The 71,942-nt window shown below is 39.1% G+C and overlaps 1 protein-coding gene and 3 non-coding genes across 4 annotated transcripts; all 4 read left to right on the forward strand.

Moving 5' to 3' along the window:
- Positions 1 to 227: 227 nt before the first annotated feature.
- WDR43 (WD repeat domain 43) lies at positions 228 to 59,739 on the forward strand. Its single transcript, XM_049903049.1, has 18 exons — positions 228 to 492; positions 7,590 to 7,727; positions 12,022 to 12,143; positions 17,654 to 17,774; positions 18,735 to 18,874; positions 23,381 to 23,483; positions 26,687 to 26,751; positions 28,997 to 29,168; positions 30,720 to 30,806; positions 31,661 to 31,792; positions 32,557 to 32,688; positions 39,980 to 40,066; positions 47,033 to 47,064; positions 48,067 to 48,130; positions 50,465 to 50,578; positions 53,043 to 53,112; positions 57,987 to 58,036; positions 58,136 to 59,739. Exons 1-18 carry the CDS (start codon positions 268 to 270, stop codon positions 58,313 to 58,315), a joined length of 2,034 nt encoding a protein of 677 aa, XP_049759006.1. The 5' UTR covers positions 228 to 267; the 3' UTR covers positions 58,316 to 59,739.
- LOC126087617 (small nucleolar RNA SNORD53/SNORD92) lies at positions 18,351 to 18,434 on the forward strand. The gene has a single exon (XR_007519797.1). It is a non-coding gene; the product is annotated as a small nucleolar RNA SNORD53/SNORD92 (small nucleolar RNA).
- On the forward strand, positions 31,239 to 31,314 carry LOC126087616 (small nucleolar RNA SNORD53/SNORD92). Its single transcript, XR_007519796.1, has one exon. It is a non-coding gene; the product is annotated as a small nucleolar RNA SNORD53/SNORD92 (small nucleolar RNA).
- On the forward strand, positions 32,065 to 32,141 carry LOC126087618 (small nucleolar RNA SNORD53/SNORD92). Its single transcript, XR_007519798.1, has one exon. It is a non-coding gene; the product is annotated as a small nucleolar RNA SNORD53/SNORD92 (small nucleolar RNA).
- Positions 59,740 to 71,942: the final 12,203 nt, after the last annotated feature.

The raw sequence follows: 71,942 nt of genomic DNA on the forward strand, positions 1-71,942 counted from the left end.
CTTGCATTTTTTGTTTTTAAGGAACAGGCTCTACATTCTACAGTCACGTTCCTCCACAAGTTCCCTCCCTTCCAGCACAACTTAGCAAACGGCCCCATAGGGCCACCGTTCACAAAGTGGGCCCGCCCAACGCTGGCCTGCGTTGCGAAGAGCCACTCCTTCGGCTCCCTGCGCTCCCTCCGTCCCGTTTCCTTCCTTCAGGCCCCGCCCCGCGCCAGTGCGCCTGCGCCCGGACGAACACGTGGCTGACGCGGAGCCAGAGCAGCAATGGCGGCGGGCGGCGGAGGTAGCGGCGACCCACTGTCTCCGGCGGGGGTCCCTTGTGCCTTCTCCCCGCAAAGCCAGGCCTACTTTGCTTTGGCCTCTACAGACGGTCACCTGCGAGTATGGGAGACAGGCAACAATCGGCTGCACCAGGAGTACGTGCCTTCCGCGCACCTCAGCGGTACCTGCACCTGCCTGGCCTGGGCGCCAGCGCGGCTGCAGGCCAAGGTAAAGCGCGCAGGACAGCGAGGGGCGGGCGCCCGCCTGGGCTCGGCCTTAGTGCCCCCCCGCTCGGCGGCGCGTGGCCCGATATGGCGCGTGGCCTCCGCGGCCCGGGGGCGAGGAGGCACGGAGCGCGGCGGCGGCGAAGCAGACTGGGCCCGTGCGCTCAGCCCCATGTGCGGCCTGTCGGGAGTGCCGCGGGACAGGGCGAGGCCCGATCCAGCGGGCCTTGGACCGGAGTTCATCCGACGGACTCCGTGCGGTTTGCGCCCCACTGTTGCCCGGACATGTCGCCATGTTCGCCACGGGCCCTGGCCCCCCAGCGCCGCTTCCTCTTGCCGGCTTCGCTTACCAGCATGCACCCATCAGAGCCCTGGCGGTTGACAGAGCCCCGTCTTGGGGCTATTGTACTCTTTTCCGACTGCGACCCAGCTCATCGGCTTTGCCTGGGCACTTGGGATGAACAAGTCTGTTTCCTTGTTTCCGAACACCCCCTCCCCACCCCCCCCGCACCGAGTGCCGGCTCACCACGTGTTCTCTTTCATGTTCAGATCGTGGGACTCTAACTCTTGAAACTCTTGACTGTCCCAGGCTCCTTTCTATTCTCAAGCTTTGAACCTTCTTGCATGTAGGGTATGTAGGTAAAATGAAGTATTTGTTTGACTTACTGAATGTGAGTCCAGGTTAAGTTTCCTGTAGATGGGTAGCTGCTGAGTTAGGGAAGGTTTTCACACTGATAGGGACCATCTCAGGTAAGATGCCATTCAGTGTTGAGTCACTGGACTACATCTGCCCTAACTCACGCACGTGGTAACTGCAGCTTTAGAGGAGCCGACTGAACCACTCCAAAGTAATTTGGAGGCATCAGGTATTGTGAGGTGTGTAGCGTTTATCAGTAACCATGTTGAAAACTTGAAAAATGAGTATTTAGGATAGATCTTACTCCATCGACTACTCTAGGGAAAGTTCTGCTAAAGTTTTTGGGTTGGGACTAGGAATACATCAAACTTGCTATACTTTATTGAATATTTAGATTTTTTTTTTTAAGATTTTAAGCTAGATTTTTAAAATTCTAGATGAAGTGACTTCTGTTGAGTGATGGAAGAAACTTATCAGGGCTCTTGAATCAAGCACACAAAATGAGACTTTTTAAAAAAAAATCATAGTTGTCATTATTAAAATTAGAGCGCTGTGCTTTTTTTTTTTCTTCCCAAAGTTGTTTGCTGTGTTTGTATCTTAACAGGCCTGTAAAGTGGAAGTAACAGCAATGCTGAGAGGGAAACACTGGGTAGTGGTTAGGTGCGTGGACCCAGCCTAGACTGCTTATGCTTTGAGTCCAGGCTCTGCTTGATGGTAGTTAAGTGTGCCGGTATTTCCCCATTTGTAGGAAGAGGATAATACTACCCACTTTATAGAGTGGTTGTAAGGTTAACGTATCAATATAATACATAAGCCACTTAGGATAGCTCTTGATGCATAAGCGCTGTAAGTGTCCATTATTGTTGTTGTTACTAACATCCTGTATTTGTATGGTGAACTCTACAAAGTGATGGGGAAGAAGCTTTGTTACCTTGTTTGAGCAGAGGAAACCAAGGCTCTGGAGAACTAAGCAACTTGCCTAAAGCCAAAAATGAAACCAGAACTAGAGTTCAGGTCTTCAGAGCTCAGGTTTTGGTTATCTGCAATGAAATTAGGTTGGCAAAATGTCGCCTGCTTCGCTTTTCTGATGACTTACAATTACATTGTATACCCCAGCAGTGGAACTTTTGCCTAATCCTAAATTTTCTGTTGAAAATCATTCTTTTGGATTGATAAGTAGAAAAATAACTGGATTTGTATCATAACTAGGATTCCTGTTTCAAACTTGGTTTTGTCATATTGAGCTAGTAACGTTAATTTGGGGCATCATTTGAAAAATGAGTTGGGCCACATTTAAAAAAAAGTTTTTGTAGATTTCAGTATCCATATACCTTTACTTTCTCATTTTATCCACACAACCCTATGAAATGTCCTGAAATGATTGCTTTTTTAAAGATTGAAAATCAGAACTAAGAAAGATTAAATGTCTTGAACAAAGCCTTAATAACTAGTAAAGTAGCCGTGGCCAGTAGTGTCATAGTACTCTGACTCCTTGTCCAGTGCCCTAACCCTTTTACCTTACATCTTGAGTCACAGTACTGAGAGCTGGAAGGAAAATAGAGACACCAAGTCCTCATCATCTGGGAATGTATCCTCCTGGAGCATCAGTTTTACTTGAAAATTAGGGAGAGAAGTGTTTTTTCTGTATTAGAACAAACTTGCTTAAGTGTTACGGAATATAATGAAAGTCACATGATTTTTAAAGATAGAAAATGAAGAGTCTCTTGTAGCAACTGCTTCAAGCTCTGCTTCCAGGTTCCTGGCTATGTTCCTTGCCACTTAAGGTTTCAGATACCCTCATCTCATTTAAATCCTTCCTTTTGTTTTGACATCATTGAGTCTCAAAGGATGTTATTCTGAAACCTGTAGTCCCTGCATCTCGTTAAACCAAACCAAATCCGTTGCTGTTGAGTTGATCTGACTCATAGCGACCCTGTAGGACAGAGTAGAACTGCCCCATAGAGTTTCCAAGGAGCGCCTGGTGGATTCGAACTGTTGACCCTTTGGTTAGCAGCCATAGCACTTAACCACTACACCACCAGGGTTCCTGAAATGCAGATGATACCACCTCCTTTTGGGGCCCTTGGAGGATTAAACGAGGCAGTGTCTATGAATGGTGGATTATGGCCTGGCATGTAGTAATGTAGTAAGTGCCCAATAAATGTTAGTTGTTGTTATTGAATGAATCAGTGAATGTTCTACCTGGCTCATTTTATCATTTAATGCTACATTCCTAAATGTAATTCAGTTTGTAAGTGAATCCTGTATGCTGGTCAGTAATTGACAATTTGCCATCCAAGTATATAGAATGTGTTGAAGGCATTCTTATCAGTGGAGAAAAATGAATTTGTGTTGGGTTTCTTGGGTAATGGGTTAAGGCAGTGTTTTATAAATGTTTTGAAAATTAGATTGTTGTTTTTTGTTCTTAGTCACAGAATGATTATAATACTTTGCATTTATGCCACAGGAGTTTTAGAGGGTTTTCGCATAGCCAGGTGAGCATTCCATTCGTTGATGGAGCTGGGGGGAGGAGGAATTCTGGTGGAGACAAGAAAATAATCTAGGAAGGTGCAAGGATACAGATTGATAGACTGTAGATGGATGCTGTTTTTAGAGCTCCTCAGGTTTATGTATGTAAACTGAGGCTGAAATGTTAAATGACATGCCAAAGCCACGCAGCAGGTGACTCAACCACCCAGGAATTGACCCTGCTATATCACTGCCCCTAAGTCCCTCCCTACACACACACACACCCCCACACACACCCACCCACCCACACATGCACACACCCACCCACACCCCAGTGGAGAAACACCCTGTCTACTCGGCTGCCTCAGTGAATATGTGCTGCTTTTCTGTCACTGCAGTTGAGATGACCCCACACAGCTCAGTACTTGTTGAAGCACATGGCTTTTCACACGTTGGACTGGACAAGTGTGTTAGCATTATGGGTGTTTTTAGGAAAAATCTGAATTGAGTATTCCCACTTCAATCTGTTAGAGATGTGTTTCTGTACAGTGCACTGTCCTGAGGTCTCTCCAGTATTGAAGCTTCAGAAGAAGGTAAAGTTTGTAGATTAGATCCCATTGGCAGATATAGAAGCTTCTGTGTATTAGAATATAATTGTTCTGGTATAAATTTTGTATGTAATAATATGTAAAAGGCACAGGTTTTGTTTACTGTTAACCATGAAACTTAAATGCCAGACTAAGTGGCAGTAGAAGAGGCCCACATGGAGTCACTGTGAGTTGGCATCACCTCGAGGGCAACTGGTTTTTTGTTTTTTGAATTTGCAGAATGAAACTTAAAACTGCCTTATTTTTCAGTGTGTAAAACCCATTGCTGTCCAGTCGATTCCGACTACTAGCGACCCTAGAGGTCAGTACTTTTTACAAGGAGGTTTGGATACATTAGTGGCTTGTGAAATTGGTAACACTGTAGTAGGTTGTGATAGCGTTAGAAAAAATGAAATAGAGTAGAAGATATTATCCGCATATTAGCACATGGTAAGGGTAAGTATTTTTCTGTGAAGTTTGTTTCAGTTACATACATATGTTTTTGTGAGTGTGTGTATTGGCTGTCTGTGTAAACTCTTCTTACTGTGGGGTCTCAGTCTAGAAGTCTTTGTTCTGGACAGTTACTGATCAAGTACACACCTCTTATCAGCTGGATGTGCTTTTTGTCTTGTGTGTCTTCACCTCCTCTGTCCTAGCTGCTTTGATAAATCATGCAGATGTGCCATTCCGACTACTCAGCCTTCTGATTGATTGCCTTCTGGATCAAATGCTGATAAGCTTCCTCAGGCAGGTATTTTGGTAATTATCGCTTAACCCATTCAGTCCTTCACCGCGGAAAAGACTCCGTAGTCTTAACAAATCACACACCCTTTTAGCCTTCAGCCTTGGTGCCTTCAGGAGCTGAGACTTTCCAATCTTAACATGTAAACTAAGTTTTTAGCCTACCTTTTTCATTAATTAGTATATTTAGTTGTATAATTAATGTGCACATGTTATTGTGCTAGACACATTGGCAGAAACAAAAACGAGTCTGATAAAGACAATTCAGACTCACCGTGTCTGTAATGCAGAGTATGACTTGTGCCATGTGAGAAAGAAGAGGTTTTTTTTTTTTTGGAGGAGATAGTATCGAGGTGGATCTCTAAGCATGGATAGGGTTTTTAACCAGTAAAAATTGAGGTGAGTAGGAAAAGGACCCTCCAGGTGGAGGGAAAAGCGAGGTGGAAAGTGTGTGTGTTTGGGGGAGTGTACTGTAAGGATGAAACGGGAGATACAGCTGGAAAAGAAGGTGGGTTGGAGGTAAATTGCGGATGCTTAGAGGAGTTGATACTGATTTACTCTTCTCTGGGGAGTCACTGAAGTTTTTTCATCATAGGAGGTTAACAGGTTCAGATAGCAGACGTCGACAGAAGTCTGTTAAAATCTATATTCTAATCATCAGTAGCACTAAACTTTTCTTTTCAGAAATATTGAGTAAGGGATAATATTTAAAATATTAGATTTCACTAAAGCACATTGGTTATATAAACTTTTGATCTGGCAATGTGTTACGTGTTTAGACATGCTCACCTTGCTGAATGGGAAGTTTAAAAAAGAGATCGTTCCACCCTGAGAAAACATGTGAGTCAGTAGTTTGAAGTTCAGTTAATTAATTAATTGAATTATTATTTAAAGTTAGACCAGTAAGCCTGAAAGTTGGGCATAGATCCTGTGGATACTCCTTCCTTCCCTTGCTTGCGTTTACCAAAAAATGTCAAGAAGTTGCTGACAGGGACTTTGTGGCTTTGACTACTGTGATGCTTGATTTGAAAAGAATTTTTGTCCTTTTTAGTGCAAATTCAAATCTGTAGTAAACCATAGACATATTTGGGCCCACTGTTATTCACACATTGAGAAACGTCAGTTGAGATAATTTCTGTTTGATTTTAAAAAACAAAGAGTAGAAATATTTTCTAGATTCTTTCAGAGAAGACTTTTCTGATGAGGTTAACATACTTTCCTTTGTGACTACTTCCCTTCTCCTTGGCTGAGATAGGAGTTTGTGCAGCAGCCATTACCCACGGGGGTCATTCAGAGGTGGCTTTTAGAAATTCATGTGAACTGACAGTGGGACTAGGGCACTCTCTGTGCTAAAGCTTCAGTGTTTCAAGCAAATTAATTGTTACTGATGAGACCTGCAGACTTCTTTATACTTTGGCTTTTAATTGTAACTTCTCTGGATCTATTAATTAGATACATTTTCAGGATTATTTTTCCTGTATGCAAAAGGTACCTGACTTTTTTTTGTTAAATGTTTTTACTTTTTGTTGGTCTATGTCTAATAAATCAAAGTCTTCAAATGTAACATTCCCATAAAATAACTAAAAGGGAAAAAAAGAGAAATGACTTATAAATATGCTCTGCTATCTTTGTACGTTGATAACGTTGCAGGTTTTCATTGGTGATTCCTGGGCTGGGCAGATTTTTATGTGTCCTGGGCTGCTTTTTTGTGCTGTGGAGCAATGATCCTGCAGTATTAAGAAAATGTTCTTTTTTCTGAGGTATTGGTCTGTTTTACATTTACGAATGGATGTTTTAGAACTTCTTTATGCTAAAATGTGTAGTCTGGGGTGCTTTAATTAAAAAAAAAACTCAAACATGTGGAAGAGACGTTCTGAAATTGTAAATAATTTTTCAGTGTCTGTAAACTGAATGTAGTGCTCTTAAGTTGTGATCATTGATTTTCTTTTTGAAAGTTACCATTTGTTACTATCACTTTTAAAATCAGTCAAAAAAGCCTTGTGGCACTTGTCACTGTCTTGAAACTTGTTTCTCTTATGCCATAGAAGCGCCAAGCCAGCATGGAACTCCCAACCCAGCCCTCGATCAGTAACTAGAGCAACTTCTCCCATGCTTGCCCTCAGCCTTTCTGCTAGGTGCAGCTGTTTGTTGACTCAAATGGAAGTAAACGCGTGTTTATAAATGCTAAGACATTCGAACCCACTTCTCTGGGTTTTTAAGCTAGAAAGAAGGAAGAGATTTAGGGGACCCAAAGGGAAGAGCTGTCTGCTCGGGCATGGCAGTGTGATCCCTCTGTCTGGGTGCTGGAGGTTGCACTTGGACCTGTCGGGGTGGGTGGCTTCTGAGAAGTGGAGGCAGCAGTGAGGTGCTGAACCTATCATACCATGCTCTCCTGTTTGCCTTCTTCCAGAGGGGTAGGAGACAGGATGCAGAATGGTGAGCTCCTGCTTTTCCCGTGGAAGTGCTATTCTTTTTTTTTTTTTTTTTCCTGTACGTCGTGAGAAAGAAGTCACCTGGGAAGATGTTCCCCCACCGACCACCCCTTTAAAAAGTGTTTCTGAGTATCAGTCTCATTTCTTTTATGGGCTAATGAACATTCACACTTGTGCATTAATGATGTTTTAGTGTTTGAAATACTAAATGAAAAACTTTGTTCTTTTTTCCTAGGAAAGTCCCCAGAGGAAAAAAAGGAAATCAGAAGCTATAGGAACAAGTGACCAGGTTGACTTGTTGGCTCTTGGTACTGCAGTTGGTAGCATTTTATTATATAGCACAGTAAAAGGAGAGTTACACAGTAAATTAATAGTAAGTATATATGTGTATATATATATTTTATACATAAAAATAAGAAAGGGAAACTCATAATTAGAGTTATATTAAAAACAAAGCACTTCAGAGTGTGCTGTAGGATCTGTGCTAGAGAGGCATCCTTCTGCCCCTTCTGCGTGTAAAGTATTGAATAGTAATATTTGGTAACATAGCCCTCATAGGTCAGACACTGTTGTAGGTACTTTAGTTAATCTTCACAACAGTACTAATAGGGGGATCCTGTTATTATCCCCAATTTATGGGAGGGTAATTGAGGGGTTAAGTACCATACTATCCTAAGGTTACACAGTTGTTAACTTCTAGAGCAAGATGTTGAACTAGAAGTTTGGTTCCCGAGTTTTGGGTTCTGGCCGTACTTTCCATCGCAGTGCTGTCCAATAGAACTCTTGGTGGTGATGGAAATGTTCTGAATCTGTGTTGTCCATTGCAGTAACCTCTAGCCACATGTGGCTGTTGAGTACTTCAGATGTGGCTGGTATGACTGAGGAACTGAATTTTAATGCAATTTAATTCTGATTTGATTAAATAGCCACATGCAGCTAGTGAATACCGTGTTGGACAGCACAGCTCTACCACTCCTCGGGCAGCCTCGTTGGATGCTGGCAGTCATCAGTAAAGTTTGGATAATATCTACCTCACTAGCTTGCAGTGAGGACTAACTGAAATAACATTGAAAGTACTCTTTAAGTTGAAGATCTTATGGAAATTTAAGTGGTTTTTAGTCTGGGAAAGAAGAGAACTGGATTTTATCTTCTGATAATTACTCATCACCCTTTTAAATCTTTCCCGCCTCTTCTATTACTCCTGTTAAACTGTACCCCAGATTCCTAAAGCCAAGCAAAAAAGTAGATTCTGGGAAGAAGAATGGATTGAAAGCAGTTTGTGGCTGTATGCCTTCTTTCCTTGTTCTTTCTTGTGTTTAAACTTCCCACATTGAGGCTGGTTTTATAGCCTGAGAGTGCCAGTATCACTTAGAGCCTGGTTGGTAGCAGAAACCACCTTAATTATTTGAAGAGAGAATTTAACGTGAAGAATTGCTAATGAGGCTTCAAGTAAAAAAGGGTAAAAAATCTCTAAGGCAACTGCAGGAATCAGCTCCTCACGTTTAGGGCTAGGGGAACAAAGGAAGGGGTTGGAATTATTAAAACTTAAGCGGAGGAGCACTGTAGGGCTGAAACTCAGATCTCTTAGGAAGAAGTGGTGCTCTGTTGGTGCTACTGTTCTTGAGACGTGACCCCGTGGATTTGGGGTCCAGACCTCTGTGGAGGAGCCTGCAGCTGCCTGGAACTGATATCTCTGAAGGGATATCAGTTTTTCCAAGTGTTGAAAAAATTGCACATTGGGTTTAGCGGCTATTGGAGGCAATTGTTGCTGCTGGGGTGAAAAACATTGTTGGGGTGATGCAAATGAGGCAGTAAGGACCAAGTCCTGTGTTCTCCTCGAGCGTTCATAGTCTCCCTCTTGCATCCCTTATTGGCAGAGCTTACTAGGGTAGGGATCCAGCTGGCAAAGCAGAAACGTGGATTGCAGAGTTTCAGCACCAACATCACAGAGCAGTGTAAAGAAGGGTGGATTTGGCACTGCGCCAGCCACTTACATGGCATACTTTGTTTCAGGCAATATCTATGACAATATGTTTTTGTTGTTCACTGGAGTTGTGTGTAGACTATGTATGAATAAAACAAATAATTTTTCTCATAGAAAATTTAGAACCACATAAAGTTGAAAAGGGAAAAAACTTATACCTAAATCTATCACCAAGACACCGGTAGTTAATAGTTTGCGTATTTCTTTGTTTTATGTGCGTGTTTAAAAAATATGATTGGGTTCTGTCTGTGGATTTTGTACCCTGATTTTTTTCATTAAAAACAGGCAGTATATTTTCATAAGCAGTTTTCATATTTGTCAAAAACTAGTTATAAGCATTTTTTAATGACTGCCTAAAATTCCACTGAATTGGATAGTCCATTGGTTAGTTTTTGACCGTTTAGGTGGCTTCTAAATTTTTTTGTTGTTAGAAGACAATGAATGTTTTTCTTTTCTTACCTGAGTTCCCTGACTACTAACTTGTAATTACTGAGTCAAAGGGTTTCAGCATTAAGGCTCTTTATACGCCATATAAAAATACTTCCCAAAGAGTTTTCCTTATTTGTACTTATATCAGCAGTGGAAGGAGGGTGTGGTGGTAGTTGTCATCAAGTCGATTCTGGAAAGGTACCTGTATTTTAATAGTATTATGCCACCATTGAATATTCTCTAGAACAGTAGTGACAACAGCAAACCCCAGCTAATTTGGTAGATGAATTTTTTTTTCTGGTTTTAAATATGCATTTAAATATGTTTTTATGTTAAAGATTATAACAGTAATATATATAGCTGTAACAAAATTCAGCAGTATATACAGCAAGACAGGAATTTTGCATTACTCCTCCCTCCTCTCCTCCAAGTTGAGTGTGGTCCTCACCTGAGGTCTTACCCACTGTAGTTTAGAGCTTGTCCTTTGATTTGGTCAGTCCTCTTTGATTAGCAGGCACCCGACGTTCTGTGCTGCAGGCAGGATACTTAGAGAGCCTAGAACTTCTTTTCAGATTGTTTCAGCACCTCACTGGATTATAAATACATCTTTAACAGGGATGAATTTATCAAAAGGAGCTGTGAGGGTAAGGGTGAGGCGTGGTGGGCTTGTGTGGTGAAGCAGAAAGAGAGTAGGCTTAGGAGCTAGACTGTACTGACGTTGCATTAGTTACATGATCATGGGTAAAGTAAGTTCTTGTGTCTTAAGTGGATATTATACAGTCCTCCTGGCATGACTTTAATAAGATTGAGAAATAATACGTTGAAAGTACCTAGAGCAGTGCCTAGAATGGAGTTGATATTTAGTAAGTTTGTTGAATAAGTATGTTAATGAATGAGTGAACATGGTGCCAAATTGCCTTAGAAAAGTATACTAATTTTCACTGCTCCCAGCAGTGTTTTGTTCTGTCGTACATAGGATCACTGAGTCGGAACCAACTTGACAGCACCTAACAAACAACAAGCAGTGTATTATAGTGCTGTTTGTCCTGTAACTTCACCAGCATGTGTGTTATAATGCTAAACAAATTGTTAGGTGAAGAGACTGAAAATGCTACTATGTTTTGCTTTATATTTCTTTGATGACTCACAAGTTTGAGTATTTTAATGTATTTTCTTACCAAGTTCTTTTTATGAAATTTGTTTTTTATCCTTTGTTCAGTGCACGTGTGTGTGTTCTTTGAGTAGACAGCCGATGAGAGGGGATGGTACGTTCATTGAATGTAACATTTTGAATTTTTTTTTCTTTTGAAGTGAGAACAGTCTATTTGAAATAGCATCACTGATTTTGAATTACAACTTTACTTTTATCCTTAGCTTAAACTTGTTGCCATCAAGTCGATTGTGACTCATAGTGATTGTATAGGACAGGGTAGGACTGCCCCATAGGGTTTCCAAGGAGTGGCTAGTGGATTCGAACTGCTGACCTTTTGGTTAGCAGCCAAGGTTTTAACCACTGTGCCACCAGGGCTCCAATATCCTTAGCTTAGATATGTATGTAGTGGTGGTCCATTGTATGTGTATTTAATCCATGTGAATTGAGGTAGAAAAAGTAAAAATAATACTTGCTTACAGTGTAGGTGATTCAGCACCTCATTCTGCTTAGAGGGTTTGTCCTGGATTGAGTGTGAAATGAGAGACTTGAATTTGCCCTTCTCCAGTTCGTGTCTCCATTCCTGTGTGTCTCTTAGTGGGTGAGCATCTTCCAATTCTGAGTATGTTTATTGTTCATGTGGCATGATTCATAACATAAGGGAATATTTAATGTCTACTTGAAGAAACAGTGATTTCTTTCTTGAGAGGCGGTTTGGTGCCCTTTTAAAAGGGATTTCCAAGGGTATTTTTGACTAGACATGATTTTCGTCTTAAGCGTTGACTTTTTAACTCTACTGTCTTCATCGTAGGTCATAAACTTTTTGCCGTTATACATAAAATATTTTGTCACACCTAGAGCTGGCATTTGCATCAAAAGCAAATGGCATTTAGGACTAGTATACTTTGACTTAAGATGTTTTCAGTAGGGAAGGGAAAGTTAACATTTTGAAGTTCTAGCCCCCATTTTTGATGTTGGAAAACTAAAATGGATAGATGTAGCTTAAGGCCATTTTAATTAACAGTTTGGTAATGATTCCAGGTTTATGTTACATAGGATACATTTTATTTTTTGCTTTAATCTTTTTTCCCCCTAAATCTGTAGAGCGGTGGACATGACAACAAAGTCAATTGTATACAGTGGCATCAAGACAATGGCTATTTGTATAGTTGTTCAGATGATAAGCATATTGTGGAATGGAATGCACAGACATGCAGAGTAAAGTGGTGAGTAACGTTGATGGTTCTGTGGTATGGGGGGTAACGTAAGCTTGAATAAGGTTATAGATTCTGTTCTCAAGGAACTTGTAATCAAATTGGACATGCAAGATTTCAATATATAAAAGAGTAAAATAATGGTATAAGACATGCCGTAAGACAACATGTGATTACCAGTAGTAGCGTGCTGAGAAGGCCTGGTGGAAGAGAAAGCATTTCAGTTGGGCTTTCTAGGATAGATAAGATTTGGATAGAAGAGGGTCAGAGAATGTTTTCAAGGGTAGGGAAAGGAGGGTGGGAACATGGCAAGAGCATAGGCTGGGAGACAGGGAAGTGAAAGATTTACTTGAAACTGAGAATTTAAACTAGGGGCGTATTTGGAAATAATGGCTGGTAGAGGATATGGTTGTCTTAAGAGCCTGGCATTAAGTGTCATGGATAAAAATATCTCCATTTATCCCCATTTACTTGGAGCAGAAATTTGAACATTGATGGCCTGTCAGAAACACCTGCAGATTCTGCAGGAGGGCTGGGGTGGGGCCTATGCAACTGTATTTTGAAAAAGTTGTCTGGATAAGAGTTCACAAAGTCAGGTCCTTTTCATAGTGACTGGTGATGTTCAAGGCACTGTTGGGCATGTTATTTACTTAATCAGCACTATGAGGTGAAAGATCTGTATTTTACAGTTGAGAAATAGGTTAAATAAGAGCCCGAGCTCTGGTTCTCTAAGCTATGCTACTTCAGTTTCATCCTTAGCTTCTCCTCCCAGAGAACAGTCTTTACTGGTCTTCAGATGCACACCCTTCTGTGGTTCTGCCCCCTTGCCCCCATGTTGTCCTGCCTTAAATATCCTTCTTTCTGTGGCTACCCTTTTTTTTTTTTTGTTAGTCAGAGTAAACTATAAAAAGTCAAATAGCTCAACAGGAATTTCCATCCTACCTTACTGTCTCCAGTACCTTGTCCTTAGTGGTAACCACTGGTGATTGCTCTAGCTTTTCTGTAGGTATTTACCTCTATGCTTCTAAATAACATTCTTAGGCTGCTGGTAATTGATCTTGTTTTCCATTTTAGGTATTATCTATTGATATCTACAGTTCTCACTCCTTCCCCACTCCTTGTCCTCTTAATATCACAGCTTTTGGCCAAGCAGTATTTATTGTTTACATTATGACTGAAGTATTGTTACAGCTGAGCCTTGGACTGTATTAGGTTTATGTTTTCTTTTTGGTACAAATTTTTGCTTTTCCTGGGGTTTGTCATTGCCCAATTTTTTGTTTGCTTAGCACTATGGTTCTTCTAGCCATAGTCTTTGTAACTCCCACCAAATGACTAGATGAGACTATACAAATGAAGTGCTTATAGCCCCCCAAGGGGATTGGATAACTTAATATAAATAAGGTGCATGGCACCCTTGTGGGGGTAAGACCATACAAATAAAATATATAGAACCCTAATGAAGGGATTGATTAGTTTTGCAGTTCCATTAGGCTTAAAAGAGAGCCAATTCCAGAGCAGAGGGGGGACCTCATGACCATCAAGAAAGAAGAGCCAGAAGTAGAATGTGTCCTTTAGACTTGGGATCCCTGTACTGAGAACCTCCCAGATCCAGGAGACGTAGAGCAAGAGCTTTAACCTTGGTGACAGCTTGAGACAGCGAGAAGCAGTGGCAGAGAGATAGCAGCAGAGGCAACAAAACCAGGGGACTGGCAGGAGGTGGCGCAGTGGGCTTCCCAGCCTACGGAGTGAGAAAGCTGAGTGCCTTCGGGCAGGAGGCTTACTGGCAGAGTGGGGTACCTCTGAGTACTTGGTGGAGCTAGGCTTACCCCCCCCATGGAGCAAGAGCGCCTTCATGCTGAGGCTTGCTGGTGGAGCGTGGTGCTTCCAAACAGTTACCAAAAGAGCTAAAACGCTTTGTAAAGCTTGAGCAAGGGAGCGACCAGGCCTGCCCAAGAGGACCGAGCTGCTGAGGTCCAGAGAGAGGCCTACCTGCGGCACAGCTGAGAAGAGGCTGTCCTGCTGATGAAGAACTGTATCCTGAGCGTTTCTGAACCTGGCTTGTAGCCTGTTACTTCCCTAGTACTCTGTGAGTTCTTTGTGGCCATTGCAGTGAATTATCAAACCAAGCAGAGAAGTAGAGAGTGCCACGGGAGGGACAAGATGATGTCAGAATTGGTTAAAAAAAAAAAAAGTTGGAGAGTGGAGGCATGTCTGACCTCTGCCTCATAGCAGTCAACCATGGGCTGTTGATCTTGATTCTCCTCCCGCCTTGTCAAGTTAGAGGAGGTCAGACGCCTCCCCTACCACGCCATTTTTACAAGTTTTGTATATGTTGTTAGGTGCCATTGAGTTATCTGCAACTCAGCAACCCCATGTGACAGAGTAGAAGTGCCTCATAGAATTTTCTAGGCTGTAGTCTTTACGGAGGAGCCCTGGTGGCGCAGTGGTTAAGTGCTTGGCTGCTAACCAAAAGGTCAGCAATTCAAACCTACCAGCTGCTCTGAAGGAGAAAGATGTGACAGCTTGCTTCCGTAAAGATTACAGCTCTGGAAACCCTGTGGGGCAGTTCTGTTCTGTCCTAAAGGGTTCCTATGAGTCAGAATCGACTGAAAGGCCGTGGGTTTTAATCTTTAGGGAAGCAAATCTCCAGGTCTTTGTCCTGCGGAGCCACTGGGTAGTTCAAACTGCCAACTTTTTGGTTAGCAGCTGAGTGCTTACAAGTTTGCGCCTTCAAGGCTCCTCGGTTTTGTATATAACTATCATTAATTCATTCTTGCTCCGACAATTGTGTAAATCTCAGTTATTTTCAAACATGTCAGTTATTCAGCCGGTTTTTAAAAATTTTATTGGTGGGCTTTTCTGCCTGCTTCCTTTTTCTACTGGTTATACTCCAGGTCTGCTGAACAGCGATTGTCCTGGGATTTCCTTTCACCATCATCCTGAAAATCCAGGAGCCCTATTTCCTGGGTCCCATTTTTCTCTGTTGGTTTACTCTACCCTTTTGGTTGAATGCATCATCTGGTAGCATCCTGTATGGGTGGTAAATGTTTTCAGATTTTGCTTGTCTGCTAATGTCTTCATTTCACCTTCTCACTTGATATTTATTGATAGTTTGAGGGTATAGAACTTTAGGTTGAAATAGTTCTAGGATTTTGAAGGCATTGTTCCGTTGTGTTATTTTTAGCTTACAGTGTTAATTATACTTAACATTTTAAACTTTCCTGTGCCTTCTTCTTTAACTAATGAATTACATTGGCACTTGATGGGACCATTCGTCAGGAAATTTGTTCTTCATTTTTCTTGCACCACTTAAATTTGATCACTTCAGCCCTGTTGTTTTCTCCTTTCTCCAGCACTACGTATGCTATTTGGATGTTTTCTGTATCTCCTGTACTGACCCTTTCAGTTTCTTAATTCTTTTATTTTCTTTTTTGTTCTGTTACCTGGAAGATTTCCTTAAATTTCATCTTCCAACCTTCTATTAAAAAAATCTCCTTAAATATTTTATTTATAGTAATATTTCATATTATATTTACTTTTGAAATTGTATATTTTCAATTTCTAGGAGCTATTTGTATCCTCTAATTTTTCTTTTTATTGCATCATGTTTCTTTGATGTATGTAATATCTTCTAATTCTCTGAGGATATTAATTATAGGATTTAAAGTTTTTTTTCTCTTGTTCCTTATATCATCTCCCTTTTGAAGGTGTTTTTGGTTTGATTTTGATCTCTGTCTTTCATGTTGAAGGCATCCTTCAGATGACTTGCAGAGATCCTTGGCTGTCTGTTGCTGTTTGAAGAAAGCATTAAAAAGCTCTTTGGAAGGGCTGTGTGTGGGTGTGGCTTGTCAACTGTGTTAGGCTTCATTTGCGTCATTGGGACGCCTTCAAATGTCAGTATGTGGGTCCTTTCTCTGGAGCCAGTCACGTTTTTCAGAGAGGAATCGTCTAACCTAGTGCTGTTTTAGCTTTAATGTGCATATGCTTGTACATCACTTGTGCAACTCTGATTCACTAAGTCTTAGCTGGGGCTTGAGATTCTGTAGCTCCCAGGTGATGTTGATGCAGGAGAGCTACACTTTGAGTTGCAAGGCATTTCATCTGGGTGGTAGGGAGATGATAGGGTGGTGGGGTTGCCTCTCTGCTGGCATTCTCAGAGCTGAGTGGGGAAGTAGATCCAGGAAGTTTGTTAGCCTTCTCAAGGTTGGGTGGTGACCATGCCTGTCTTTTGTATATGTATATACACGCACACATACGTATATATATTTTTTTCTTTTGGGATAATGTGACGGTTGAAGCTATGTGACTCGATGAGATACGATGTAAGAAGTTTTTTTTTTTTAACCTAAATTGGCAAAAAATTTAGGAACAGGTGAAGGTAAAGGAAATACATTCTCATACATTATTGTTGAATTTTCTTGATTACTAGTGAGGTTGATTATTTTCATATTAGTTGACAATTTGTATTTCTAATGAATTGCATGCTTATATCCTTGTCTAATTTTACTTTTGAGTTATCTTTCTTAACGAATTTATGTATTTTCAGTATTAATGTTTTGTCTGTAATATGTATTTTTGCTATTTTTCCTAGCCTTTTACTTGTACTTTAATTCCATGATTCATTACAGAAGTTTTATGTAATTAAATCGGGTCTTTTTTTCTTTATGATTTCTGGGTTGTTATTGCTTTAGAAAACCTTACCCTAAGATTATAAATAACATCCCCCTATATATTCTTCTGATACTTTAATTCTTTTAAATCAATTAATTTTTTGTGTGTGTAGTGTAAGATACTTTGTTTTTCCAAATGACTAATTTGACATATTCCAACGTGACTGACAGAACAATACCTTTTCTTCTACTCTAGAATTGCTGCCTTTTGGTAATGAGTTTCCTACTGTTATTTCTTGATTTTATAAGTGGATAGTTGAGCTCCCTGTTGCCCATAGCAGCATTAATTACGTGCAACGAACTGCAAAGACTTAACGTCTAATCATATTTGAGGTATTAAAAAGGGATCATCTATGCCTAATTAACTTGGCCCTATCAGATGGGGACTTATCTGTGTGTATTTGGGCTAGAAATAGTCTTTCTCGACTGTATCTTGAGAAATTATATATGTTGCTAAGCTTCAAGAGAATGCAGGGAACACGTTGGGGGTAGGATAGACTTGTAAAGGTCCAGCCACTCTGGCAGTTTCCTGGGCGTTAACACAACCTGTGTTACGGGTCACAGGATACACCAAGTCCTCATTTTACATTCCTGTAACTCTTACCCACCCGTTTCCTGATACCCCTTGAGAATCTTTATCCTCAAGGGTGATCCCTCTGGGTCAAGAGAAACCCACTGGGGAGGCTTTACTCTAGTATTGTCCAGGGTTAGTTATATGGCACAAGCTTTTAGGGAATGCGGTTTGGCATAGAACCTTAGGTGGTATTTTTAAGGCTTAGTTTGTTTATTTGTTTTGTATGCTCTGAGTAAAGGTTTCCCTCATTGAAATTTTTGTTTTTCTTCTCAATACAGCAAATGGAAAGGTGACAATAGCAGCGTCAGTTCCCTGTGTATCAGCCCGGATGGAAAGATGTTGCTTTCTGCTGGTCGAACAATCAAGTTATGGGTTTTGGAGACCAAAGAAGTCTACAGAGTGAGTGAATCAAATTAGTTGCAAGCATAGTAAAATCTCAGTCATATAGAGTAAATATGGAGAAAGGCAGAAATCTGAGCCATGGGGTATTGTTTAAGGATGTAATTTCTTTATTTACAAGTATATCGATTAGTAGAATTAATACACAAAACTTAGCTTATTAGTCTGTTTTATTGATGTTAAACATTCACATTCATTGGAAAAATGAATAGAACAGATAAATAAAATTTGAACTAAAAACCTTTTACTCTGATGTGATTACTGTAACTTGCATCTAGCATTTTGTCCACTTACAGTATTTAAATGCAGAGCTTTATTGTTGCCATTGCATCAGTGCCAACTCATCCTGACCCCGTGTATGCAGAGTAGAACTGCTCCACAGGATTTTCAAGGCTGTGACTTTTCAGAAGCAGGTCACCAGGCCTGTCTTTCAAGGCACCATGTTTACTTGGGTGGGTTCTAACTGCCAACCTTTCGGCTAGTAGTTGAGCGCTTAACCATTTGTGCCACTCAGATTTAGTACTGTATTTTTCGAGAAGGAAAACAAATTTTAGTTGAGGGGTTGCTAAACTTATGGTGCTGTGATGATGCCTTAAAATTGTGGTTTCGACTCACTGAGAGTAAATGAAGACCTACAATTCCTTGGCTGTGTCTGAGCACCCAAAGTATCCCTTTAAATATAGAATTAAGTGACTCTTTAACTCAGAATTGAAAGAAATAGGGACTGTGTGGGGTATAGTCATAGGAGGTAGGAGGAACATCTCAATTTTTAGTATTCTCAGTTTTTTTTTAAGTAAGGGGAACATACCAAGTAACCTCAGTTGTTAAATTTAACTGTTACCTTTAGTCTGGAGTCCTGCTTTCAGGTATGTATCACATGTGTCTTGTTTATGATACATATGGACTCTTACTGCTTTGAATCCATCCTGTCAAGACTAAATGAGATTTCGCTTTCTCTAGCACTTCACAGGACATGCGACGCCAGTTTCATCACTTATGTTCACTACTATCAGACCTCCTAATGAGAGCCAACCCTTTGATGGAATTACAGGTCTTTATTTCTTATCTGGAGCAGTACATGACCGGTTACTTAATATCTGGTATGTAGTCTTTTTTTTTTTTAGTCTTTTAGATTGGGGAGGTAGTTTTACCTTGATGACCCTGTCATTTGGTTACGTGGCTGTTTTACATGGTTATTGTAAATATGAGTATGAAACCTGTTTTATTGTATTTAATGTTGGATTTATATTAACTTGTAGTAAACAATTGAGCCTGCCTGAAAACGTCTTATGAGAAAAATGAAGGGCATTGCATAATGTAGTCTCCTCTGTGCTTGTTTAGAGGTATAGTTGACTGAATCTTTTTGTGGCTAGGTAATTTAAAAATAGCTTTTGTTTATTTAAATAGGAAAACATTTGATTTTGTTGAAAAGAAATAGGTGGTGCCACGTTGGGATAATGAACTGATGTCCATTTATTGATCGTTAAGTTCCTTGGTGTGCCTGAGAATTCCCAGTAACCCTTTTTTGTAGTAGTTTCTATTACTAATTCCTTTTTAAACTATTTTTAAAAGTAAAAAATAGTTTCAACATTAAAGAAAATTTATGAAATATAAGAAGAACAATTTTCTTGGATTTTTTGACATCATCTGATGGCGAAGTTGACTTTTTTTTTAAACCTGCTGTTCATAGACAAAATAAGTATGTATAGTGTTTGAAGAGATTTTGAAAACAGAAGTAGTTTCTTATCTTAGTAATGATTAGTTGAACATGCTCTTGGTTATATAAAGTTACTATGAATTTATACCAAATACTCATTTAGAAGTGGGAATCATAAAACACTTATTCCTTAAAAAATAGTTGTATGGGGAAAGGTTCATGATACAAAATGTGTACCTCTGTTCACCTTTAAAACCACCTGCTAGCCCATAGTTTCTGGTGATACTTCTCCTAATCAAGTTGATTTGATTTTGTTTCATGTCTTTTAGTTCTAGAGGCTTTATCACTATGTAAGAAATTAATAATGTCAGAAAGCTAAAATCTGCCATCAAGATCTCCCGACATTACTGAGGTGCTTCAGTTGTAAATACTTCACCTCTTTGGCTTCCTAGTATGAAAGGGTTTCCAGCTACAAAATTTCTTTCTCTAAAAGAAGAGTTTGACTTCTATTTTGTAAGAGCCTGAAAATAGAATCTTTTATACCTGGAACTTCTGTTAACCGGAGAATAAATTTAAAAAGCAAACAAATTTAGAACCCATATTGCAAGGCTACCTGACAAGACCATTTGTGAAGCTCTACAGACTCAGTGAGTTGGTGGGTAGAGTATGTCTGAGGTTTCCTGGTAGCCACCTTTGAAGAGCATATTTCTGTAAGAAAATAACATTTGAAGGTTTCTTGCTTCTGACTTGAAGGTTCTGGTCAGAAGACAAAAGAATGCAGCGATGTATTTCATAGTTATAGATGAATCTGTCTATAGTGTCCTGAGTTTCCATGTTACTATAAGGAGATAGTACTATCTTTATACGGTGGTCTAAAGGCAGTGATTTTGAACATGGATAGTGTGTGACTTCATGTTAGAATGAATTTTGTTTTATTAGGAATTTAGTTTGTGTGAAAACATTTAAACCTGTTGCTGTCGAGTCAATTCTGACTCATAGCGACCCTATAGGACAGAGTAAAACTGCCCCATAGGGCTCCCAAGGCTCTAATCTTTATAGATGCAGACTGCCACATCTTTCTCCCGTGGATGGATGGTGGGTTCAAACCACTGACCTTTTGTTTAGCAGCTGAGCACTTAACCACTGCACCACTAGGCTCCTGATGAAAACATTGGAAGTTCATCAAATCAACTCATAATTTTCTTCCAGACACAAAATATCGGAACATTATTTAGTGGTGAATATATGAAGTCTTACTAGTTGATAAAAAAGGAACTGATTTTGAATCATGCTTGTAAGCTATGTTATTACTTGTTCTTTATTTTTATCTTGCGGTGCAATGGATCACTTTTTTATGGCCTTATTGGCCATGGTTTTGTAACTCCCAGCAAATGATTGGATGGGATTATGCAAATAAGGTGCATATGGCTCACCTAGGGGATTGGACAGCTTTCTAAATAATGCAGTAAGGTTCACAGCATGCTTGTGGGCATGAGACCATGCAAATAAGGTGTATGGAACCCTAATGAGGGCACTGGTCAGTTTTGCCATCCTGCTAGGCTTAAAGTGAGCAGTCCCAGAGGTGGAAAGGAGTGACCTTACTACCTCCCAGAAGAAGAGATGGGAGCAGAGCGTGTCCTTTGGATCCAGGGTCCCTGGCCTGAGAACCTCCTAGACCCAGGAGACAGAGAGCTGTAACACTGAAGATGACATGAGACAGCAAGAAGTGACGGCAAAGAACTGGCAGCAGCAGAACTAGGAAACCAGTTTGAGACGGCCAGTGAGCTTCCTGGCCCATGGAGCAAGGTGGCAGTGGTGGGAGTGCTGACCCACGGAGTGAGAGAGCTTAAGAGCCTTTGGGCAGAAGGCTTCCTGGTGGAGTGGGGTGGCTCTGGGCACTTGCTGGTGGAGCTGGGTCGCAGACCCAGGGAACAAGAGAGCTGAGCACCTTCGGGCCGAGGCTCACTGGCAGAGTAGGGTGCCCCTGGGCACTTACTGGCAGAGCTAAAGAGCTTCGTAACACTTGGCTGAGTAGGGCAGAGGCTGAGTCGAGAGCTAGAGAGAGGCCTGCCTGCAGGTACAGCTGAGAAGCTGTTCTGACCAAAGAAGTGTATCCCGAGTTGTTCCTGATTCTGAATTGTAACCTGTTATTCCCTAATAAACCCCATAACTGTGAGTATGATCTGTGAGTTCTGTGTGGCCATTGCAGTGAACTAGTGAACGCAGCAGAGAAATAGAGAGTGCTGTGGGAGGGATGGCTGGTGTCAGAATCGGTACAAAGTTTGGAGGATGGAGGTGTGTCTGACTTCGCTTTGTAGGAATCACGCACAGGCTGATGCTGATAGTGATTGTGATTCTCCTTCCCACTTGTGAAGTTAGAGGAGGAAGTCCGATGCCCCAGTGCCAGCACTTTTACATCTTTATTTAACAGCTTTATTGAGGTATAATTGACATACAAGAAACTGCACATATGTGTACAATTTGATAAGTTTCAACATACGTATATACCACTGAAACCATAACCACAATCAAGATAATAAACATACGCATTGCTCCAAAGAATTTGCTCTTGTTCCTCCATAATCCTTCCTACCCCAGCCTCCAGACTTGTTTATAATTCCGGGTCATTACAAATGTTGCTGTGGACGTTTATGTACAAGTCTTTGTATGGGCATTTTTTCATTTCTCTTCGGTAAATCTTCAGAGTGTAATGGCTGAATCATGCGGTAGGTACCTTATACATTTAACTTTTGAAGAAATAGCCAGATTCTTGGTAGTTGTACCATTTTACGTTCCCTCCAGCAATGGATGAGATGCCAGTGTCTCCACGTCTTCACCAACACTTGGTATGGTTATTTAATTTTAGCCATTCTAAAAGGTGTGTTTTAATTTAATTTCCTAATGGCTAATAAGAAGACCCGGTGGCTCAGTGGTTAAAGCACCTGGCTGCTAACCCAAAGGTCAGCAGTTTGAATCCACTAGCTGTTCTATGGGGTAGTTCTACTCTGTCCTATTGGGTCACTGTGAGTCAGAATCAACTCGATGGCTGTGAGTTTGGTTGGTTTTAGAATGGCCAGTATTTTGAGTCTTATGTGCTTACTTGCCCTCTGGATATGTTTTTTAATGAAGTAGCTGTCCAGATATTTTTGCACATTTTTTAATTGAGTTATTTTTGAGGTTTGAGAGTTGTGTATATATTCTGAATTATCAGATTTATGCTTTGCAAATACTTTTTTGTTGTCAGGGGTTTGTCTTTAATTCTTTAACAGTGTCTTTTGAAAAGCAGAAGTTCTTAGTTTTGATGAAGTCCAGATCATGTTTACAAATCTTTGTCTGACCCAAGGTTATGAAAATTTTCTCTTCGATTTTATAGTTTTAGTTTTCGTTTAGTAGTCATACGGTCTGTTTTGGGTTAGTTTTTATATATACTGTAAGGACTGCATTGAAGTTCATGTTTTTGCATTCTGGATATGCAAAGACTAGATTCGGTACAATCTTGGTCAAAATCCGACGTGGCTTTTTTGTAGAAATTGAAAAATTGATTCGAAAATCAAATGGAAATGCTAAGGACACAGACTGTCCAAAACAACTTTGAAGATGAACAAAGCTGGAGTACTAACATAGCCTCATTTCAAGACTTACTGTCAAGCTACAGTAATGCAGACCAGTATGGTATTGACATCAAGATGGACAAATAGATGAGTGGGAAGAATATAGAATGCTATGCATTCTTGAACTCTGCCACAGATTAATGCTTTTCTTTTTTTCCAAGTACTACATACTATATGGTAGTGACATGAACACACCTCTTATTTTGATCTTTGTCATCTTATGTAGGTGAAAACCCTACTGGAAGTCTAATGCTGTGATCTCTATCCCTTAGGTGCTTGCTTTTTTTTTTTTTTTTTTAAATCTGTTTCATCATCTAATTACTGGTTTTGTTATCTAGGCAGGTCCGGTCAGAGAAAAAAGAAAAGAATGCGGTGATGTCTTTCACAGTCACAGATGAACCGGTCTATATTGACCTGACTTTGTCAGAAAACAAAGAAGAGGTAAATGGCTCAATTTTTGAGAATTTGTTTTTGGATTTTATAAGCGTTATTTTTTTTTTAAATCAGAGTTTTGATGATTTAACAATGCATCGGGAAAGAGGGGTCATGAGGGTGTAACAGCAAAATACAGCAAAAGCCTTTTTTTTTTTCTTTTTTAAGTAATATTTTATTGTGTTTTTGTTGAAGGTTTACACATTAGATTCCCATTCAACAGTTTCTGTACAACTTTCTCAGTTGTTCCCGTTGGTTACATTCTTCACAATGCGTGAACATTCTCATTTCCGTTCCAGTTGTTCCGTTGCCATTAATCTAGTTTCCCTGCCCCCTTACACGCTCATCCCTGTTTTAAAGTTATTGTTGACAGTTTGGTCTCACAGAGATCTAGATTTTGTAAAGAAGCACAGTACTCACAGGTGGTACTGTTTGTGAGCCAGTGTGTTATTTAGCTAAAAGGTAACCTCAGGAGCTAGTTTTTGTTCAAGGTTTAAAGAATATCTCAGGGCAGTAGTCTTTGTAGACTACTTCAGTCTCACCTGGCCCAGTGAGTCTGTTTTGTATTTTTTTCAAATGGAATTTGAGGTTTTATTCCACGTTTTTCTCCCATTCTATTAGGGTCCATCTATTGTGGCCCTGATCAGAATGGTTAGTGGTGGTAGCTGGGCACCATCTAGCTCTTTCGGTCTCAGTGTAAATGATTTAGGCTGTGGTTTGTGTAGACTGTTAGTTCTGTAGACTAGTTTCTTCTTTGAGTGTTGGGTTTCCTTCTATCTCTTTTGTTCTGAATGACTAGAGACCAATAGTTTCATCTTACATGGTTGAACAAAAATCTTTTTTAACTGTTCAGCAAAATCGTTAAATTTCTGTGAAAAGGTTTTGAGGGGAAGGGAAAATTTTATATGCAAAGGCAGTACATTTTGGAATTTATTATGTGCATTAATAAAATTTATCGGGATGGATTTTTGTTACTAGGAGTTTTATGTGTGATTCTTCTATCAGAGGCTTTATTTTGTCATAAAATCTTGTAGGCCCTGACTAAGATGTATTATTATTAGTTACTTTTTTATACTTTGTTTTTTCATGTAAAAATTAGGTATTTGATTACAATATATCTTCAGCATTTGGTAAACCTCACATCTTGGAAGTGCTTCATATTCGTGTTTCTATTTGACTAAAGCTACTTAAGATTTACATTTGAGCAGACTCCTAGTCCTGAAATGAAAGCTAAGAGCATTTCACTTGTAACACAATCTCAGTTTTGATATGGTGTATGTTATTTAAACTTCTAATAGGGAGAGATAATTTAATAGTTTTTTATCGTGTTTTGATAGTTTTGAAAATGTTATAGAAAGTGTTTTGGCTTAAAAATCAAGATTTTTGGTTTAAGTCTTGATTCTGCTGCTAATGTGATCTAAGGGCAAGTAAACAAACTGAAGAATCTCAGCTCTCTAAGGTGAGTCGGGGGTGGTGTCGATACATCAGTGATACCCTGTACAGACCTTTGTCTCTTAAGGGACTCAGATCTGGGAGTAACGGGCTCCAGGAATTATTTTCAGTATTTTACAAAAACCTAATAGAAATCCTATGTTTTATCACAGTAATGCACTGTAAATTTTAATCCTGTGTGGTTGGTACACTGATACGATGATTAGAGGTTTTGATCATAGCAGTGGAGTCCTGGTGGTGCAGTGGTTAAGAGCTATGGCTGCTAAACAGAAGGCTGGCAGTTGGACTCCACCAGTCGGTCCTCAGACACCCTCTGGGGCAGTTCTCCTCTGTCCTTCAGGGTTGCTGTGAGTCAGAGTCAACTGGATGGCAATGGGTTTAGGTTTTCTTTTTTTTTTTGGAGCGTAGGAAACTGTAGTAAAACAGAAACACCTTGGTATTTGTCTCCATAACTATTTCAGTTCAAGTGACTTAAAAAATTATTTTAATTGTGTGTGTGGGTGATTATTTAAAACTCCTAACCAGGTAATTTATGTGATAAAAAGTCTGCCTCCCTTGGAATAGCAAAAACTTGCCCCTAGTCTGTTTAGAGAATTGACTGCGTTGTTGCTTTCTCTTTTTCTGACTGAATTCTGATGTTAATCTTACATTTAAATGATCTTAGAATAATACCGACATCATACATTAACATTATCAATAATAAGGGGGGTATACCTCCCCACCATCAGAACTTTTTAGACATTTTTAAGATATTAAAGTAGGAGTGATGGAATCTACTTCTCAGGAAGCCATGTTCTAATTCTGGCACTTGATATAAATTTATAGTTATAGCAGTCATTTCAAATTAAAATTCTAGAACAAAACTTCGATTCTGCTTGTGTTTTCTTAAAAAGGTATAAGCCTGTCTAGCTGTTTCGTGGGGCTGGATTTGGTGCCTGTTAGTGGGGGATGCAGCAAGGAGAACTAGAAAACTTGATGGAGAAAAATAACCTCCTTTGCAACTTTCATTTGCTGCTAAACATCAGAAAGAAAATAAAAATTAATTACTTCTCCCCTTTATGAGATTTTTTATCTTTGGATGTACCAGTAAATTCTTTAAAGTGTTTTCACAATGTAAAGTTAGCTTTAACGTATTTTATATAATTCCGTTTCTCCCAATACGTTGGCTGCTCCCCGAATCCTCCCACTACGTTTATAACTAGAGTAGAGATAGCAGCTTTTTGGGAGTGCCTTTTGGGTGTGCTAAGTTTTCATGTAAGCTTTCTTTAGGAAAGCTTCAGAACTTATTTAAAATGAGTTGTAGGCACTGCTGGGGTGTGGGGCTGACAGCAGAGAGTGGTGCAGTGTCCAGACAGCCCGGCTAGTAGCATGGACAGTCCTGGGGGATTAGGAGCCCCCCCACCAACCTCACCCCTTCCCATCCATCAATGCAAAAGGGCATTTTCACCAATCCTGACTGCTCAGGTGGGTGAGTCATGTCCACTCCAGGTGGCCAACCTATGGATTGGTAGTAACTTTGTTCATCTGACTTCAGTGCTACATTGTTCTTGACCTAAACATTTGCTTATAATCTGAGCGACAGTAACAATAATCATTGTTATTGTGACAGCTAATTGCAAGAATTGTATATTCTTGTGCTTCTCTTTCTCAGGTTATTTAGAGATATGGGAAGAAAATTGAGTTTTCCTAAGTTAAAGACTGGTTAGATTTGACTGGTATAATGTTTTATTTTCGAGTAATTAGTTACATTTTTCTTTCAGCCTGTCAGGTTAGCTGTGGTTTGCAGAGATGGTCAAGTTCATCTTTTTGAACACGTACTAAATGGGTAAGTTTTTCAAGTGGAAATTTATTTCTCTTTCCTCTGAACTGTTACTTCTTTATAATCCTACCTCAATGTACTTTGCATTGTATTACTTTTTGTTTTGATTGTTTTGAATGCAGTCTTAAGGCTTGAACCATTTCTTCATGTACTTGTGGTTAGGGGAGTGGCTTCTTAGGATGTGTGCCTAGTAAGTATTGGTACTTCTAATGACAAATTTTAAAAGAAAGTGGCTAAGTTGAAGAGATTTGCTTGTGAACTTGGGTAGTGCCTTATTTTCTGTCTTTGATAGTGCTGTAATTCCCTTTGCCACATGTATGCAGTCCAGGGAAGCATAGGAGTGAGTTTTGGTGGACAGAGAGGGAGTGCTGTTGTTAGGTTGTGTAGTAGTCATGGAGCAGGGATTAGCAAACTGTGGCTTCCCACAGAGTCCTTAAGATGGTTTGGAAAATCTAAAATATTTATTACCTAGCACCTTACAGAAAAAAGTTAGCCAACCCCTGCCGTATATTGTAAACACGGTCTGAGACTGAATTATGCGCAAATTATTTTAAACTTTAAAATACTTTCAACTTTTATTGTCAGTTGGTGTCCTTTAAAAATCCTAGAATAAGCATTTATTTAAATGTAAACTAATTATGGAAGTAATATATACTCGTTTTAAAACATTCAGGATGTATAGAAGAATTGATTGTAAAATCTGAGTCACCACTGCGTTGAATTCTACTCCCTAGAGATAAGTTAATTAACATTTTGGTGTGTAACATTTGAGGCCTTTATTTACATAGTCATATGTATGCATGGAAACCCTGGTGGTGTCGTGGTTAAGTGCTACGGCTGCTAACCAAAGGGTCGGCTGCTAACCAAAGGGTAGGCAGTTCGAATCCGCTAGGCGCTCCTTGGAAACTCTAAGGGGCAGTTCTACTCTGTCCTATAGAGTCGCTATGAGTCGGAATCGACTCGACGGCACTGGGTTATGTATGCATGGAGTAGATAATTGAGGTCCCAGAAGAAGTTGGGGCCCAGAAATGGGCTGTGGTAAGGACCTGGGCATTTCTGCTTGGGCATTGGTAAACCACCAAAGTATTTAAGCAGGGCAGAATGATGGGATTTGACCTGAGTTTTAAGACAGTAATTTTACGTGTTATATTGAGAATAGACTATAGAGGGGTAAAGACCAAAGCAGACGCCAGAAATCCTGGGTATAGATAGTTGTAGAGTCAGGATTCTAGAAGGAGCAAGTAGAGCGTGCACATATTGGTAATGAGTATAATAAGGTGTCTAGGGTGTGAGGAGTGGCTGAGACAGTGAAGGTAGGCTTAAGGAACTGAGAGGCCAGCGTGTTAGGAGGATCATCAGCCTGGTTGCTGGATTTAGAAACCATTAAGAAAGGAATTCAGTAGGAGTAGTGTTGGAAAGGGAAGCTGGCGACACAGTGGTTAAGAGCCATGGCTACTAACCAAAAGGTTGGCAGTTTGAATCCACCAGCTGCTCCTTGGAAACCCTATGGGGCAGTTCTGCTCTGTCCTGTAGGGTTGTTATGAGTCAGAATCAACTCGCCAGCAGTGGGTTTGGTTTTTGGGTTTAGTGTTGGAAAGAATGACAGCGTGTCACTAAAATCTTTTCAGAAATGTGCAGAGTGACTCAAAGATGAGGAAGGAGGGGTAGCTTGTATCTGGTTACAAGAATTTCAAAGGTTTTAGAGACAGAGGAGAAAGATCGTTGTCAAGAAGTGTCATTGAAGAACAAGGAGCATATGCGTCCAAGGCCCCAGGCACAAAGGGTATGGTGGAAAAAACAGCTACAACTTGTTAGGGTTACCAGGGTGAATCAGGATGGAGCAAGAAGGTGCAATGACTGCATTCAAGAGGTTGTGATGAGGCTTTTGGGAGGTAGGAGCAATAGGAGATGGCTGGTTGGAATAGGGCAGATACAGAGCCAAACGGTGTCCGAAGCTCAGGGTCATGAGAGGGGACTTGGGAACCTAGGCTTCTCGAGGGGTCTGACAAAATGGGATGGAAGAGTAGATGGATGTCAAGGCAGATTTTGGTGGTGAAGTTTTGAGTGTTGGTGGGTTATGAGGAGCAGGGGAAGTCTTGATCAGGAATGCTAGTGGTCTGAGGACCCCGGTCAGTTTTGAAGGAAGGGTAGTGGCTGGAGGAGGTAGTCCCATCTTATGACTTGATGCCAGCTTCACAGAATTAGTATGAGATGTTCTGATTTCAAATTCTCTGATTTTTTTCATTTCTAGATTCTGTAAAAAACCTTTGACTTCAAACTGCACAATTCAGATAGCAACATCTGGGAAAGGCAAGAAATCTACACCAAAACCCATCCCTATTCTAGCAGCTGGTTTTTGCTCAGACAAAATATCCTTGTTGCTTGTATATGGCAGTTGGTTTCAACCCACCATTGAGCGAGTGGTACGTAGATGCTACTCTGAAGTAAAACAATATAGCATCAAAATGTCCATGGAAAAGAATGATTTGAAAATGGTTATTTGGTCTGCTTAGTGGAACACTGAAAAAGAAATAGTCTATTTTCCTTTAATAAGAGGACCTTTCATTGGGTGGTTTGATTTCTGAGAACTCTATTTATATTTTCTTTAATGCTGTATATCCAGAATAATTGTTTTAACATTTAGTCAGTATAAAAGAAAAATACTTTGAGAAGTTTTACACATTTTTTTTTTTTGGTATTAAGTCCTCAAAGTCTGATGTATTTTACACTTAAAATCCATCGCAGTTTGGACTAGCCACATTTCAGATGCTCAGCAGCCATATGTGCCTCTAGTGGTCAGCATGGGTATAACTTCTGTGAGAACTTGGTCCAGTTACACAAAAGGAAACCTTTGAATAAAAGAACCCTTAGTAGTAGCACTCATTGAGTTTTCTAAGTGGTAATATAATGGGCAGTGCAGTGATTTAATGTTTTTTAATACAATGTTTCTTTAAAGGCTTTCAGTGAGTTATCATGAGCATGTCTAATAGCAGATGATTTCTGAAGCATGCATTTATATTAGTAAAACCCTCAGGGAGACTGAGTAGAATATCACATGTCCAAGCAAACTCTGGTTGAATTAAAAAAAAAAAAAAACTTATTTAAAAAAAAAATTTATTAATACATACACCGGTTGCCGTTGAGTCTATTCCAACTCATAGCAACCCCATAGAACAGAGTAGAAATGCCCCCATAGAGTTTCCAAGGAGCACCTGGTGGATTCAAACTGCTGACCTTTTGGTTAGCAGCTGTAGCACTTAATCACTATGCCACCAGGGTTCCCTATTAATGTGTAGATATGGTTTAACCAAAAAAAGGAGAAATGTATAAGGTGTGTGAAATATAAGCCTCCATTCCATATGTTACCTGTTTGTTTGGTATCCCTTCAGTGATACTGGTTGTTCATATGGGCATACAGAATTACATATAACCTTAAACCATATATAGATACATACATTGCTGCATCTGGATTTGTTCCCCCATTTAATATGTCTTCGAGGGCATTCCTGTCAGGACCTGCCTCAGCATTTTGTTAGGCAGCACTACTGTCTTTGCTTGCTTTTGGAAAAGATAGCAGTGGCAAGTTTTAGGGTAGGACCTTTTTTGTGTGTGTATGCACAGATTATTTTTTATACGGGTGATTTCTTAACTGATAGATTTCTTTTGGAACCTGTTACATTTGAAAAATCTATTGATCTTTTAAAACTTTAAATGTGAAAAATTTAAGAAATTCATAACTGAAGAAAATAAATGTTGTGCCCTGTATCTTTAGAGTTTACTTGTTCTCTTCAACTGCCATCAATCTGCCTGGTGATCGTGGCCAACAGTTTTGTGTTGAAGCCTTCCATATATTTTTCTTTTTGGTAAAAATGCACGGTTGGTCATCTGTTTTTCATTTTATTTTTATTCCCAGTTGCTTTATTTGACACAATTCTTTTTCATCCCTCCCCTTTCTCTTAAAAATGTATTCCCAGGCTTTAAACTCCAAAGAACCTCATGTGTGTTTAGTAAGAGATATTTCAAACTGCTGGGCCCCAAAAGTAGAAACTGCCATAACAAAGGTAAGTGCATTGCAGATTCGAAGTTGAGAAAAAAGAGATTTGAGTTCTTTACATTTAGTTACATGAAATGTGTTTGTAATTGGCATAGTCTGAGTTGTGTCAAGGAAGTATAAAGGAACAAAGTCCTTCCCTATTTCCTGACTCATTTGAGTTGTCAATCATACTTATATACACATTCAAGTAACATGCTTTGGACTTACTCAGGTAAATTTGTTTTTAAGAAATTATTATCATTATTTTTTAAATCAATTTCAGTACTTAGTTTGATGGAGAGGGATCCTGTATTTCAGGGTTGAAATTAAACCATGATGGGTCCGGAATTTACCGTTAAATGTAAGAACAGCGTCATAGTGCTCTATTTTGCATATAACTTTGCCACTACATGTAGATCTTGTATGTTTGGAAGTTTGTTGAGAAAAGGAAAGCCAAGACATGCTGTGATGACATCCACATGGTTTCGCTTCTGGCTGAGTTTCAGTGATGACACTTCTCTTGGCTGTCTGAGCATTTCTGGCAGTTAGATTACTGGAGATAGTCGGAAAGTGTGCAACTGCACGGTCTAGTAGTTTTTAAACCAGAATGCCCTTGTATAATCTGTAGACCCCCCTGCCCCCTGGATTTTACTCTTAAGTGGTATTTTAAGCTTTAAAACTATGAACTTTCAGATTATCATTTTAAAACTTAATTACCAAATTCAATTAAAATTTATCTTTAATTCATGTTATATTGTTAATTATTTTGAGTTTTTCAATAGAAAAAGCTTTCAGAAGCTGTCAGTTTTCTCACTGAGGGTAAATCTTGGGAAGACTAAGGCATAATTTCCTTCGGCATACCCCTGCCATCCTGTTTCACAGGTGAGAACACCAGTGATGAATTCTGAAGTAAAAGTTCTGGTGCCTGGGATTCCTGGCCATCGTGCAGCGGTCAAGCCCGTTACTCCACAAGCTGAGGAATTAGAAAGCAAGAGGAAATTAGGGGAAAAGGAGGTAATGCAGTGGCTGTGCTCAAATATTTGAGTTTAAAATGTAAGAGTACCTGAGAGATTATGACAAATATATCGGGTAGATCCAAAGTTGGAATTTTAGAAATGTAGTTGAGATTACTCCTGCCCTCTTTTATCCCTGGCGTTGTAGGTTCTGAAATTCCAGACTGTAACCTTTGGAGAAGACAGAACTTTTATTAATTGAAGAGGGTGCTTTTCTGGCCATTTGTTAATAGTTAGCTGAATAACATGTAATTGAGTAAGTGAAGCCAGGACTTGCCATGATGACTTTCACTGGGTTTTACATGTTGCTGAGTTCCAATGATGCCATTTTTTCTTGGTTGTCTGAGTTTTCCTGGCTGGTTTAGCCCTTGTTGATCTTTAGAAGTCGTCATCATTGTAGTGTCTAAAAGGGACTTATAGACCTCTTTCTCAGCTCCGAAAACATCCCTGTACGTATGTATGTAGAGTCCTCTTTTTCATCACCCTTTACATTGTCTACGCTTGTCTAAGAAATCTAGAATTTCAGTGTTTTATCATTAGAGGAAGATGGTTCTGTTCTAAAGCTGATTTTAAATGTCCTACTTTTTGGGTAGGGGAGGCTCAGGGATAATTCCGCCATTCTTAAATTATTCCTCAATTGCTTGTTGTCTCTGAGAAATAGACACAAAGTAATTTGAACAAACTGCTTTAGGCCTTGTCTGTCTAATCAATCTACCTGAATAATAGGGTGCAGTCAGTATTGACCGGATCATTTCTGTTCTGTAGGTTAGCATTGAAGAACGCCTGGGAGCAATGGATATAGATTCAAAAAAAGGAAAAGATGACCTCCCACAGATGAATAGTTTTCCAGTTCTTCTTACACAGGGCTTAGAAAGTAATGATTTTGAAATGTTAAATGTAAGTATTATGGTAGCTTTTTAAGGGATGAAATATGATTAATTTTTCTTACAAAGTGATTGATTTTATCATATTTATAGAGTGAATAGTCATGTTGTATAGCTGTTTTGAATTTAATGTTTCATGAATTTAGTCAAATATATATCACTTGGTGGCACTATGCAGACAGTCACCAACCTACAAAGGGATTGTGTTGGTTTAATTTAAACCTGGAATGCATTTTCTCATAGAAATATTGTTCTGAATGGTTATTAGGTTCTTAGGCTTAACCCACAAAGCCTTTATAAACATAGTGTAGCTGAACTATGATACTCAGCATTCTAGATCACAATTTATATTTTTTTCTGTAGGAAAATGCGTTCCTGAGTTTTTACTCTGGATTCCAGAAACTTATTTCCCCCTGGCCGTGAAGGGGGCAGTGAGGTGGAACCTTGGCAATGGGTAGGAGGTTTGGGGGAAAGGTTCAAGAGGGTTGGGGGTGATGTTGTGAAGTATTTAGAGGTAAAAGTAATAGAAACTTTGTATAGGGAAAGGGATTTATAATTTCTATGTTTGTAAGTTGGTGACTGCTTGTATGAAGTTACTTAATTCTGTCCTCTTAAATTCCAGAATTTGACAGTTGTTTGTATAACAAATTTAAGTGTAAAAACAGTTGAGTTTAAGCACTATCTGATCAGAGTAAAAGCATTTATATTTCTTAAGTGCACTTATTTTAGTGATTTATAGCAGAATTATTGCGCCGCTTGGTATAGATATGACTTTAATATTATACATAACCCATGAATAGTGTCTTTCTAATTTATATTTTGATCCAAATGGGAATATTTTATGTATTTTGGAAGACAGATTTTAATTTACCATTGCACTAGAAACCTAGATGAGGATTTGGTGAAAAATAAAGAAGTGCTAGAAAGCAATTGACCATGTTTTTGAAATGTAATATAACGTATATGTCATCATTAGCAATTGAGCTATGCTTTGAAGCCTTTTTCCTTAGTAGATAAAAGTGAATCAGTTACCAATTTTTTTCTTTTTTTGACTTTATTAAGAAAAATTTTAAAACAGAAGAATAGTACAGTGGTCCCATAAACCAGTCACCCAGGTTCACCAGTTATCAGCACTAGCCAATCTTAACTTCATCTGCCCACATACCTCCCGCCCTTACCACTCCCAGACTGTGGTGAAGCAAATCCCAGACATATCATTTCATAAGATATAGATTACCCAGTAAGCAAGGTAAGCACGTACTCAGGGCATCAGCAAAACAGGGACATCAGTTGTCCAAAACAAAGACCCATAGATGCCAAGCAAACAGGACACAAGGAAAAGTGAGTGCTGCGGTAGAAGGAACTGGCAAGGCAGTAAATGAATTGATACCAGCTCCAGTGAGTGAGAATGTGCCAGCAGGAAATAAAGTTCACGCAGGGTCATGAGGGTGCCCATGGGCAAGGTTGTTTAAGCTATGAGGCCCCTACCACTTCAACACCTTTGTTGGGATCTGTCACCTACAGTCCCCCCCCCATGTAATTGAAACTGGTTATCTCAGTGGGTTTCTTGGGAGCATACTATTTCTTTCTGGTAAACAGGAGGTGTGGGTGTAGAATATTCTTTTTGTAGAAAATACGGTATATAGTAAAAATATTAGTACCCGGCATACACTAAAAATGTTATAATTCTGTTTACTTCATTCCACTAAAATGACATACACCAGGTTTGCGTTTGATCACTAATATTGTAGTTGCATTTAAAAAGAAGTCACGTCATGGGTAGCTAAGAGAGAGAGACACACACACACACAAAACACATCCTGTTCAAATGCGGGAGTAAGCAGAGGAAGGGGCAGCACAGATTATCAATGCTTAGGGCCCTCGTGTGCCTTAATCTGGCCCTGCATTTCATCCATAAATACATCCCTGTTTAATTCTGCAGATACCAACTCCTTTTTAAAATAAAATGAAAATTCATTATCATGCCTAAAAAAATACAGTAATTTCTTAAAATCATCAAATATCCAGTTAGCGTTTCAGTTTCCCTGATTGCCTAATGAACTTTTACAGGTTTTATTTTTGCATAGTTCAAAACAGGAGCCCAATAAGGAGTGCACAAAATATTTGGATGATATGCCTCGTTCTTCTCTTTCTTTTTGCAGTTTCTGTTTTGGAGAAGCTAGATTATTTGCCCTGTAGAGATTCGCATATTCTGAACTTTGCCTACTGCATCTCTGATGCCGTTTAACATGTTCTGTCTTGTCATATTTCCTGTACACTGTTAGATCTAGAAGCTTGAAATTCAGGTTGGAATATTTTTGGCAAGAATGCTTATAGATGTGCACTTCTGTCAGGAGCTCTGGTGTTCTCTTCTTTGTGATATTAGCAGCAGCTGACGATCATTGCCTAGACTCGTAATTTGAGTTTGCAAAGTGGTCTTTTTCTGTTATCCTGAGGTACACTTTGTTTAGGAAATGCAGGATTAGTAAATGCTTTATTCTTGCCCTTTATTTACCAGATTTCAGAAAACTTGTTCCTTAGCATCCGCCAAAGAAGGCCAATGACTTTTTCTTTGTGACATTATGAACACATGGATTTAAACATTTTATTTCATGTGTTTTCAGTTTATCATTGCCAGTTGATTTTAAGCATAGTAAAAATTATCTAAAATCATTTTGTTTAAAATAAAACCGCTTATGTTTAAAAAGTAGGTGAGCATTGGAAAGGAAAGAGGGAGGGGAATTAAATCCACTGTGCTTAGAAATTAATTGCACGTATTTATTGATATGTATTCCACGGTCCCAGGGTTTTCTAAGAATGCAAAGTATTAATTTATATGTTCATTTCAGTTAATAAGTACAGTTAGAGTATGGTAAACCCAAAATGGAATAGCTCCATAGAAGTTTATTTTTCCTTGTAATAATTCAGTATCGTTTGACGGACAAGTGAAATACTCTTTACAAAAGCACATCTTAAATTGTAGAACATTATACGTGTAAGACTGTCATTCATTAGTAAGGAGTTTAAGGTGGTTTGTTTTGTTAATTAGGTAGAAGTAATTTGAAACTAGTTGAATGCTAAAAAAAATTGTGTGCTGCAAAAGACCTCGAAAAGTTAGTGTGAAGGGCTTAAAATAACACCCTTAAAAGAAAGTATGATGATATTTCCATAGTGTATAACCTAGGAGATTGTGCAGCTACACATTCTGCATTCCCCTTTAAAGAGAAAAAGGCCAGTAAAAAAATGTTAAATATTTTTTTTCCGTAAAAATAATCTTCCCTTATTCTCAAAAGGTGGCTTTTGAGGTTACGTAAGCTATAATAAAAAGAGGACATTAAAATAGGAACAAGCGAGTAAAATGAGCAATTGCAGGGATACAACATGGGACCAGAAGTGAGGTTAAGAATGTCTACCATAAAAAACTTGACATTAAAATTTCTGGCATTAGGAAGGTAGAATTTTGACCCTATAGCTTATGCGAAAAGAGAAGCCTAGTCGTTTATGTAATTCTTAGTATCCGTGAGACAAGATGATTTTACATTTATCTTTAAAAAGTATTTAAATTATTACATTTTTTAAAAAATTCCATTTACGGTAGTACTAAAAAACACCTAGGATAAAACTAAAAAAAGATGCCTATACCTCTGCAAAAACAATGTTGAGAGAACTTAAATGAAGACCTAAACAAATAGAGAGTTAAACCATGTTAATGCATTAGAATATTCAGTATTGTTAAGATGAGAAATTCTCCCCAAACTAATCAAAATTCCAGTAGCCTTCTTAGTAGAAATTGACAAACTGACCCTAAAATTTGTATGGAAATGCAAAAAGACATGACGTAACCAAAGTGGTTATAAAATGGAACAAAGAGGACTTATTCTACTTCATTTCAAGATAAAGCTGTAATAATTAATAAGTTTGATATTGGTTAAAAAAAATTAGGTGTAGATTAAGGGACTAGAGTCCAGAAGTAGTTGCTGATTTTCAGCAACGATGCCAGGGCGAGTCAGTGGGGAGGGGGGAAGCAAAGTCTTTTCAAGGATTAGTGGATTAGTACTGGACCACCTGAATATGCATATGGAGAAAAATGAATTTCAACTCTTACCTCACACTGCATATAGAAATCAGTTCAAAGTACACTAGACCTAAACATGAAACCCGAAACTACAAAGCTTCTAGAAGAAAACAGGAGAAATCTGCATGACCTTGGATGGGGAAAGGTTTCTTAGATATATCACAAAGAGCATGAAACATTAAAGAAAAAAGTGGTTGGTTGAACTTCATCAAAATTAAAAAACTCTGCTCTTGAAACAACCCTGTTCAGAGAATGAAAAGACAAGCCACAGACTGGGGGAAAAATCAGACAAAGATTTGTTTCCAAAATATGTAAGAACTCTTAAAACAGCACGTATTTTTTAAAAAATGGTGAAAGATTTGAAACAGACATTTCACATAAGAATTTGAATGGCTGGTAAGCACATGTAAAGGCACTGTATATCATTAATCCACAGAAATGGAAATTATCACTACAGGGAGATAATTGTATACCGATTATAGATTGGTTAAAATGAAAGACTAGTAAAGATGTGGAATAACTTGAAACTCTCAAGTTAAACATAAAAAACCCACTAGCTGTCCAGTCAATTCCAAATCGTAGCCACCCTGTAAGAAAGAGTAGAACTGCCCCATAGAGTTTCCAAGGCTCTAAATCTTTATGGAAACCAGACTGCCATATCTGCAGAACAGCTGATGGGTTTGAACCTCTGACCTTTTGGTTAGCTGAGTGCTTTAACCACTGCCCACCAGGACTCCTCCAAGTTAAGCATACACCTACCATGAGACCTAGCCATTTGAGGTAATAAACGTATGTTCAGTCAAAGACTTAACACATGCATGTTTATAACAGCTTTGTAATAGCCCAGAGCTGAAAAGAACCCATATGTCCCTCAGCAGGTGAATGGATAAACCAGTTGTTAGCTTAGCAATATAAGGAATGGATTTTTGATACACCAACAACATAGATGAATCCCAGAATTATAATTCTGTGAGAAAGAAACCAGACAAAAAAATGTACATGCTATATGATTCCATTTATTTAAAAATTCTAGAAAATGCAAGCCAGCATATAGTTCAGTGGTTGCCTGGGGATGGAGGGTAGAAGGAGAGATGAATTGTAAAGGGGACTAAGGAGACTTAAGTGTAATGGAACACTTATTTTTATAGTAGTGTTTGTTTCTTGGATGTATATGTATGCCAGGCTGATCAAACTGTGCACTTTACAAAAAAAAAAAAAAAAAACCAAAAAGCAAACACAGTGCTGTTGAGTCGATTCCGACTCATAGTGACCCTACAGGACAGAGTAGAACTGCCCCATAGAGTTTCCAAGGAGCGCCTGGTGGATCTGAACCGCCGACCTACTGGTTAGCAGCTGTAGCACTTAACCATTACGCCACCAGTGTGCTGTTTATTATGTTTCAGTTAAACTGCAATAAAGTTGTAAAAGAAAAAAACCCATTCTCAGCATTATCTTCTTGGTAGTTATCACTGTGGCTTATAGAATTTCTTTAAATATGTCCTCAACAAATTCAAGCAGTGCTGCTGGTTTGGGGTAACCTTTGTTTTAATTTTAAAATTTGAAAGTTGTTACCAAAGAGCCTCAGTCTTTAGTGGGCATAAGAATTACCCGAAAACTTGTTAAGAATTATTCTGCCCTCCAGTTTGGAATAACTTTTGAATAGCCAGACCACGTGTATTCTTATTTGCCTGTCCTTTTTTTCACCTGCTATCTTAGTGTAGTTATTAACAGGATTGCTTTCATTCTCAGAAGTGACCCAGTTTAGATGACAAATTGTATCATTACTTTTGGAGTATTAGAAGGTTTCACAGAATAAACATCTTTTAAACCTTCAGTCCTCCTCATATTTCTTAACCAAGCTTTTGGTGTAAATAATGGGTAGCAACAAGTTTAAGATTGTATTCATTGGCCCAAAATGCTGCTACTCTACTTGCCCATGTAAGACAGCGAAGCCCCGTGATGGGGTGAACATGTCGTATCTCAAAGTAATTTGTAGACTAGTTAAGATGGAATATTTCCTATAGCTTCTACATCATTGGAATTTTATGATAACTGATATGATAAAGAGGATTTGAGGAATATTTAATATTCTCAAACACCTTCTGAATTTTTAAAGTTATGATTAGCATATTTTGCGTTGCATCTTGTGTTCTGATTATTTGAAAATGAAAAACTTAGGTTAATTGAGGCTATCAAATTAAAATAGTCCATCTCCCAGTTTCCCAGTAATTGTGTATAATTTTTTTTTTTTTTTTTGCTTAAGAAACTATGTACTTCCTAACTATATAAGTGTTACTTCTTAAATAGTACTTGATTTTTTGGGAGAGTATTAGTGTAAAGATATTTTTATAAGCAAATGAAAGCTATAGGGAATTGTGAAAGGATAGGTTAGAAACTAACTCTGTATTTTTGCCCTTCAGCAATCTGGTGCTTGTGTCCTGTTCTGTCTTACACCAACAACCAAAACAAAACATTCACCATCAGGGGAGTCCCTCTAGGAACAAAACATTTTGGAAGAATATTTAAAAGTATTTAAGAGGAAAGAGATGGGGGATCAGGATTTTTGAGACCTGAAGGGGTTCCTGTTTTGTACCCTGTCCTGTAGATGAAACATCTAGGATCTGGAGAAGTTGAGCAGCCACTACAGGGAGATGCAGCTCCAAAGTGTCAGGATCAGGACTCATCTGCTTTGCCTCCATTTTTGTAACCTGGGCTTGACCCTGCGTTTCCCTCATAGATTCTCCCCTAAAGGCAAAGCAGTTTTGATTCAGACTTTGACTGTATGGTCTTTTGAATGGTTTAAAATTTTGTCAAAAAGGTGACGCTTTGTTTTAAAAGGTTTGTTGTTTTTTAAGTATGTGTTTGCCCCATACTTGTCTCTAATGTCATAAAACGAAGATTTGGAAACTTCAGTTTTCTAAAGTGTATGTATCTGTACTTAAATGTCTGGAGGTGTTCTTTTGTGTTTTGAACAAAATTTTGGTTCATAAAACATTAGAATTTATAGAGAAGAAACCTGTTTATTGAAGTAAATTTTTTATAACTGAAGGCCGTACCATAAGGCATAACATTGTCCACTCAGATTCAGTCCCTCCCACTTTTGCTGGCTAAAATCGAGTTGGTAGTTTTATTGTCTTGGTCTCTTTAACCATTTTTACAGACATTTTTCCTTGTGATATCATTAGCTTCCGAGTATGCCCATCTTTATACTTCTTTTATTTTCCTGCAGAAAGTACTGCAAACTAGGAATGTAAACCTAATAAAGAAGACCGTGTTAAGGATGCCCTTGCATGCTGTTATTCCCTTGTTGCAAGAGGTAACTGCTTTTTTCATTTTGAAGTTCTAATACTATATATGTAGGAGAAAATTCAGTATTTTAGAGAATTGGATTTATAATATGTAAGTAGCATGGCATTTAGAGAGTGAATAACTGGGAAGAACTTGTAAGTACTTTAGAAAGAATAGTAAGTTGATGAATTCCTTAGGCAGTGAAAGGAAATGTCATTGGCATATTTTTTATTTTAAATAAATGACTTTGGCATTTTATTTTTATTCCATTAGTATGTGTGTGTTTCCCTGAAAGGCACTTGGAGTATTAAAGTGAGCCATAGAGTGCTTTACGTGCAGGATGTCATCTTCACGAGGACGACTGTTCCAGAAATCCCAGTGTAGAACCCAGATTTTCATGTTGGTTTTTCTCATTATGTCCTGCAAAGTACCGTGACCTAACGTGAAAAGTTCTTTTGTGTGCTTTGCTTATTCTTTTTTTTTAGTAACTTTTATTGAGCTTCAAGTGAACGTTTACAAATCAAGTCCAACTGTCACATATAAGTTTATATACACCTTACTCCGTACTCCCACTTGCTCTCCCCCTAATGAGTCAGCCCTTCCAGTCTCTCCTTTCGTGACAATTTTGCCAGCTTCCAACTCTCGCCATCCTCCCATCCCCCCTCCAGACAGGAGATGCCAACACAGCCTCAAGTGTCCACCTGATACAAATAGCTCACTCTTCATCAGCATCTCTCTCCTACCCACTGTCCAGTCCCTTTCATGTCTGATGAGTTGTCTTCGGGAATGGTTCCTGTCCTGGGCCAGCAGAAGGTTTGGGGACCATGACCGCTGGGATTCCTCTAGTCTCAGTCAGACCATTAAGTATAGTCTTTTTGTGCGAATTTGGGGTCTGCATCCCACTGATCTCCTGCTCCCTCAGGGGTTCTCTGTTGTGCTCCCTGTCAGGGCAGTCATCGGTTGTGGCCGGGCACCAACTAGTTCTTCTGGTCTCAGGATGATGTAGGTCTCTGGTTCATGTGGCCCTTTCTGTCTCTTGGGCTCTTAGTTATCGTGTGACCTTGGTGTTCTTCATTCTCCTTTGATCCAGGTGGGTTGAGACCAATTGATGCGTCTTAGATGGCCGCTTGTTAGCATTTAAGACCCCAGACGCCACATTTCAAAGTGGGATGCAGAATGTTTTCATAATAGAATTATTTTGCCAATTGACTTAGAACTCCGCTTAAACCATGGTTCCCAAACCCCCGCCCTTGCTCCGCTGACCTTTGAAGTATTCAGTTTATCTCGGAAACTTCTTTGCTTTTGGTCCAGTCCAGTTGAGCTGACCTTCCATGTATTGAGTATTGCCCTTCCCTTCACCTAAAGTACTTCTTATCTACTAACTCATCAGTAAAAAACCCTCTCTCACCCTCCCTCGCTTCCCCCCTCATAACCACAAAAGTATGTGTTCTTCTCAGTTTATACTGTTTCTCAAGAACTTATAATAGTGGTCTTATACAATATTTGTCCTTTTGCCTCTGACTAATTTCGCTCAGCATAATGCCTTCCAGGTTCCTCCATGTTATGAAATGTTTCACAGATTCGTCACTGTTCTTTATCGATGCGTAGTGTTCCATTGTATGAATATACCACAATTTATTTATCCATTCATCCGTTGATGAACACCTTGGTTGCCTCCAGCTTTTTGCTATTGTAAACAGAGCTGCAGTAAACATGGGTGTGCATATATCTGTTCGTGTAAAGGCTCTTATTTCTCTAGGGTATATTCCAAGGAGTGGGATTTCTGGGTTGTATGATAGTTCTATTTCTAACTGTTTAAGATAGCGCCAGATAGATTTCCAAAGTGGTTGTACCATTTTACATTCCCACCAGCAGTGTATAAGAGTTCCAATCTCTCCGCAGCCTCTCCAACATTTATTATTTTGTGTTTTTTGGATTAATGCCAGCCTTGTTGGAGTGAGATGGAATCTCATCGTAGTTTTAATCTGCATTTCTCTAATGGCTAATGATCGAGAGCATTTTGTCATGTATCTGTTAGCTGCCTGAATATCTTCTTTAGTGAAGTGCGTGTTCATATCCTTTGCCCACTTCTTGATTGGGTTGCTTGTCTTTTTTGGTTGAGTTTTGACAGAATCATATAGATTTTAGAGATCAGGCGCTGGTCGGAGATGTCATAGCTGAAAATTCTTTCCCAGTCAGTAGGTGGTCTTTTTACTCTTTTGGTGAAGTCTTTAGATGAGCATAGGTGTTTGATTTTTAGGAGCTCCCAGTTATCTGGTTTCTCTTCATCATTTTTGGTAATGTTTTGTATTCTGTTAATGCCTTGTATTAGGGCTCCTAACGTTGTCCCTGTTTTTTCTTGCATGATCTTTATTGTTTTAGTCTTTGTGTTTAGGTCTTTGATCCACTTGGAGTTAGTTTTTGTGCATGGTGTGAGGTATGGGTCCTGTTTCATTTTTTTGCAAATGGATATCCAGTTATGCCAGCACCATTTGTTAAAAAGACTATCTTTTCCCCAATTAACTGACACTGGGCCTTTGTCAAATATCAGCTGCTCATATGTGGATGGATTTATATCTGGGTTCTCAATTCTGTTCCGTTCGTCTATGTGTCTGTTGTTGTACCAGTACCAGGCTGTTTTGACTACTGTGGCTGTATAATAGGTTCTGAAATCAGGTAGAGTGAGGCCTCGCACTTTCTTCTTCTTTTTCAGTAATGCTTTGCTTATCCGAGGCTTCTTTCCCTTCCATATGAAGTTGGTGATTTGTTTCTCCATCACATTAAAAAATGTCATTGGAATTTGGATCGGAAGTGCATTGTATGTATAGATGGCTTTTGGTAGCATAGACATCTTTACTATGTTAAGTCTTCCTATCCATGAGCAAGGTATGTTTTTCCACTTAAGTAGGTTCTTTTTAGTTTCTTGTAGTAGTACTTTGTAGTTTTCTTTGTATAGGTCTTTTACATCCTTGGTAAGATTTATTCCTAAGTATTTTATCTTCTTGGGGGCTACTGTGAATGGTGTTGATTTGGCGATTTCCTCTTCGATGTTCTTTTTGTTGATGTAGAGGATTCCAAGTGATTTTTGTATGTTTATCTTATAACCTGAGACTCTGCCAAACTCTTCTATTAGTTTCAGTAGTTTTCTGGAGGATTCCTTAGGGTTTTCTGTTTATAAGATCATGTCATCTGCAAATAGAGATAATTTTACTTCCTCCTTGCCAATCCAGATGCCCTTTATTTCTTTGTCTAGCCTAATTGCTCTGTCTAGGACCTCTAGCACAATGTTGAATAAGAGCGGTGATAAAGGGCATCCTTATCTGGTTCCCATTCTCAAGGGAAATGCTTTCAGGCTCTCTCCATTTAGAGTGATGTTGGCTGTTGGCTTTGTATAGATGCCCTTTATTATGCTGAGGAATTTTCCTTCAATTCCTATTTTGGTGAGAGTTTTTATCATAAATGGGTGTTGGACTTTGTTAGATGCCTTTTCTGCATCAATTGATAAGAACATGTGGTTTTTGTGTTTTGTTTTATTTATATGGTGGATTACATTAATGGTTTTTCTGATATTAAACCAGCCTTGCATACCTGGTATAAATCCCACTTGGTCATGGTGGATTAATTTTTTGATATGTTGTTGAATTCTATTGGCTAGAATTTTGTTGAGGATTTTTGCATCTATGTTCATGAGGGATATAGGTCTGTAATTTTGTTTTTTTGTGAAGTCTTTACCTCGTTTTGGTATCAGGGAAATGGTGGCTTCATAGAATGAGTTAGGTAGTATTCAGTCATTTTCTATGCTTTGAAATACCTTTAGTAGTAGTGGTGTTAACTCTTCTCTGAAAGTTTGGTAGAACTCTGCAGTAAAGCCATCCGGGCCAGGGCTATTTTTGGTTGGGAGTTTTTTGATTACTGTTTCAATCTCTTTTTTTTGTTATGGGTCTATTTAGCTTTTCTACTTCTGATTGTGTTAGTTTAGGTAGGTAGTGTTTTTCTAGGAATTCATCCATTTCTTCTAGGTTTGCAAATTTGTTAGAGTACAATTTTTTGTAATAATCTGATATGATTTTTTTAATTTCAGTTGGGTCTGTTGTGATGTGGCCCATCTCGTTTCTTACTCAGGTTATTTGTTTCCTTTCCTGTATTTCTTTAGTCAGTCTGGGCAATGGTTTATCAATTTTGTTACTTTTTTCAAAGAACCAGCTTTTGGCTTTGTTAATTCTTTCAGTTGTTTTTCTGTTCCCTAGTTCATTTAGTTCAGCTCTAATTTTGATTGTATGTTTTCTTCTGGTGCCTGATGGATTCTTTTGTTGCTCACTTTCTATTTGTTCAAGTTGTAGGGACATTTCTCTGATTTTGGCTCTTTCTTCTTTTTGTATATGTGCATTTATTGATATAAATTGGCCTCTGAGCACTGCTTTTGCTGTGTCCCAGAGGTTTTGATAGGAAGTATTTTCATTCTCGTTGCATTCTATGAATTTCCTTATTCCCTCCTTGATGTCTTCCATAACCCAGTCTTTTTTCAGGTGGGTGTTGTTCAGTTTCCAAGTATTTGATTTCTTTTCCCTAATTTTTCTGTTGTTGATTTCCACTTTTATGGCCTTGTGGTCTGAGAAGATGCTTTGTAATATTTTGAGGTTTTGGATTCTGCAAAGGTTTGTTTTATGACCTAATATGTGGTCTATTCTAGAGAATGTGCCATGTGCACTAGAACAAAAAGTATACTTTGCATTAGTTGGGTGGAGATTTCTGTATAAGTCAGTGAGGTCAAGTTGGTTGATTGTTGTCCGTGTCTCTCTTGAGCTTCTTACTGGATGTCCTTCCTTCTCTGAAAGTGGTGTGTTGAAGTCTCCTACTATAATTGTGGCGGTGTCTATCTCACTTTTCAGTTCTGTTAAAATTTGATTTATGTATCTTGCAGCCCTGTCATTGGGTGCATAAATATTTAATATGATTATATCTTCCTGGTCAATTGTCCCTTTTATCATTACGTAGTGTCCTTCTTTATCCTTTGTGGTGGATTTAAGTTTAAAGTCTATTTTGTCAGAAATTCATATTGCTACTCCTCTTCTTTTTTGCTTATTGTTTGCTTGATATATTTTTTTCCATCCTTTGAGTTTTAGTTTGTTTGTGTCTCTAAGGTGTGTCTCTTGTAGGCAGCATATAGACGGATCGTGTTTCTTTATCCAGTCTGAGACTCTCTGTCTCTTTATTGGTGCATTTAGTCCATTTACATTCAGCGTAATTATAGATAAGTATGTGTTTAGTAGTGTTGTCATTTTGATGCCTTTTTATGTGTGTTGTTGACAATTTCATTTTTCCACTTTTTTGTGCTGAGATGTTTTTCTTTGTAAATCGTGTGTTCCTCATTTTCATAGTATTTGAGTTTATGTTTGCTGAGTCGTTACGTTTTTCTTGGTTTTTATTTTGAGTTATGGAGTTGTTATACCTCTTTGTGGTTACGTTAATATTTACCTTTATTTTTCTAAGTAAAAACCTAACTTGTGTTTATTCTTTTTTTAACCTGAGAAGGGCTCTTAATCTCCATGTACCAAAAAACCTATTGCCATCCAGTTGATTCCGACTTGTAGTGACACTATAGGACAGAGTAGACCTGCCCCACAAAGTTTCCAAGGAGCGGCTGGTGGATTTGAACTTCTGACCTTTTGGTTAGCAACCGAGCTCTTAACAGCTACACCACCAGGGCTCCATGGAATTGGAGAGGACATTAAGATTATCTAGTAGTGGCATCATGTCTGGCATCTTTAAGAGTAACTTTTACTATCTGACAAGTGGTTGAACTGACTTTGCTTAAGTAACTATATTAAATGGTGTTATGAAAGGGGTTGGTAGCAGCTAGATAAGAAAAGGGTAGTGGGAGTGCCAGGCCACAGGAAGCCTGTGTATAGTCATTGGTAGCCTGTAAGGGCACCAAGGGAGAACTGAAACTAAACCAAATGCTAGGCTCAGGAGGCATTTGAGATCCAGTAAAGGTACCGTTTACTGGGGTGTGTCATGTGTTGAATTCAAATAATTGTATAATCGCTACATACCTTAAGAAAAAAATTTTTCCTTTATCCCTTTTAAGTCCATGCATAATTTAACAGAAAAAAAACAAAAACCAAACCCAGTGCCATCAAGTCGATTCCGACTCATAATGACCATATAGGACAGAGTAGAACTGCCCCATAGAGTTTCCAAGGAGCGCCTGGCGGATTCGAACTGCCGACCCTTTGGTTAGCAGCCATAGCACTTAACCACTACGCCACCAGGGTTTCCAGTTTAACAGAAGCTACCCTAAAAGAGTGTGTATACGTTGTTAAAATTAGGCTTAAAGATAAAACGGATCCTTTGTGATTGGAGATTATACTTGTTGAAAATACTAAAGTGTTTTATGAGCATAGTTTTGGTATTAAGGTGGGTGGTTTACCATTATTAATAGAGGGAACCTTAATATTTAAAAAATTATTATCGTGTGTTAGGAGAGCCCTAGTTATGTTTTTAGAATATTGTTTACTCAAATGAATTTTGCCTAGCTTAGATTATTTTCTGTGTGTGTTTTTAATTGAGATACAATTTACATACCATAAAATTACCCGTTTAAAGCATACAATTCATTGTTTTTTTAGTATATGCATGAAATTGTGCTTATTACACCCCGAAAAGAAATCCCTTACCCATTAGCAGTCACTCCCCCATCTCCCTCTTACCCCCCCTGCAACCATTTATCTGTTTCCTGTCTGTGAATTTGCCTATTCTGGACATTTCATATAAATCCTAGCCTAGATTTTTTTTTTCCCAGGCAAAATTACTCTTGCTATAGAAATGTATTCCTAGAATATATTATTTTGGTTGAAAATACACCACTAAATGGAATAATGATTTCCTAACACAGTTGTTTTCCTGTGTCGTTGTGGATGTGTGTCCCCTGGGAGTTGATGGTGACTGGTTGCTTCTAAAGTGCTGTTTGCTAACGTTCTTTTCTCCTCCTCAGCTGACGAAGAGACTGCAAGGACATCCTAACAGGTGAGATGTTTAGGCGGCTTGACTTGATATTTCTTATAAATCTAGGAGAGTTTGTTGTTAAAAAACTGTATGAAATTCAATACTGGGTAGCCCCAATTCTAACCAATAACACTCTTTAAGTATCAATGTTATTTGCTCCCTCACCTTTTTTAAGGTGAATGATTCTTATTCCTAAGATTTTATTATAAACCTTTTTCTTTTAGAAAACTCCTATGTAGATATTTCAACTATTATTTAAGTGAATTTAATGTTTTAGTCTTAACCATGATATAAAAAGTTGTCATAGAACTTGCTGACCTTTGATATCTGCTTAAGACAGTATAAGAAAATATTTTAGCTAAAACACAAAAATTTTGGGGTCTTTTTTCTTAGTAATTTGATAAGACCCTAAGTTTGTAGTATAGTATTACCAATGTCTACAATATACAGGTTTGTCCTTTCTAAATTTTTTTTCCTGATCAGCTTCATTAATTAGCCTTTGACGCTCACAAAGGAAGAAGGCTAAAGAATTCATGATTTAGGCCAAGTTCACACATTTTTGATCTGTTTTTTTTTTTTTTTTTTTACTTTTAGTGTCGGGGTAGAAATCTTCACTGTTTGTGTCTGTCGTTGAATAGATGATAGGCTCAAACATGGGCTTTAATAAAATGTAAAATTGATTGAGCCCAGTTTAGATAAATATTGCTGCCTCGTTACCAGTTTATTACAAAATAATGAGTGGGTTTTAGTCTTGAATTGTTTTAGAGGAAAGAATTTTTGTCCTGTTTCCATTGCTTTGTGTCCCCCCGCCACCAGAGATTATTATAACACAAATCTCAGACAGACTCAGTGAAAAATGAAAGAGTGGTCAAGTTCATAGTAATTTATTATAATCATCTTAACAGAATACAATTTTTAGATATTCACTTTGCCTATCAGAGTTTTTCTGATTTTGAATTGAGTTGTATTTAATTTTGAATATGTGAACACTAGTTTACTTGGATTTTTTCCTTTTTTTTTCAGTGCTCTTTTAATGGTTCAGTGGCTAAAATGTGTGTTAACGGTTCATGCATCATATCTATCCACAGTAAGTCTTTTCAGGATAGTTGCTGAGTAGGAATAGTTTGACTTTCGTAAGGATTATACTGATGGCTAAACAAAACTATCCTCTCCATCTGTCCTCCAAAGCATCAAATGCTTCCTTTTTGATGCTTTGGAGGACAGATGGAGAGGATGGTTATCTCCAGGTACAATGACCTGAGCCATTTCATAATGTTACATTATTGTCTCTTATAAATTGGTCTGTTATGTAAAGTAATAAATAGAGAGAGCTTTGAGAAAATGTAGAAAGGAGAAAAGTTTATATATTGATATATTTCCCTTCAGATGCTTTTTATACATATAACCTTTACAGCAAAGTTGCCTTTATATTATAGTATCCCTTTACTTCCTTTTAAAAACTTCACCTACTGCCATCGAATCGATTCCGTCTCATAGCAGCCCTGCGGATGGTGTAGAACTGTCTGATAGGGTTTCCAAGGCTATAAATCTTTATGGAAGCCAGTGGCCACATCTTTCTCCTGTGGAGCAGTTGGTGGGTTTGAACTGCCGACCTTTGGGTTAGCAGCTGAGTGCCTGACCATTGCCTCACCAGGGATCCATAAAAACTTAAATTTATATATATGCTCACATGTTTGCCTATCATGTTCATACCTTGTTCCAAGAGGATAAAAGGTGTCTTGTGAGGATACATAAATGATCTAAATTAAATATTTAGTACCTGGCATTTTGTTGGGGCTGTCTGCTGTCAATTATCTATGCAAACGGAAGCGATGGAGCCTAAAATCTTCAAGTAACACCAGGAAAAAAAAACGAATTTATATGTCACAGTATGAGTTGGGTTCTTTGCCACATTACATCAGTTATATTTTAAGTTAGATATAAAATTATATAATTTGTTTTTTCTTCTTTTGGTTATCTAGCACTCACAATAGATTTTATTAAAAGGTTATAGTGGATAGTTTTGAAAAATTTGTAATTACTGTTTAACCTATAGTGCTTCCTTTTTTAACACACTCTCACCCCACTCCTGCTTGGTCACTGTCCCTTGTTCTCTGTCTCAGGCTCCTTTTGCTGTCAGTGGTTTGAAATGGGGAAAATTACTGGATAACCTGCTTTGAGGTTAGCAGTTTGTGTGTGTGGAGAGAACTCTGTTAGAGATGTTAGAATGGGGAAGAGACAAGAGAGTGTAAGAGTGGGTGTTGGGTCTCTCAGCTTGCAGGAATGTTGATTGATGAAGATTGGGGGTAGAGGTGAGTGGAGTGACTAAATGGCAAGGTGGTGGGCATGGAAAAATCACAGCACGCAGCAGGCCGTAAGACTCTGGCCGGGGAACAGGGGAGCTCATTTTGTGGCCTCAGTTACTTGCTTGGAAGTGAAAAGAGGCCTGAGAGGCCTTATAGTGAGATCCTTTCTGGAATCAACTCCTCAGATGTAACTACCAGAGTAGTAGTAGTGTAGCATTCAAGGTCATGGCAAAACAGACCAAAGAAGTGTGGTATAGGGAGCACGATTTCTCTCTTTTTAGAAAACAGTGATTTTCCTTCATGTCTTCCTTCGTTTCTCCCTTCCTTATACAGATAGCTAAGTACCATCTCTGAGCCAGGCATTAGGGGCTTAAGCAGTATTCAAGATACTCATCCCCATCTTCCTGGAACTTACTGTCTGAATGTGCTTGGATGCAAGGGAGATGATGTAAATTGAAATGTGATCATTATTCATTTTGTGTTCTTTGCTGTGTAAAGTTTATTAACATTTGAATGAAGCACTTATTTACCCTGAGTTATCAGAGATGGGAGGTCAAGTAAAGGGTAATTAAAAGGCAAAGAGTAGAGTCCTTTTTTTCTGTAGCTCTGGAGGGACAAATAATTTTCTGCTTTAATTTCTAAGTATGGTTCAGAGGGTTCGTTCACAGAATATGTTTAAAATTCTCTGATCTCAGCTTTGTACTTTATCCTACTGTGTCTCTGGCCTTTTAAAGGTATAGATAGTAAAAAGCTTCCCCTAGCTTGTTGGGGCCTCATGTTAGGATTAGATTCAGAAGAAGCCCCTGTTAGTGTCCTCTTTGTATTGACCTATCTGAAATAATTTGATCCATACAGAATAGTCCCATCTGCAGTTTTCTCCCTCCCGACCTTGCATTGTGATTTTCTAAAAACAATATTGTGTTTGTTTCGCTGTTAGGACATGGAATGTCTGAGATGTTGCTAGGTTGTGTTCCAAGCTACCTGCTGCCACTGGAGGTATTTGTGAGCAGATGCTGTCCAGTGGCGAAATACCTAGGCAGAGCAGATCATGGTTTGTGTGTCTGCAGATCTATATAATGTGATAATAGTATCAAACTTTGTCAATTTTTCCCCAGTTACCTGACCTGGTATCCCAGCTGAGGACACTCTATCAATTACTAGACAGCAGAGTCAGAACTTTCCAGAAACTCTCCCACCTTCATGGAAAGCTCATCCTTCTAATCACACAGGTGAGTAAATAATCAAATTGTTTTATGCTAAAACTTTTGCATGTGATCAGAATGGAGAGAGGAAAATGGACCTTTTGCCTGAACATTGAAGCTTCCTATTTCAGCAAGAAATTGGTAAATCAGAGGAGACACTAGATAACTGGGAGCTCCTAAAAATCAAACATTTATGCTCATCCAAAGACTTCACCCAAAGAATAAAAAGACAACCTACAGACCGGGAAAAAAAATTTGTCTATGACTAATCCCAGCATCTTACCTCTAAAATCTACACGATACTGCAAAAACTCAACAACAAAAAGACAAATAATCCAGTTTAAAAATGGGTAAAGGATATGAACAGACACTTCACCAAAGAAGACATTCAGGCGGCTAACAGATGCATGAAATACTCATGATCATTAGCCGTTAGAGAAATGCAAATCAAAACTACAATGAGATACCATGTCACCCCAAGAAGGCTGGCATTAATCCAAAACACACAAAATGATAAATGTTGGAGAGGTTGTGGAGAGACTGGAACACTCATGCACTACTGGTGGGAATGTAAAATGTTACAGCCATTTTGGAAATCGATTTGGCGCTCCTTAGAAAGCTAGAAATAGAACTACCGTACGATCCAGTGGTTCCACTCCATGCAATATATCCTAGAGAAATAAGAGCCTCCACACGAACAGATATATGCACACCCGTGTTCATTGCAGCAGTGTTTACAATAGCAAAAAGATAGAAGCAACCAAGGTGCCCATCAACGGATGAATGGATAAATAAATTAGGGTATATTCACATAACGGAATACTACGCATCGATAAAGAACAGTGAGGAATCTGTGAAACAACTCATAACATTGAGGAATCTGGAAGGTATTCTGAGTGAAATTAGTCAGTCGCAAAAGGACAAACATTGTATGAGACCACTATTATAAGAACTGAAGAAAAGGTTTAAACACAGAAGAAAACATTCTTTGATTGTTACGAGGGAGTGAGGGAGAAGGGTATTCACTAATTGGATAGTAAACCAAGAATTATTTTAGGTGTGAAGGGAAGGACAACACAATACAGGGGATGTCAGCACAACTGGCTGAGAAGTTTCCTGAATACAACCAAACACTTCAAGGGACAGAGTAGCAGGGATGGGAGTCTAGGAACCATGGTTCCAGGGGACATCTAGGTCAGCTGGCCTAACAATGTGTATTAAGCACATGTTCTGCATCCCACTTTGGTGAGTGGCACCTGGAGCAGAGGAGAATGAAGAACACCAAAGGCACAAGGAAAATACAAGCCCAAGATAAAGAAAGGGCCACATAAACCAGAGACTGACTCCGTCAGCCTGAGACTGAAAGAACTAGATGTGCCTGGCTACCACCAGCGACTGCCCTGACAGAGCACAACAGAGAATCCCTGATGGAACAGGAGGAAAGTGGGATGCAGACCTCAAATTCTTGTAAAAAGACCAGACTTAATGGTCTGAGACTGGAGGGACCCCAGAGGTCATGGCCCCCAGACTCTATGTTAGCCCAAAACGAAAACCATTCTTGAAGCCAACTGTTCAGACAAAGATCTGGACTATCAGACATAAAATGATACTGGTGAGGAGTAAGCTTCTTAGCTCAAGTAGGCACATGGCACTATGTGGGCAGCTCCTGTCTGGAAGCAAGACGAGAAGCCAGAGGGGGTCAAGAGCTAGTTGAATGGACACGGGAAATACAGGATGGAGAGAAGGAGTGTGCTGTCACTTTGTAGGGAAAGCAACTAGGGCCACATAACAACGTGTGTATAAGTTTTTATATGAGAAACCAACTTGGATTATAAACTTTCACTTAAAGCACAATAAAAGAAATTGATGAATCATGATTTGTTTTTTACCTTGGAGATGCTATGTATTTGACAGTAAGAATACTTAGCTGTGTCCGTTTCACCTTTTATTCACAGGTTCTGAACACATGGTATTTCAGCTGTTAAGGCAGTTAGGATTGGTTGAGTTATGGTGAAATGTTAAAACCAAAACCAGACCCACTGCAGTTGAATCATTTCCCACTCACAGCGACCTAGTAGGACAGGATGGAACTGCCCCATGGGGTTTCCAAGGGTGTAATCTTTATGGAAGCAGACTTCCACATATTTCTCCTGCAGAACAGCTAGTGAGTTTGAGCTCCTGAGCTTTTGGTGAGCAGCAGAGCGCTTTAACTACTGCACTACCAGGGCTCCTTGAAAACAAGCTACAAGATACTTATACAGTTAAAATTTTGGCTTGGAAAGGAATTGTAATCACTTCAGAGGGTTTCCTAACTTTTACAGAGAAATTCTTATATTTGAAGATGGTGTTTTTTTGTCCTGTATTTGATCCACATTGTATTAAGGCCGTCCATTACAGTGGCAGAGGTTGAGATTGGTGGGTGTGGTGGTGGCCATGATGCTTGGGATAAACTTATATAATGTACTTCATGATTGTATTTTATTATCTTCAGGTTACAGCATCAGAAAAAACAAAAGGAATGACTTGTCCTGGACAGAATGCAAAACTGGTGTATGAAGAAGGTAAAGGTTGGGGGTAGAGCGGGGTCTAGGATGAGAACATGTAGTTTTTCACATTGGCTTAGTTCTGTTTTCTTCATTTTGTGAAAATTTCAATATGAGTGAGATCGTAACTTGGTATACCTCTAATTAAATAGACAGACTTGTGGCCAAAATTGGCAAAAACCTGTAATCAAATAAAAAGAGTTGGCATAGATACAGTACAGTATCAAAAAGCATTAGGCATGGAGGAGATTAAGATAGAACACTATCAAGAAACTGTATGCAAATCCATTAACAAACCTAGATATGGTAGGTGATTTCTTAGGAGACCTTAATTACCAAAACTGACTTAAAAAAGAGAAGAAATGGGAAACCTGAATAAACCAATAGCTTTAAAACTGATTTAATCAAAATGTCTCTGGGAAAACTCTACCAGGCCCAGAGGTTTTACAGTTGAATTTGATCGAGCCTTCAAAGAATTTTTTTTCAAAGACTAAATCATCTTTGTTATATGCAAATATTTAGACGTTTTATGAGCAGAGCATAGCCTCGTTGACAAAACCAGCCAAGGCAGTCAAGAAAACATTTTTAGATCATCCTTAAACATCTTAAATAGCAAATCAAATCTAACAGTGTATAAATAAAATAATCCAACATTTCCAAATACAGTTTAGTTAAAGAAATAATCTGAGCAACCTGTGAATTTAAGAGAATTTTCTTAATTGAATAAACCTTTATCAGACATTATGAAGTTTTAGGAGCAGTCCTACTAAAGTCAGTAACAAGACACTAGTGTACTTTTTATTGTTTTTACACCTCATTGTATTTTTTTAGAACATTGGATTTTGCAGGTGTTATGCTTGTCCACATAAAAATACAACAGAACCTGCAGTCGCATATAATAATGAGGGCTATCCAAGTCAGCAAGTTTTCATGGATACCAAGAACAACAAAAAGAAATCAATAGCTTAATTATATCCCAGCAGTAATTATTCAAGGAGCCCTGGTGGTGCAGTGGTTAAGAGCTACAGCTGCTAACCAAAAGGTCAGTAGTTCAAACCCACCACCAGCTCCTTAGAAACCCTATGGGGCAGTTCTGCTCTTTCCTATAGGGTTGCTATGAGTTGGAATCGACTCGACTGTAACGTGGTTTTTTTTCTTTTTTAAATAGTTAAGGAGCTCTGGTGGTGCAATGGTTAAGTGCTTGGCTGTTAACCGAAGTCAGTGGTTCGAATCCACCAGTGACTCCATGGGAGAAAAGACCTGGCGATCTACTCCTGTAAAGATTGCACCTTAGGAGAACCTAGGGGGCAGTTCTCTTGTCATATAGGGTTGCAAGAAATAACTAGTCAGAAAATTTATTAGGAAAGATCTTATTTACAGTAGCAGTCAAAACTGAAGTTCCTAGGAATATATATTAAAAAAATGAAGTAAAACCTGTATAGGGAAAATTAGAAAACATAATTGAAGGACATAAAGCAATAAGTTTATTGATAGGCCAGCAATCACAAACTCAAGTTTCCATACTGTAAAGTTGCCAGTTATCCCCAAATTATTTTATAAATTGAATATTTTGGGTTTTTTTGAGAGCACATGGGACCCAGAATAGCTGTGATTTAGATGAACAAGGTGGGGAAACTTGCCCTACCAGATACCAAGTCTTAAAAAGCTAAAGTGCTAGAAGAGACAAATCAATTAGACCAGATACTCCTGAAAAGCCCTTGAATCTTTGTGTAAGTCTTGGTGTTTTGACATTGAAGGCATGTTTTATGCCATTGAGGGAAAGCTAACCTTGTCAGTAAATGCTGGAACAACTGATAATTCATATGAAAAAAAATTATCTATTACGTTGTACATCTCTGTTTCTATTATTAACCTGAGTGTATTAAAGGAAAGTTATTAGAGAACAGTAACAGTAAATGAATATATGATAGATAAGTTATTTCCTGGAGGAGGAAATCCAGGTGACTAATAAATATATAAAGATGACCACTCTGGGGTAATGTAAATTAAAACCTGAGTGAGATGATATTTCATACTCTTGATAAAACACAAAAGACAGTGAAAATACTCGAATGTTGGCAAGGCTTGGAGAACTAGGAAATCCTGTTGCTTGTGGGTATACGTGTACTTTCTTTTTAGAGAGCCAATTAGTAACCTCCAGAAAATTTGAAAATGTGAATATCCTTTCTTTCATGGGGTACTTCTCAGAGTGTTCCCTGAAGAGTTCTCAGAGTGTGTCTGAGGACCCGTAATGGTCCCTGAGCTCTTTCCATGACCTCCTCCGTTTTCCAACTAATTAAAGTCAGACAAAGAAACTTGCAAAAATATAAAACAGTGCTGCTCTTTCAGCAAAATTTTTTTGTTTTATAAAAAATTTTTTGCTAAAATATGTTACATTAATGGATTGGTACTGTTTGTAAAGAAATTAATATTTTTTAATATTGAAAAAAATTTTTTAAATTACAGTTTTAATTTTTAATGTGTGGTAAATGCTGATAGATGTACCCCCATAAATGGAAGCTCTTTGGAGCCCTCAGTTTTTTAAGAGTCTATAGTGGTTATGGGAAACCCTGGTGGCGTAGTGGTTAAGTGCTATGGCTGCTAACCAAAAGGTTGGCAGTTCAAATCTGCCAGGTGCTCTTTGGAAACTCTGTGGTGCAGTTCTACTCTGTTCTGTTGGGTCGCTATGAGTCGGAATTGACTCGACGGCAGTCGGTGTGGTTTATTTTGGTATAGTGGTTGTATAGTGGTTAAGTGCTATGACTGCTAACCAAGAGATTGGCAGCTCAAATCTGCCAGGTGCTCCTTGGAAACTCTATGGGGCAGTCCTACTCTGTCCTATAGAGTCGCTATGAGTCGGAATCGACTCGATGGCAGTGGGTTTAGTTTGGTTTTTATAGTGGTTGTAAGTCCAGGAAGTTTGAGTAACTGGTTTGAAAACGTGCAAAACAAAGCATATGTAATTCATAGACACACACATACGTTGCAATTGTGTAACAGCATATGTGGGATAAATTCAGCTCAGTGCTTTCTTTTGGGAAAATGGCTTAGTAGAGGTGCATATAGAGAGTTCCATCTGTATGTAATGATTTATTAAGAAAAAGTAAATATAGGAAGAATGCTGAGACCTGATAAAGGTAGGTGTTAACAGGTACACAGGTGCTTGTTACATTTTAAAAGGCACTGATATTTCACCCTTGAATAATTCACTATGTATTCTGTCTCTTAAAAATTAGGAACAATAGTCAACATAATTAGAGAGCATTAACACATGTAACAGAATTAATTCCCTAATTTCATCCAGTGTCCCGGCCAGCTTCAGCTTTCCCAGCTATCCCTAAATGTTCTTTAAAGCTGCCTTGTCCAAACTGGGATCCAGTCTTGGTCCGTGGTATTGAATTTGGCTGCTGTATCACTTAAGTCTCTTTTTTAAGTCTTCAAAAGCCCCTTTTTTTCATGACACAGACTTGCTGAAGAGACGGGGCAGCCTGTTCCATCTACTTACCCTACTTTACTGGTCTGTCTACTTGCTTCCTCTTGGTGTTTAGTTTGTTTCTCTGAACTCTACAGTTTCTTAAACTGAAAATCAGGCCTAATGGCTTGATTAGATTTTAAGTCGAGCATTTTAAAAACATGCATCAGTGCTGGTGTGTTTTCATGTTGCATCACATTAAGAGCCACATTCAACTTGTTCCTCTGTTTATGATACTAGGACTGGCTTCTCCTGCCATTAAGACATTTCTATCCCGGTGTGCAGAAAGTAACCTTGCTGTGCTATTTGACTGTTTTGTTTCCCACAGCCGCTCATCTGACAGCCTCAGTGCCAACTGATGGCCTTCCTACAATCAGTACTTTCATTATGGGTTAAAAATTAATGCCAACTCTTCCATTTTTTCTACAATTACAAGCTAGCATTTTTCTGTAGATGTTTTTCCTCATCAGTTGGGTCTGTGTGGTGACCCAGAAATGGCTTAGTTTTTGCAATGAGTTTTTTTGTTTTTAGAGTTTTGGTACTTAGTCCTTCTCAGCTCTTTTTTAAATTTTTTATTGTGCTTTAAGTGAAAGTTTACAAATCGTCAGTCTCTCATATAAAACCTTATATATTATACCTTGCTATATAAGTTGCTCTCCCCTAATGAGACAGCACATTCCTTCTCTCCACCCTGTGTTTCTGTGTCCATTCAGCCAGCTTCTGTTGCCCTCGGCCTTCACATCTCTCCCCCAGACAAGGAGCTACCCAGATAGTCTCATGTGTCTCCTTGATCCAAGAAGCCCATTCTTCACCAGTATCATTTTCGGTCTTGTAGTCCAGTCCATTTCTTGTCTGAAGAGTTGGCTTCGAGCATGGTTCCTATCTTGGGCTAACAGAAGGTCTGGGGACCATGACCTCTGGGGTCCCTCTGGTCGCAGTCAGGCCATTAAGTCTGGTCTTTTTACTAGAATTTGGGGTCTGCATCCTACCGCTCTCCTCCTTCAGGGATTCTCTGTTGTGCTCCTTGTCATGGCAGTTATCTATTGTAGCCGGGCACCATCCTCGGGCTGATGTAGACCTTGATTTATGTGGCCCATTCTGACTCTTGGGCTCATACTTACCTTGTGTCATTGGTGTTCTTCATTTTCCTTTGCTCCAGGTGTGGGTTGAGACCAATTGTTACATCTTAGATGGCCGTTTGCTAGTGTTTAAGACCCTAGACGCCTCTCAGTGACATCATGAGTAATTAATATAATAATTGTGATTTTATGCAGATAAGAATACAGACTTAATGTTGCTTAGATTGTTGATTGCTGAAAATGATATTTCCAAAATTAGAAGTCTGCTTGTGTTTACTTTTTAGGGCTGTGCCCTCTGCTTTGTTCACAAAATTAAGGCTGGATTTTTTTCCATCCCACAGAATCTTCTGAAGAGGAATCTGATGATGAAATAGCAGATAAGGAGTCTGATGTAAGTGATTGAGTAATTTGCTTCCTGGTATAAAAACCCCCATACTCTGTAAGAAAGATGCCTTCATGAATACTTTTCTTTGCTTAATATTTCTACCAGGATAATTGGGATGAAGATGACGAAGAGAAAGAAAGCGAGAAAGATGAAGATGTTGATGAAGAGAATGAAGAGGAAGATGAAGATGCTGAAGAAAAAGATGAGGAAAATGGTGAGGACAGAGATGTGGCCAGTGAAAAAGAATTAAATGGAGATTCTGAAAATGAAAGCGAGGAAGAATGAAGACAGAAAAAACAAGCCAGTCAAACTGTATAGACTCTGGCTCACCTTGTCCAATGCTGCCACATTCTCCTGAGGAGGGCTGTCTCCCTGACAGGATGCCAAGGGCCGTTGCACATTTCCAAATCCGTAATGGTGGTTCCAATGCCACCTCGCTGTCCTGACCACCCAAGACTTAACTGTGTAAATAAGAGTGTTTCATTCAAATGTTAATAAACTTTACACAGTAAATAGACACATTTTCTGCAATGTACTGACATGAGTGTCCAATATATGGTATATTTTTATAATATCCTGGTATATGATTGGTTATATCAAGAATTGACTTAGTGAAGATTAAAGAAATTTCCTATGGGGCTCAAAAACTGGACTGTTGTGAAGGTGTCAGCTCTTATCTCAGGCTGGTGTCTTTCATCAAATCCAGATATGATATAGCACTAGTAAAAATTTCTTTTTAATTTGGTACATTTTCATAAAATGAGTGAATAAGTAAAAAAAACGAGTAAAAAATGACTGATTTAAAAAAAAAAATTACCAATATATCCCTAGCTTATCTATTAACTGTGGAAATCTGACTTGAGTCAGGTTGACTATTTGGAGTACTTCCCCAAAAAGCCACTTATTTTTTAAGCTGTCACGTGAAATATTTTTTTAAAACAACAACAAAATTATGATAATTAAAAAACGAAAGAATTAGCCATATTAAGAATTTTTCTTGACTGCGAATTGCCGGTAAAGAATTATCAGTGTATATAGATTAGAAGTGCACATTACCTGCAATTTTAAAAAAATAATTCAGTTATAGCTGCTTTTGAAGAGGTTTTCATTTTTATTTAAAATACTAATGGATCAAAGAACAACTCTTTATTTTTTTCTCTTTAGTTTTAGATATTAATGATAATCTTGTTAGAATTTTTTTCCAAAGAAAATATTTTTATAATTCAGTAATTTAATGTTTTCCTTCCTTTTCATTACCCACTCTTGGCAGTGTTAGGGTATCTGTTTACCTTTAAATAATAAATCTGACTCAAGATTTTTTATGTGTGTATAAACAAGTATTTTGGTGTGCTACTAAAGCCTTTTCAAATTACCAGTAAATTTTTTTTTTTTAATGAACCAGTATTTAACGCTCACTAGGGGACATGCAGGTGGAAGCTCAACTTTAGGAAGGGCTGAGGAGATGGGTTCCCTTCCCCAACCCCATCTGTGAATATGTAAAACACAAAAACCATTATCTTTTAGGGAGTTTTTAACATCAGTAGCAGAGATTTCTGTGCTCAGCTAAGGGCTGGAGCCGTAGAAGCATTTGGGAAAGCAAGTTTGAGCCAGCTACTGGTATAATGTACAGTTATATTTGTCTATAAATGGAGCTGTTTATGGCAATTTAATATCATTATCTTTGTAAAGTGAATAAATATTCATCTTGACCCAGTGCTTGTCCTGTGGTATATGTAGAGGAATACAGCCACATGTTCGGAATTGTGTTATGAGGGTTTTTAAAAAGTGATTTCACTAGATGCATGCTTTCAAGCTTGTTGATGACCTTAGGATAACCCAGAATTTGTAACGAAGTGGAAGAACCAATAATTTTACGTGCGGTGAAAGCTAGTTCTTGTTGCAGGCCCACTTGACTGAATTGCAACTCCACAACCCCAGGCTGTAGTGACAGTAAGAGGCATGTGCTAATCTACTGGGTCTCGTTTTGTGGTCAGCTGACACCTGGTTTCTGAGTCAGATTTCACTTACATCTGACCCTACTTAAACAAATGATGACAAATATGTGGTAATTGCTTACTAAGTATTTTTTGGTTTAGAAAAGTTGGGTGAAATCCAGAGGTTTCATTAAAAATAATTTTTGTACTTTCAAGGTATTTTGTTTTTTGTGTGTGTGAAGAGGAGAGGTTTTTGTTTTTTTTTTATCCCTTATGATTCATATTTTTCCCAACTTTTTATTTTGAAAAATTTCAAACCTCCACAATCAAATCAAGGATTGCACATTTTTGGTTGTCATAGCGCTTTAACGTGTGTTTATTTAATGATTTTGATATTTAAATAGTATAAGTAGGTTGCCTTGCAGAATGTCCTACAATCTGGACTTGTCTGATTGTTTCCATAGGATTAGATTCAGGTTATGTATTTTTGGCAGGAATACTAAATAGATGATGATTTTTGAGGTTAATTTGAAGATTTGTAAATTTGGGTATGGATGAATATATTAGATGTCAAGTATATGAGTAGATGTCAAGGCTTTAGGTTTGGGTGTTTTGAAGCTTTAGCGCAGGGTGTTGGAGGGTCAGAAATGGAATCTTACTGGCTTTGGTGTTCTATAAGGTGGTGAAGCATAGTTCCTAGGGAGGTTGATTCCCAACATTCTGTATTCATTCACTTAATGAATATTTATTCATTAACAAATATTTATTGATCTATATTCATGAAACAAATACTGATCACTTAACAAATCTAACAAATATTTAAACGTTTATATTAACAAATGTCCCAGGGATTATTTTAGCTTTTTGGTAAACACCTCTGAACAACAGCAAAGAAAGACCCCTGCCCTTGAGCTAGCATTCTCCTCGGGGATATGGACAATATATACAACATGTAATGGGTAAATTCTACATATGGTAAAGCCTGTGCAAGCTGGAAGCTGTGTAAGGTGGAAACCCGTCAGATAAGGAAAAACTCATATTTCCACTAATACGGGGTGATAGAAAAGAGGTAGGACTGCAGCCTGTCAAAGGTAGGGGACTTGCAAGATCCGGAAAAGCAAGGTAGGCCTGTGGAATTTCGGCTCACAGGTATCATTGTGGAAAGTTAGAAGGTGGCAACTCTTGGGGGAAAAAGTAGAGTAAGGGGGTCTGGAGTTGGTATAGGGGAATGCAGGTTGCAGAATGAAATAATCAGGGTAGGCGTTACTGAGCAAGAGCGATTTGAACATAGACTAGGAGTAGGTGAGGGAATTAGCTACGTGGTATATGGGGAGGTGTTGTAGGCAGAGGAAGCAGCTTGAACAAATGCCCTAAAACCAGCAGGTTCCCAGTGTGCTCAGGAACAACAAGGCTGTCAATGTGACTGGAACGGTGAGGAGGGGGAAATGCATCTGGAGAGCAGATAAGGTCATGAGCAGCCAGGTTGCATGGGGCCTTGTGGGCTTAGGCTGTGAGTGAAATAGGTGGTGGTTGCTGTGGTTGAGCAGAGGAGTGCTATGGTCTGGCTTTGAAACATCACCCCTGCTGCTGGCGGAATGGCTAGCCGAATAGGCAGTAATCCAGTTGAGAGATGTGACTTAGGCCAGGGTGGTACTAACGGAGTTGGTGAGAATTAGTTGGTTTCTTTGTAGGATTGTTTAGAATTTAGAGCCAATGGGATTTCCTGCCAGACTGGATGTGAGATGTGGGAAGAAGTCAGGCAGGACTCCCAAGCATGTTTTTGTCAGAGCACCTGGAGGGTTCTGTGGGTAGAGGAGGTTTAGGAGAGGAGACCAGGAACACAGTTGACATGGGGGAGAGATCAGGATAGAGGTTTGTTATTGACACGTATGTGGCATTAAAGCCATAAGATGGCTTTACATTCCTAAGGGAGTGAATAGAGGAGAGCATCTCAGCAGCCTGGACACCAGCAGTGGGGTAGGAGAGAAGAGGAGAAACCCCAAGAGACACCAAGAAAGAGCGAATGTGAGGTAGGAGGAATTGACATTTGTCCTTCCATAGGCTTCAAACCTGAATTCATGACATCCTTCAGCCGTAGTTTCTTTCAGCTGTAATTGACAGCATTATTGGTCAGCTGTATCCCTTCATATGACTATTTGTTGATCCTTTTTTTTGAAGGCAATTCAGGCATAAAATTTGCTTTTAATCTAGTGGCCTTTTGTGGTACCTCAGCGCTGTTGTTCATGCTGACCCATAACACAACTGGTAGAATGCGAGCCACGGGAGTGTGAACAAATGAGCAGGCGTCGTTCAGCCTGAGGAAACTGGGAGAGTGAACAGGATGGGTGGTGCTCACTACAGTCTCTGAGTTGGTGAAAAAAACTAGATTGGTAATGGATTTCCACATATGTGTGGACAATTTTTAATATGAAAATATCTCTGAGAAGAATGGCAATACATCTTTGAACATACCTGCTGCCATAGAGTCGATTCTGATTCATAGCAAACCTATAGGGTCTCCAAGGCCGTAAATCTCTATGGAAGCAGATGCTACATCTTTCTCCTGTGGAGCCAGCTGCTGGTGGTTTCAAACCATCAACCTTTTGGTTAGTAGTTGATCTCTTTAACCACTGTGCTACCAGTGTGTACATGACAGTGCAAAGTGAAGTTACGTAGCACTTTAGGAGCTGAGAAATGTCAAGTGAAAAGCCCAAAAGTTGAGAAGCACTGCTTCAGAAATTGCCTGGTCTGTTCTTTCTAATAATGGCTCACTGTTAAAAGGGGAAGGAAATAGGATACTATTTGGATGCTAACGTTTAAGAAGGATTTTCTAAGGGAAATAAATAGCACGAAAGCATTTTGAGATAGGTTTGCCCTTGGTCTTCTTGTAGTTTAATTTGTCCTAGTTTGATTTTGCAGGCTGGTGGGGAAAAGAGTGGAAGCTTAGTTGCCTGGCATATGCAATCAATTCACTCGGACGGAACTTGGCCACTGCCCTAGCTCACCCGGAAGTTTTGTGTGGTCATGATGTTCCAAAGCTGGGCCAAAGCTTCTCAGGTTTAGGAACTTAATTTTGTCCTTGTCCCTAGACCTGAAGCAATTTCATGTAGTGCAGTCATTAACCAGGCTTACAAGAGAAATTGATAAGTACACATTGTGTTCACAACAAGAAATACGCCTCAAGTGGAGCAAGTGTTCATGTTGGGTGGGGGCGTACCTGCTTTCTACACAGAAAAGTCACATGGCAAACCTGTTTTATAATTGGAGGATTGTTTTCTTTTTGAGCCAGAGCGTGGAATTGGAGTAAGAAATGAATCGGAAAATTTTACTAGCCAGCATGATGGAGAGAAGGGGTTGGAATTCCTGACTTCCCTGCAGCCGATGTTGCCATAGGTCCTCTCACTTCATACTGACCGTTCTCCTTTTGCTAACCGTGATTGGAATTTGTTTCAGGTCTCAGACACCCACCTAGGACTGCTGGATAGGGTGCAGTCTCCTAATGATGGGCCTGCTGGTAACCATGGGTACCACCACAATATGGCTGCACCTCAGAAACAATTGTTATTTTCAGCTAAACATTGGCTTTGTTATTCTCTGCCTGCAAAGTCTTTTTTAAAGTATTTTTATCTTCCTGTTTTTGAGAATATACACAGCAAAACATACATCAACAGTTTCTACATGTAACATTTAGTGACATTGATTATATTCTTCAAGTTATGCAACCATTTTCAGCCTCCCTTTCTGTGTTCCTTCCCCATTAACATAAATTCGCTCCCCCTAAGGTTCCTATCTGGTCTTTTCAGTTGCTGTTAACAATCTGCTATCATTATAGGTAGTTCTTAAAAGAGCATAACGCTCAAGGAAGACCTTTTGTACTAGTTAGCTAAACTATTGTTTGGTGTTAAGACTTCAAGGAATACTTCTGGCTTAAGGTTTAAAGGTTATCTCAGGGCAATAGTTTCAGGGGTTCATCCACCCTCCATGGCTCCTGGAGTCCATGAGAATTTGAAATTCTGCTCTGCATTTTCTCCCTTTTGATCAGGATGGCTGCTTGCAAACTTTTAAGACCCCAGGCATGACTCAGCAAACTAGGAGGTAGGACAAAGGCACTAAACTTTTTAATAGGCCAGTTAACTGGGGTGTCCCATGAAGCTATAACCCTATACCTCCAAACCAGGAAACCAAATCCCATGAGGTGTTTAGTTGTACATAAGCAACCTCAGCAGCTACTCTTTTTCGGTTATTGTAAATATATCTATCACAACTTTTCCCAAGTCAGGTTTTTACAGGTGTGCAACTTATTGATAGCAATTGAATAATCGGCTGTGCAAACCTACCCTTGGTGTGACTTTGCCCGTTTTATGATTCTTGTTTGTCTTTTTGTTGTCAAAGTTTTATATATATTTTGGTTATGAGATTCTCATTGAATATTTGGTTTCCAAAGATAGTCTCCCAGGCAGTAGCTTTTCACTTTTTTGGTAAAGTCTTTTGATGAACACTGGCAAAGTCTTTTAATGGTTGCTTTTTGTCATAGGATCAGGTACAGGAAATGAAGGGGGTAATGTCAGCAGGAGGGCAAACATGAATACAGTTTAGTTGTGGAAAGGGCACTCAATTCAGGGGCAGAAGCTTGAGCTCCAATTGTGTGTCCACACCACAGTGATCTACTTAATTTCATCCTTTCTTCCTGCCTGATCAGAGAGTAGTAACAGTGCTATTTGTCTCCAGGTGCTGCAAGAAAGACATGGGACGGTATTTGCGGGAACATTTTCAACACCAAAGTGCAGCACCTGGTTAAGGAATTATTTTCAGATCAATTAAATGTTAGACATTTTTCAAATATAAGAAGAGAGGATAGGGCATAAGTTCTAAGAGAAACTCCCTTCTGTCTCTGGTATTTTAAAAGAAATTCAGACAGAGCCATATGGGTAGACACAATACCTTTTTCCAAAAGTGAGAAAGGGAACTGTTTCTTCTTTAAATGTATTTTTTTAAATCTCTTAAGAGTAATGACATGTTCGTTGAAGAAATTTTGGAAAATATCACAAAACAGAGAACCATTTATAATGTTTTGACATATCTCCTTTCTATTTCTCTTTGCATGAGTGTACACACTTTTCTTAATGAAATTGTAATCATAATATATTCACTTTATCCCCCTTTCATGTATCATATTGTTAACTATCCCTTGAAATAGTGATGTTTGTGGTTCTTAATATCCCACCTGATGTTACACTTTAACTATTCTATTATAATTTGTTATAGGTAATGCTGTGGTGAACATTCTTATCACATTTTGTAATTAAAAAAATTTTTTTATCGTTAATGAGACATTCCTAGGAGTATTACTGAATAAAACAACATGAATATTCTGTTAAGACTTTAGAAATATTGCCCAAATCTCTTCCCAGAAAGGTCGTGATCAATTTTCAGTCACACCAACAATGTGTTTCCATTTCACCATATTCTTATCCACATACTATTGGTGAAATTCATGTTCGTTGCCATTTGTATGTCTTTATTGTGAGTCCAGGTAATGTCCACGCTTAAAAGAATTTTGTAAAGGCTCTTTATATTTTAAAGATATTCATCCTTGACCAATCATATGCTGCAAATATTTCCCCCAGCTTGCCTTTTCATTATTTTCATATTATTTTCCTTTATGGTTTCCTTATTTTTAAGCTTTAAAAAGCTCCCCATTACAAATACAAATATGCCTTGGATTTTGTTCTAGTAGTTTAATATCTTTATATATATATATTTTACATTGAACTAGTTGTGATTTATCAGAGCATTGTGAAATCAAGTGAGTCGCAACCACCATATTTTTGAAGATGAAGAAGTGATAAAGATTAATGCACTGCATGTAGTTAAGATAACCCGTTTTAGACAGGCGTGCGTAACAGGTTCAGTGGGAAGAGTTTCTGCGGCTAAGGTCCCTGAAAGCGGCTGTGCGGGTGGAATCCTCGTTAGAGTGCTGATCGTAAGGAATTCTTTTTGGAGCATCTAGAAGATGAGGCTCATCGTCCACACACAAATGACCAGTTTTCTCCACACTGTTGAATACTGGTTTTCTGTTCCATAAATTTGTGCTTTATCGTTGGTAGGTTCCTATGTCTAGCCTGTCTCTACACTGTCCGTTCTGTTCCACTGATCTCTCATGCCAGTACAACATTATTTTAACTATTGTAGCTTGATAGTTCATTCCTATTGTTGGTATTTTTTTTTTTAAAGGCCACAGCTCTCCATTTGTTATTATTGACGGTAGCAGAGATATTGTTAGTAATAATACAAACATTTACTAGATGGGCTCCATAGATCTTTACAGTATCACTAGGTGCAGTTAAGATACCGTGTTTCCTACTAAATATATCAACCTTAGTTCCTGTTTGGAGTCCCTGGGTGGCACAAAGAGGTAACAACTTGACTATGCCACTGAATGCTTGGCAGTTCCAACCACCCAGAGGTGCCTTGGAAGACTGGCCTGGTGATCTGCTTCCAAAAGTTCACAGCCTTCAAAACCCTATGGAGCAGTTCTACTCTGCACTCACGGTGTTGCCATGAGTCAGAATTGACTTGTCAGCAGCTAACAACAACAGCAGCCTTGGTGGCACAAGTGTTGTAAAGATTACAGCCAAGAAAATCCTGTGGAGCAGTTCTACTCTGTAACTCGTAGGGTTGCCATGAGTCAGGGGCTGACTCTATGGCACCTAACAACAATACTTCCCCGTTCTAAATTTCCCTTTCACAAATATGTACAATGTATGGTCTTAAGCATATGTTTAGATGAAAGACTTTTGACCGAGTCCACGTCCCAAGTATCCATGCTCATTTGACCTTGACTGAATTCTTTGGACTCCAGTAGTCAGGTGCTTTCTTACTCTTAGTTCTGCCTGGAAACACTGTGCCCCAGACTGTTTCATGGAGTCCTGATTTCCCTTCTTCACCAAGAACTTTCTCTGGTGAGCAGAGTGCTCTGCCTATCCCTCTTGTTGTTGTTGTTGTTGTTAGGTGCCATCGAGTCGGTTCTGACTCATAGCGACCCTATGCACAACAGAATGAAACACTGCCCGGTCCTGCCCCATCCTTACAATCGTTATGCTTGAGCTCATTGTTGCAGCCACTGTGTCAATCCACCTCGTTGAGGGTCTTCCTCTTTTCCACTGACCCTGTACTCTGCCAAGCATGACGTCCTTCTCCAGGGACTCATCCCTCCTGACAACATGTCCAAAGTATGTAAGACGCAGTCTCACCATCCTTGCCTCTAAAGAGCATTCTGGCTGCACTTCTTCCAAGACAGATTTGTTCATTCTTTTGGCAGTCCATGGTATATTCAATATTCTTCGCCAACACAATTCAAAGGCATCAACTCTTCTTTGGTCTTCCTTGTTCATTGTCCAGCTTTCACATGCATATGATGCGATTGACAATACCATGGCTTGGGTCCAGCACACCTTAGCCTTCAGGGTGGCACCTTTGCTCTTCAACACTTTGAAGAGGTCCTTTGCAGCAGATTTGCCCAATACAATGCGTCTTTTGATTTCTTGACTGCTGCTTCCATGGCTGTTGATTGTGGATCCAAGTAAAATGAAATCCTTGACAACTTCAATCTTTTCTCCGTTTATCGTGATGTTGCTCATTGGTCCAGTTGTGAGGATTTTTGTTTTCTTTATGTTGAGGTGCAATCCATACTGAAGGCTGTAGTCTTTGATCTTCATTAGTGAGTGCTTCAAGTCCTCTTCACTTTCAGCAAGCAAGGTTGTGTCATCTGCATAACACAGGTTGTTAATGAGTCTTCCTCCAATCCTGATGCCCCCTTCTTCTTCATATAGTCCAACTTCTCGTATTATTTGTTCAGCATACAGATTAAATAGGTATGGTGAAAGAATACAACCCTGACGCACACTTTTCCTGACTTTAAACCAATCAGTATCCCCTTGTTCTGCCCGGACAACTGCCTCTTGATCCATGTAAAGGTTCTTGATGAGCACAATTAAGTGTTCTGGAATTGCCATTCTTTGCAGTGTTATCCATAGTTTGTTATGATCCACACAGTCGAATGCCTTTGCATAGTCAATAAAACACAGGTAAACATCCTTCTGGTATTCTCTGCTTTCAGCCAGGATCCATCTGACATCAGCAATGATATCCCTGGTTCCATGTCCTCTTCTGAAAGCGGCCTGAATTTCTGGCATTTCCCTGTTGATATACTGCTGCAGCTGTTTTTGAACGATCTTCAGCAAAATTTTGCTTGTGTGTGATATTAATAATATTGTTCTATAATTTCCACATTCGGTTGAATCACCTTTCTTGGGAATAGGCATAAATATGGATCTCTTCCAATCAGTTGGCCAGGAAGCTGTCTTCCATATTTCTTGGCATAGATGAGTGAGCACCTCCAGCGCTGCATCTGTTTGTTGAAACATCTCAATTGATAGTCCATCAATTCCTGGAGCCTTGTTTTTCACCAATGCCTTCAGAGCAGCTTGGACTTCTTCCTTCAGTACCATGAGTTCCTGGTCAGATGCCACCTCTTAAAATGGTTGAATATCGACTAATTCTTTTTGGTATAATGATTCTGTGTATTCCTTCCATCTTCTTTTGATGCTTCCTGCGTTGTTTAATATTTTCCCCATAGAATCCTTCACTATTGCAACTCGAGGCTTGAATTTTTTTTTCAGTTCTTTCAGCTTGAGAAATGCTGAGCGTGTTCTTCCCTTTTGGTTTTCCATCTCCAGCTCTTTGCACATGTCATTATAATACTTTACTTAGTCTTCTCGAGAGGCCCTTTGAAATCTTCTGTTCAGTTCTTTTACTTCATCAATTCTTCCTTTTGCTTTAGCTGCTTGACACTCAACAGCAAGTTTCAGAGTCTCCTCTGACATCCATCTTGATCTTTTCTTTCTTTCCTGTCTTTTCAGTGACCTCTTGCTTTCTTCATGGATGATGTCCTTGATGTCGTTCCACAACTCGTCTGGTCTTCGGTCACTAGTGTTCCATTGTGTCAAACCTATTCTTCAGATGGTCTCTAAATTCAGGTGGGATATACTCAAGGTCATTTTTTTGGCTCTTGTGGACTTGCTCTGATTTTCTTCAGTTTCAGCTTGAACTTGCATATGAACAATTGATGGTCTGTTCCACAGTCGGCCCCTGGCCTTGTTCTGACTGATGATATTGAGCTTGTCCATGGTCTCTTTCCACAGATGTAGTCAATATGATTTCTGTGTGTTCCATCTGGCAAGGTTAGTATAAAAAAAAAAAAAATGTGTATAGTCACCATTTATGTTGGTGAAAGAAGGTATTTGCAGTGAAGAAGTCGTTGGTCTTGCAAAACTGTATCATTCGATCTCCGGCATGGTTTCTATCACCAAGGCCATATTTTCCAGCTACTGATCCTTCTTCTTTGTTTCCAACTTTTGCATTCCAATCACCAGTAATTATCAATGCATCTTGACTGCATGTTCCATCAATTTCAGACTGTAGCAGCTGATAAAAATCTATTTCTTCATCCTTGGCCCTAGTGGTTGGTGCGTAAATTTGAATAATAGTACTAACTAGTCTTTCTTGTAGGCGTATGGATATTATCCTATCACTGACAGCATTGTACTTCAGAATAGATTTTGAAACGTTCTTTTTGACGATGAATGCAACACCATTCCTCTTCAAGTTGTCATTCCCAGCATAGTAGACTATATGATTGTCCAATTCAAAATGGCCAATACCCCATGTGTCTGTCAGTTTGTCGCACTCTGGGGGCTTGTGTGTTGCTGTGATGCTGGAAGCTATGCCACCGGTATTCAGATACCAGCAGGGTCACCCATGGAGGACAGGTTTCAGCTGAGCTTCCAGACTAAGACAGACTAGGAAGAAGGACCTGGAAGTCTACTTCTGAAAAGCATTAGCCAGTGAAAACCATCCCTCTTAGGACCAGCTTTCTCATTCTGTTTCTGTTTGCTGTGGTTGCATCTACTGTATGCGGGACTTGGAACTGTGATCTCATTAGCAAGTTCAACTCTTCCCCTCTGACAAAGAATATGGTGTGTGCATTGGCAATGCCCCTATGCGCTTGTGGTAGTCTGCAGTCAGATGGAGGCAGTAATTCACTGGAAAACCCTTCATGTGAATTGCTACTTCTTTTTTTTTTTTTTTTCACATAGGGCTCACCATAGTCTAGTTGGTTGACTCAGATGGAGTAGCATCTTGTATCATGTAATACAAGATATCTGGCCAAGCTCCTCTGCAAAAATATGAGTCCCCACCAAGCTGGTGGAAACTCTGGTGGTGTAGTGGTTAAGGGCTATGGCTGCTAATCAAAAGGTCAGCAGTTTAAATCCACCAGGCACTCCTTGGAAACCCTATGGGGCAGCTCTACTCTGTCTTATAGGTTCAGTATAAGTCGAGATCAACTCGACGGCAGCGACAGTGAGTACCAAGCTGGTGATTTTAGGCTTGTGTCTCATAAACCAAAGTGGAACTTGCCCACCCCTTCTAACCATGCCCACACCAATAGGCTCTCCTGTCCTCCATTGTTTAATTTAATTGCAAAACAACCATAAAGACCTTATTATCCAATAATTATACTAAAAACTTACCCCCAAATGATCACACTGTCCTAGAAAATAGATTATCACCTTCCCTCCCAATAATCTACTGTTTCTTATTTATCACACAACTATATGAATTGTTCATTGATTTTACTTTTTCAGAAAGAACTTTTATATATATCTCCTTTATTGAACATATACCATCACTAAAGATGGAAATGACAAGCCATAGCATGTTTAAAGCAACCAGAAGATTCCTAGAGCAAATTAGAGTTTCAAATCTACAGTTAATAAAACAAAAGTTGTTGCTCAATTAGATTCAATAATATTAAAACAATGAGTTTTAGAGTTTAAAGACTTTTTAGAGACCATCTAGTTCAATCTTCTTATTTTATAGTGGGAAAAACAGAGGCCCAGAGAGCAAAATGATTTGCCCAAGGTTTCTGGGTAGGTTCCCAGCAATGCTGATTCTGAATATAGATTTCTGCAGTCTCAAGGAAGGCATCTTTCACTCCTTTGGGAGGCACCAAGCATTACCAACTAATCCTCAAGGGCAACCGAAGTGTCTTCTTTGTCTGTGACCTTCCACCAGAGCCCATACCCTCGCTATCTCTTCCCCAACAGCCAGCACAGTACTGGAAGATAATTCAGTAAACCAGTTGCCCTGGTTGATTCCAACTCATGGCAACCTCTGTGTGTCAGAATAAAACCATGCTCCGTAGAGTTTTCAGTGGTTGATTTTTTGGAAGTACTTTGCCAGGTCTTCTCCAGTGTCTCTGGGTGGACTCAAATATCCAACCTTTTGGTTAGCAGTGGAGTCCGTTAACCATTTGCACCACCCAGAGGCTCCAAGAGGGTATGTACAGCACCCTGGGTGAAGAGGTGAGTACTGGCACTAAATACTAGGGTGAGGCTCTCATCTTAGCACTGCCAGCACGAGCCACGAGGCCCAACCAGTCACCTCTCCGGCCTTGTTTCCTACCCTACGAAATGCAAGTGTTGGATCATAAAGCAAACACTCTGGCAAGGGCATTCTGGTTTACAAAGTGCTGACATGTTCACTTGATGGTCACAGTGACCTGGTGAGCCAGGGCAGGTGCCCCCTTTCCTACTGCACACCTAAGGGAAGTGAGGTTCAGTGGGGTCATTACTGGCCCTAATTTTACATAACTTCTTCCAGTTTTTTTTTTTTTTTTTGTACTTCAGATGAAGGTTTACAGAACAAACTAGTTTCTCATTAAACACTTAGTACAAATATTGTTTTATGACATTGGTTAACAACTCCACAACATGTTAACACTCTCCCTTCTCAACCTTGGGTTCTCTATCACCAGCTTTCCTGCCCCCTCCTGTCTTCTAGTCCTTGCCCCTGGGCTGGTGTGCCCCCTTAGTCTTGTTTTGCCTTATGGGCCTGCCCAGTCCTTGGCTGAAGGG

This window comes from Elephas maximus, chromosome 12, assembly GCF_024166365.1.
Source record: "Elephas maximus indicus isolate mEleMax1 chromosome 12, mEleMax1 primary haplotype, whole genome shotgun sequence".
Classification (NCBI taxonomy): Eukaryota; Metazoa; Chordata; class Mammalia; order Proboscidea; family Elephantidae; genus Elephas; species Elephas maximus.

Bases quoted from the DNA above. Each gene is read 5' to 3' on its own strand.
- WDR43 (XM_049903049.1), top strand. From the start codon at position 268: ATGGCGGCGGGCGGCGGAGGTAGCGGCGACCCACTGTCTCCGGCGGGG. The intron at 32,689-39,979 runs GTAAGTATTATG...ATTTTCCTGCAG, and splicing joins ATGATTTTGAAATGTTAAAT to AAAGTACTGCAAACTAGGAA. The intron at 50,579-53,042 runs GTGAGTAAATAA...TATTATCTTCAG, and splicing joins TCATCCTTCTAATCACACAG to GTTACAGCATCAGAAAAAAC.